Source organism: Drosophila miranda, assembly GCF_003369915.1.
Source record: "Drosophila miranda strain MSH22 chromosome Y unlocalized genomic scaffold, D.miranda_PacBio2.1 Contig_Y2_pilon, whole genome shotgun sequence".
Taxonomy (NCBI): domain Eukaryota; kingdom Metazoa; phylum Arthropoda; class Insecta; order Diptera; family Drosophilidae; genus Drosophila; species Drosophila miranda.
The window spans coordinates 3,293,683-3,365,771 of record NW_022881614.1 but is presented as its reverse complement, the minus strand read 5'-3'; the positions used below and the strand labels follow the sequence as shown (position 1 = coordinate 3,365,771).

The following is a 72,089-nucleotide window of genomic DNA, read 5'->3' as shown; positions in this document are numbered from 1 at the left end:
ATGTCCGCCTCTTCACTTTCACAGTCAATGCATTCCCTAAGACATCGTCGGTTCAGACCAAATATTGCATAACCGGCAAATCCCTATGGCAATATACGATTCAAAATCACAGCAAGGATTCGCAAAAAAAATTAAAATCAATTTTAATGTGAAAATTAGCGCACGTTCGGCGACTGTTTACCTTTGAAAGACTCATAAATTGATGTGCCCCCAAAAGACAAAACCTCCAGCAGCAGCAGCAGCAGGAGAAACACAAATAGATAAATATGTCAACGGCAATACAAAGGAAATCAAAGTAATCCCCCAGCAGCCAAGCAGCCCAGCACCCCGGTACTGCGGATGGAAGACGAAATCAGAATCGTGACAAGGCAATTACTCGTCCAAACGCAAAGCAAAAGGGGTGCCGAGGTGAGGGAGAAGCCAGATGCAGAGCCTTTGGGCCAAATACTCTTTCGGCCGGTCAGAAATGTGATTGCGGGGAGGAGCATATAGGATTTTATTGACCAGCCAAAGACCATAGAGAGCCAAAGACAGAGCTCAGCAATGCAACCGGTTCGGGAGAGGGAGAGGCCCGCCGACCCGGCCAAACCACACCCAAACAAGAAAGCGCGTTGAAGATTACAGGCCCGTGATTAGGCCAAACAAATTTTGTGTGTGTCTATGAGTGGGCAGAACTGCAGCCCCAAAAGAAGCCCCCACAGACCAATATAGCGCTGGACGAGCGGCTAAGCTGCAGAAATCAACGAAGCGCTGCAAAAAACACACAACGAATCCAGCAGCAGCAGCAGGCGATTGCGAAAGCCTGCGAAGATACTCCAAGACAACCCGAGTCAGCACAGTCACAGTCGCCTCCTCGAGATGGGCACGTGCGCTTCGGAGGAGCACGGACAGGAGGCATCGTAAGAATTGCGAGTCTTTGAAATCTATAAGGCAACAAATCTGTGGAGATCCCTATAGAAGAGATGTTCCTTTGAGAATCGCCAAAGAAAGCTACTCGCTGGAAGTGGCTTGCAAAGATTTGATTCCTCCCATAGCTTATTTTTCTTATCGTGATATTCCAACTGCTTTCTCGTTAATCACGACCCACCTGACGGCCTCCTCACGGCACGGAATCGCTTTCATCTCTAGTAGCCACTAAGTCAGTAAGTCAGTCTGTCAGCCGGCCCACGGTATGCGAGCTCTCCCCCATTCCAAGCCATACCATGCCATTCCACTCCACTCGAGCCCACTCCCGCCGCGGTCCCGCTCCCGCTACTCCCCAGCTGCCATCCCATCCCCCGTTTGGCATACATATTTGCTAGTAGCTAGGTTTTGTTTTGTTAAGCGCTTTTGGCCCGGGCCTGGTTATATCATCGAGCACTCTTACGACGTGCCGCAGCCAAATGGTCAACAGCTTGGCTGGAGCGAACGACTTAAGAGCTCGGCTTCAGGTTCGGGTTCGGGCTTGGACTTGGAATCGGGCTCCGGCTTGGACTCGGACTCGGACTCGGCCTGAAGCTCGAGCGCGCGCTTTATGCATTTTCATAGCGGGACGGCAAACGGCGCTAAATGGCCGAATGGCCGAGTGGCTGACTGGTTGCTTGGCTGCTCAACGGTTCGTCCGAACCCTCCGTCTCACTCTCACTATTCATTCATTCAGTTGTGCGTCGCTGTATTTGAATAATGTTTGACCCAAATTCGAGTTTTGTGCGCTGGATCTGGCTTTGGCTTTGTTTTTTTTTAATATATTTCCGTCCTCTTCAGCGGACATGAAAGTTACTAAACAAAGCTCCTTGTATTTTATTTTTTGCATTCAAAAGGCTTTTATCATTTGCGGTAACAAACAAAAAATCACCACCTTTTTGTGTTGGCTGCGTGTGAAAAGTTGTCAAAAACCATTTCGTCTGAATAAGGGGGACATTAAGATATCACAAATCTGACACCAAAATGCTCTAAACGGATTCGGTTCACCTGGCGGAAATATTCGAGAAACGCCGAGTCGCTGAGTCAAGCACTGAAAGAATGGTAAGGATAATAGTGTTATTAAAGCTGGGAAAACTGCTCGACATCAAAATACGATGCTATACTTAAATACTAATTTTTTTCAAGATCCTCGGTTCTAGAAAAGCTAGCATTGGGCTAATCGTTGACTTTGAATTTCTGGAGATAGTATGATCCAAAATTTATTCAATACGTAGCCCTAACTATAGAGCTATCTTATAACTATGAAACATACCGTTTAGTGAACGTTCACACCGTTTTTGAATACCCGGTACTCAAAGAGTACCAATAGTTCAGGCTGGAGGTTCTTTGTAATGTATCCATGTGATTCAGTTCTTTGCTAGACTTTGGAACTCTTAAGATATAGCCGTTCCGTAAAGAAACAGCGACAGAAATCCGCATCATCATCGAATGCAGACATTTTTACATATGTATGACATAAAATAATATAAGCCAAGAGTCATGTGATCGTGGTTAACATAAGGACTGTGCCGAAAAGAAACTGCACACTTACAATCGTCAATTTCTCGCAGTGCGAGCTTTCGATCATGCCGTTCGATGCACCGTTAGAAAGCTTGAGAAATTCTGCGTTGTTTGCATGTTCCTTTTTCACTATTCGCTTATCAGTTTCAACGATGCCTCGAATTGAAGAGAAAATTCGCAAAAAAATTGTGCATAATTATTGCACAGAAAAAGGTGTGTCTTACAGATAATTAGCTAAACGCTACAAAGTTAGTGTTAATAGTGTTAAAAATATTATAATTAAGTTTGGAGAGGTCTCTTTACAGGCAGTTAAGCTTGATGAAAATGTCAAATGTTTGTAGTTTAGGACAAAGGCCACAAAGCGACAACAGCAACAACCACGAGAGCATTCAACATTCAACAATCAAAGGCGGGAGATACTCGTACGTGAGCTCATGAACGTGGTGGTGGCTCCGAGTGTCAAACGTCGGCCACTTTACGTACAAAGATGCACCTAAACTTTGAGCCCCAGAGTGGGCTTTGAGTGAATCATATATCAGGGGATCAAATGGAGTCTGTTACCCGAAGGTAGACTGAAGGGAAGTTCTGAATGAATGCAGGATCCGTCTTCTGGAATAATGCGACAGCTGAGTCGGCATTGGGTGAGTTGATCAACAGTGAATCAGCTGCTTTTAATATCCACCAAGATACTCCTCAAAAATAGTTACACAATCATCACCAACTCCCAAATGGCTTGGCCGAACAATTGATGGAGTCAAGCTGTAGTGTGTTGTGGTTCCTAGCGTTATCTTAGCAGAATAACTTATAGAAGCTGGAAACTTATATACTTGTAGGTTTTCTGTGGCCAGGGGAGTTAACTCTTCCCGCGATTCACTTAGTGGGTTGTTGTCTGCCTGCCATGGGCTGGATAATTTCACATCACGCCTGAGATTGATGCCACAAATTGGTTCACATGGCATGCCTCGTACACGTACTCGTACTCGCAGTGACTCTGCCACAAACACACACACACACACACACTCGTATGTAAAGCTCTGCTCTACGCTACTGTTGTAATCTTACAACTTAAATTTCTGTTTTTTTTTTTTCTTGAGTATTTCTTCTTCTCTTTTATTTATTTGTTGTTGCTGTTTGCTGCCACTGCCGCTGTTGTTATTTTGGCTAAATTCGGTGCATTCTCGCGCATTGAAGTGCCGACGCCGTCGTAAGCTAATTTCGTATGTTTTTGCGATTATTGCCAAGCTCTTTCTGTTGTCTCTCCTTTTCTTTTAGCCAAGTTAGTCGCAGGTTTTACAGGTGTGAGTCGTCTGTGTTGATTGTGTGTTAATTAACTTTGGAATCAAGTGGCAGGCGGGGCAGTCACTCTGTACACTTATGCTATGGCTCATACAGTGGTTACAGGTTAAGTGCATCGATTGCCAGTATAAACTGTAGTTCGAATTGGCTTCGGCATAAGTCCACAAATATAGATTACCAATAAGATGTAGTGGCGCCTGTCCAACCAAAAATATCGGATAACCGTCCCACGGTTTCCCCTTCCCTTAGACATGCACCTTGCACCTTTTGGGCAGTTACGCGCAAGAAAAAATGACATAAGTTAACAGCGGCTACTGTCAAGGTGTGGTGAGAAAAGGGGAATAAGAGAACCAAGGGCTCAAGCGGAAGGAGAGTGGCTTGGGCATGTTCTTTCCAATTTTACTCGCGATCCCAGACGGACGTCTGAGGAAAATACTCAAGTAGTGCAGTGAAAGGAAAAATTCTAACCTCGACTGTAATTACCGCGTGTCCATCGTGGCTAAGATCTAGTCAAAAGATCAGCCGACCATTCCAACGTTTATTAAGCGAAGGCCGAACCCATCGGGTGAGTGAAATTGTACCCCAACTGCCGGCCAACAGAAAATTAAAGTTCGTTTTTTTTCTTAAAAACCTAACCATAGGTTCGGCCGTACGTAATACCGTACGAAACGCCGGTCGTAGTGCCGTAAGCCGTACTCACTACAGACTCGTCACCTTACCACAAATATAAATACCCAGCGTCCCGATCGACTACAGTATGGGTAAGCCGCCTTCGACCCCAAATCTGCTTTCGGCGTGGCGTCTGCATACATGTGAGCATCACTGTATTTACCGCAGCGTGTACCGGCGTGGGTCCACACACATACAAGCCTTGCTCGGCCTACCCCAGTGAAAAACGGTCGATGGGCTTTTATCTACGCGTGCAGTGACATACATATGTAAGTTAACACAATCGATCGAAAAAATATATAAAAACAAGATCAGCCGTTATACAGGGGATGTTGCCCAGCGACACCAGAGTTTTGGGTACGCAACAATGTTGCAGAACGAGCAGTGAGCGTCGGGAGTGCTGGGAACTTACTTGTAAGCAGTAGAGGAGTTCGGGGGGAGAAATCAACCGCGTCGGCCGTCGCCACGCCTATCTCAAACCGAATAAAATAAAATAAAAATTGAAAGAAATAAAATTAAAATTGGCGCCCAACTAATTCGAACCCACGGCAAAACCTGAACCAGCGGCAAAAATTAAAAACCAATACACGCAATTGAACATAAAAAAAAAAACAGATCCAGCAGCATCTGGAAGACAAAGAAGACACCATACTGCCATACACCATAAATTGTACACCATACACCATCACCCGTACACCATACCCCACCATACACCTACTAACAAGAAGACATCAAGAAGCAGCTATACTAACATAGTATAAATCCAGCAGCATCTGGAAGACAAAGAAGACACCATACTACCATACACCATAAATTGTACACTATACACCATAAACCGTACACCATACACCACCATACACCTACCAACAAGAAGACATCAAGAAGCAGCTATACTAACATAGTTTATGACAAAGAACATGTGAGTAGAGTGTTCATTAAAAAAAAAAAAAAAAAAAAAACCCCACATAAAACACAATTTAGTCTTGCAAGTTGATTGATAGTGAAATAAATAAAAACAGGTGCATTTTTTGTTTAGGTTATGAGTGATAAGGAAGTACAAGATTTGGTAAAAGAATTTCAGAAACTAAAAGGAACAAATTATCAGGAAGACGTAGTAGAGAACATAAATTTAGAAATGAATATATCAAACGAGCAGCTCAGACTCATGATAGAGGCCGCGGTTTCAAGCGCACTAGCCGTACAGGAACAGAGCTTCACTTCAAAACTACAGGGTATTCAGGAGAGCTTAAATAGTGTACAAATTAACGCTCCTCAAGTGGTGGCGTTCAAGGATGCAGAGATAAGAACAGACGTTGTGTGTAATGAGACTCTTGATATTATGAAATCCCTGCCCGACTTTGAGGGAAAGAATGAAACCTATGTCTCATGGAGGAAGGCTGCGCATACCGCATACAAAGTTTATGAGAAATTTGACGGTAGCTCAAAACATTATCAAGCTTTAGGAATACTGAGAAACAAAGTTAAGAACTCAGCTGATATGGTACTCTCTTCTTTCGACACTCCCCTTAATTTTAAAGCCATTATAGATCGACTAGACTTTACGTACGCAGACAAACGACCAATATACTTAATTGAACAAGAGATGTCAACGCTCCGGCAGGGAAATTTGACATTATTACAGTACTATGACGAAGTAGAAAAGAAACTGACCCTCCTTATAAACAAAACAATTATGACTAACGAAACCACTGTAGCTTCTTCATTGAATGAGAAATACAGAGCGGACGCTCTACGAGTGTTCATCTCAGGAACCAAGAAGACTTTAAGTGATGTTCTATTCTCGGCAAGACCAAAAGATCTACCCTCTGCTTTGGCATTGGCTCAAGAAGTTGAGGCTAATCATGATCGATATATGTTCGCTTCAAACTACGCCCGTAGCATAGAAGAAAAAGCTCAGAGAACTGAACAAAGACAGCATGGCAGAGAGAATTTAATGACGGACACAAGGCAAAGACAACTAGGGAAACTCCCACAGTATAGGAAACAAGAATTTTTACCAAAATCAGAACAGGTCCAACCAATGGACGTGGACACATCCTCACGTTTTAGGCAGACTACTCAGTATAAACAAAATAGCGCGCCTCAGAGACAAAACCAGTGGCAAAGTCAGCAACAAAACAACCAATCGGACTACAACAACCAGGGACAAACAAACAAGCGACCGAACAATAGTAGCGCACGTTTTACGGGACCGAAACAACAAAGAATTAACCACGTAGAAGCAGAAGATACCCTACTCGATCAGGAAGAACAGGATTACCAAACTATAGCAAACGCCGAAGTTGATGGCATAGAAAACGACCTTTCAGATTATGACCAGATTAATTTTTTAGACATAACTCCTTGCTTCCGTTCATAGAAAGGACAGTAGCAGGGAGAACAATCAAATTACTCATAGATACAGGAGCTTCCAAAAACTACATAAAACCATTAAAAGAACTAAAACATATTACCCTAGTAAATAAACCCTTCCGAGTGAAGTCAATCCATGGCTATAGTGGCATAGACAAAAAATGTATAATGCACCTTTTCAATACCAACTCAACATTTTTTTTACTACCAAACCTCACGAAATTTGACGGTATAATTGGACTTGACCTATTAAAACAGAGTGACGTTCTACTGGACTTAAAGAATAAGAAATTAATAACAAACTTCGGTTCCGAAACAATCCAATTTTTAAAATGTGCAAACATAAATTTCACAAATGTCGAGGAAATACAGGTCCCTGAGACTATATCCCAAAAGTTTCAGCTGATGTTAGGAAACCGAACAGGGGTTTTCGCAGACCCAAATGAAGCACTCCCATATAATACAAATATCATTGGCACTATCCGAACAGAAAATGAATATCCCATATATTCAAAATTGTACCCATATCCAATGAGCGTTTCAGAATTCGTAAATGCAGAAACTCAAGACTTGTTGAAAGGTGGTATAATACGACCGTCTCGGTCACCATACAACAACCCCGTTTGGGTTGTAGACAAAAAAGCTACCGATGAACAGGGAAATAAAAAAAAAACGTTTGGTCATAGATTTCAGGAAACTAAATTTAAAAACAACAGATGACAAATATCCCATTCCCAATATAGTTTCTATATTATCCAACTTGGGTACAGCTAAATACTTTACAACCCTAGATCTTAAATCTGGATTCCATTAGATTTTACTTGCAGAAAAAGATAGAGAAAAAACAGCTTTCTCCGTAGCAAATGGGAAGTATGAGTTCTGTAGACTCCCCTTTGGCTTGAAAAATGCACCTAGTAATTAAAAAAATAAGTGACGCTGTCAAAAAAGATGTCGTAAATGCAATCCACTGCGAATTACCCATATTAGCATTCATTCAACATAAATTAATAGAAACATTTCCAACAACAATATTCCGATACACAAAACATATAGTAAATGACATTTTGGACAAGAACGAACAAAAAGAAATAGTTATTACAGAACACAATAGAGCCCATAGGGCGGCACAGGAGAATGTAAAACAAATTTTACAAGACTATTTTTTCCCGAAAATGACCAAATTAGCAGTCGAGGTTGTTGCAAATTGCAAAATTTGTCAAGCGGCCAAGTACAACCGACACCCACAAAAACAAATACTTGGGGAAACACCCATACCCTCGTATGTGGGCGAAATGCTACATATCGACGTATATTCAACCGATAAAAAATATTTCCTCACATGCATAGACAAGCTTTCAAAATTTGCAGTTGTCCAACCCATCGCTTCAAGAACAATAGTTGACATACAATCAGCAATTTTACAACTTATCAATTTTTACCGGAACACCAAGACGATCTATTGCGATAACGAACCTTCCATAAAGTCCGAGACAATAAAATCATTATTAAGTAACCAATATAACATTCAAATTATAAATGCTCCACCACTTCATAGTACTTCCAATGGACAAGTCGAAAGATTCCATAGCACCCTTAATGACATTGCGAGATGTTTAACAGCCCAAAGGAAGCTTACAAATACTGTGGAAACGATACTTCAAGCAACTATTGAATACAATAACACAGTTCACTCCGTAACGAATAAACGTCCGGTCGATGTAATTCACTCGTCCTCCCCTGAACTTGAGGTGGAAATCAGGAATAGAGTTCATAAAGCACAACAACTCCAAATGAAAAAACTGAATGAAGTAAGACATGATAGACAGTTTCAAGTAGGTGACACAGTCCTTGTAAAAGCAAACAAACGATTAGGAAACAAACTGACACCTTTGTACACCGAAAATAAAATCGAGGCAGACTTGGGGACAACGGTCCTAATAAAAGGAAGGGTGGTCCACAAGGACAATTTAAGATAGACATCAGTTCATAATGAGTTCATATTCCTCTTCACTATTCAATATACAACAATAATAGAGGATACAGAAGAGTTAAGAAACCAATTCCTACAATCGCAAATGAGACATTACTTTCAAGAAACAGAATAATTATTTCAGAATTAAAAGCATTAATGTTATCAGTTACACTTGCAAAGATACGAATTGTTAACCCTTCCGTATTAGACTCTCACGATTTGAGAAGAATAATTAATGAACACTCTACGAATTTAACTATTACTGATTTAATAGAGGAAGCTAAAATCAAAGTTTTATTTAATAATGAATTTTTTCCTAAGCCTTACCTAGTTTGCAAAAAAAAAAAAAAAAAAAAAAAAAAAAATATTCTGTAAGATTAATCTGTAATCACCCTGTTGAGCAAAACGGCATCACAATTAACTTCGCCGAAGACGAAAAATTGCCGACGGTGGTAACCATGTTACAGCTATCGGAAACTGCGCTACCACTCTTACAACAACATTCTGTAAAAAACTTCCCTACACAACTTGTGCGCAGCAACTACACTCCGGTGTCATCGCGCACTGTCCAACTCGGCCCAGCCATCTCGAACCTGTAACATGCATCGATGATGGAATAATCATCATAAACGACATAGTGGATACAATCGATAAACAGAACTACGCGAGGAAGTCTCCAGGATCAACAGTATCCACATTCCTCGACATAACAAACCATGAAGACGTACCGAGCTTGCCGTACTTATAAAGGTTAAGTATGGAAACTTACGACACATCGACCAACTGGAATCAGGACTCGTAAGAAGACCGATAATATCTGGATTGGCTCCGAGAAACAGACGCCAACGTGACCTCCAAGTGCTAATTGACGGCTTAAAGGAATCCGAGGACGTCTTCCACTTAAGTGAAGGAGGAGTTAACACAATCGATCGAAAAAATATATAAAAACAAGATCAGCCGTTATACAGGGGATGTTGCCCAGCGACACCAGAGTTTTGGGTACGCAGCAATGTTGCAGAACGAGCAGTGAGCGTCGGGAGTGCTGGGAACTTACTTGTAAGCAGTAGAGGAGTTCGGGGGGAGAAATCAACCGCGTCGGCCGTCGCCACGCCTATCTCAAACCGAATAAAATAAAATAAAAATTGAAAGAAATAAAATTAAAATTTGTACATATGTGTGAAATTGACTATTCCCTCTTCAGTGACTTTCGTCATTGCTACGTCGCTTACGCCGCCCGCATACGAACAGTAACGCTAAAGGAGAAGACATTTACCGGTGCCGAAATACTGTTTGCGTTGCTGATGAAGTCATTCGGTGTCTCGATCATGATGGCTATGCCCATGCATTTCTTCATATTAGAATAATACTTTGGAACCCCACTATTGTACTCACCCTAGGATTAACATTAAAAGTTAATTTCGTGTGATTCGGTTTGTTTGGCTTATCATAAAGAAATGTGCAGCTAGAAGGAAAGGAACTAAAACTAATACTCGCGCGTATCGCCTATCTACTCTGACACACTGATATTTACAAGTTTTCAGCCACCCTCATCGACCACATGGAAGCGCTTTCATCGTTGGATTTGATAGTAATGTGAGTGATAACCTGTGAACGTCTGCTATATGTGAATTCAAAATTTTACGCAAGTCGAAGCAACATTAAAGATTCCATGCCTCGACCGTAAACTTCCCAGCCGTACTGTAACGCTCACCAATCCAATTGTTCACGTGTTTGTTTTGTTCTGCTCTTTCGCAACAAAGTAACTATCTGCAATTCCGTATCTATCGACAACCGAACTTATGATTGGGATTACCCCACAAGCAATTGCTGTGCACTTTAAAGATGCACCCATCCGTCCCTTGTTTTTGCATTTAAACTGAAAACCATTCGAATATATTTCTATTTGTGTAAAGTAATTACCATTATTCCTGAATATACTCGTTATAATTAGTTGACACTAGTCCAATAAGATCTTTCATCATGATATTTTTATATATATAATTAATCTTAATTGCAGCTTATTTGAACATATTATCCTTATTACTTTAGTAGCCTTTATACATATATATCTACCCTCTTAGCAGCCATGAGAGCTTGTAGAAAAGTTTAATGAATAAACTGTTTGTAATGAAGTCCCGTTAATTGTTGCCGTTATTAAGGATCATGTGGCGCCGAGATGACGTAACCTAGCAGAAGTAGAGCGTTTATTTTAGGGATCGTTACCCATTACTTAGCCTATTTGGACCGGTGCGATCAAGGAAGGGTGGGCATACCCAGTTGCAATGACACCGCAAGCAACTCTCGCTCGAATTAGTTCCGCTGACTCATCTCCCAACACTGTCATTTCTCTGTAAATTTCTTCCGTCTGAACCTTGAACCGCACGCGAAACTTATTTTTATTGTCTTTGCTCCTAATGCTCGAGCTCGTGACGCGATCTCTCCCTACCCCACCCCCACTCTACCCGACTAACCATGAGACCGGCAGCAACGCGTGCATGGATCTCGATCATACAGCTCGTCTACCGTTTCAGATCCTAGCCTCCTGCTTCGTTATCTGTTACAGTATTAGCAATACATATTTATATATATAATAAATTTAAAAGAAAAATAAAAATAATTGGCGCCCAACGTGGGGCCCGAGCTGTCACAGCTTCAGTAAATGACCGAAAGACAGTCAACTACACCCGACTGGAAATTTCTTATCCTTCTTGGTTCAGACAACCTTGCTAACTTCCTCAATATCGGTTGTGAAGGTAAAGTGTTGCGAGAGAGACTGTTGAAATCCTGATGTTTTCCATTAAGCTCTTGGTCCAGTCCACTTAAGCTGCATCTGACTTAACCACTGCCGGTATATCGATCGAGTGCAAGTAGATATTCCATCCGTCGATCGAAATTGGGTTAATTTATGGCGACAAGCTATAACCTATCTCGCGGAGTTGAGAGTATACGCAAGGAAGTTTAGTTGCAGCTTTTTCTATTTTTTATCATCCTTCCAACTATAAAGAGCTGTCGAAATCCTGAAGCTTTTAGAGTAAGCTCTTTGTCCAGTTGATGCAAAGTAAGACCTACTTGGTCCAGTTTTTTTGGATAGGATTCAGCCGTTGATAGAAATCAGGTGTATGTATGGCAAAATGCTATCGCCTGCCTCGCGGTAGAAAGAACCTGTCCGACTCAGTATCTTTGTTTTCTACACGAATTCGTCTCTAAGACAGTGAGATTAGATAGCGAACGAGATTCAGTCTATCTCTTATGTGCATCGAAGCAGAATCATGATCCTTTTATTTACAAACATTTTGTATTTCTTTGCCTTGATATATAAATTAGTCCGTATTTAGTGTCGTAATTATCTAAAAAAGATCGTCGGGTAAGAGATTATGTACGATAATCATGCCCCTAAGTCGTAGTCCCGAGAATTTCGTTCAAATAGAGAATCAGGGAATAATTTGTAGCACGTGCGCCAAGGAAGTTGACTACCTAGCTCAGTTAATTACCACCAGCTGTGGACACCAATTCCACCGAGTCTCTTTTAACCGTAAAGCTGGAGCCAAAAAGATTTGTCCTGTCTGCCACGTTAGCTTGCATGCACCGGCTTTAAATTTAGCTGAGGAGATTGCCGCAGCCCAGACTGCAAGCCAAGACCCCAGCACAACCATGCACCAGACTAGGTCTAAGGATAGGGCAACCGATCCCAACGCAGACGCCCCAAGCGGGTCAACTGTTAGTGAGACTAACTCGGAAGTACAAATGGAAGCAAATGCCGCTTCGACCAATGCAGGTCTACACCAGGTTATTGCCGATGCTTTGGCAGCTGCAATGCAGGCTCAAACCCACATATTAGCGCAGACCATAGAAACTGGCCTGCAGAAATTATCGATTCAGCAAACGGCGTCCCGTGAAAGTATTGAACGTGTTCGTTCACAACCAATCAATACACAAACCATCGACGAGGTAGAACAACAAACGTTTCAGCAACTGTTCGGGGGTAGTTCGGAAAGACAGACGGCCAGAGAGCCACCAACTAGATATAGTCTAGGAGGGACCCCGCCAGTCTCAGAGCTACGAGCTGATAGAATAAGCCAAATCATTTCAAATTGGAAAATACGGTTTTCAGGTCATTCCTCCATTGGCGTGGACGACTTCATTTATAGGGTAAATGCCAGATATGCGAGCAACCTGTTTGAGGGCAGTGCCAGTGAATGGTTCTGGCGATACCACAAGAGTGTCCCCCTCATCCGATGGTCCGACTTGTGCGTAGCACTCAAGACTCAATTCAAAGACGGACGTACCGACTTGGATATCCGCTCATCGATCACGCAGCGGAAACAGAAGCCACATGAACCGTTTGATTTATTTACAAACTAGTACAGCCAATGACTGAGCCCTATCTGTTAGAAGCTCTTAAAGCCAATTTAGTTCCAGAAATTCAACACGAAATCTTGTATGTACCCATCAAGAGTATCGCAGAGCTACGTCATATAGTTCGTACTCGCGAGCGATTCTTGCAGAACTTGTCCAAATCTACGACAATTTTGCAGCGTGCTGCGTCTAAACGACATATTAATGAGATGCATCAAACGTTCAGTGAGACGGATGACGATGCTGATGGTGTAGATGATGCAAGTATTGATGCCATGACCCTTAACTGTTGGAATTGTGGAAGTTAGGTCACCGTTACCAAGAATGTACGGGAGAGCGGAGGGTTTTTTGTTATGGGTGTGGGAAAGCTGACACTTACAAGCCCTCTTGTAGAAAATGCAATCCAAAAAACTTGGCAGCTCGTGCACCGTTGATCAGTGCACGCAGACAGATGGTATCGAAAGCCACCAATACGGAGTAACGAGTTCAAAAACAAACTCGCTACCACTTCAACGGGCCATGTCACAAATACCAGACTTACCAACTAGGACAGAGATAGAGAATGGTAGCCAACGCTCCCTACGAAGATGTGCGTATAATGTAGCACGAAAGCAAGAACGAAAAGTTTTGATATCCGCCGTAGTTGGGAATGCGCAGGACATAAGACCGTATGCAGAGGTCCAACTATTGGGGAGAACACTGGTCACTGGTCTTTTGGATACAGGAGCAACAATAAGTTGTATAGGAGGGGAGTTAGCGTTGAAAGTTAGTCATGCGACCGTCAAAACCGTTAATGCATCTGTGCGAACTGCTGATGGAGCTGCGCAGAAAATTGTAGGCAAGATCTCCACTCCCGTGCTGTTTCGAAATGAAACTAAACCCATAACATTGTATTTAGTACCATCACTCGCTCAAGAATTATACCTTGGCATGGACTTTTGGTCTGCATTTAAATTGTTACCTCCAGGTGTAGTAACCCAGAATGCCAAGCCCGAAGTTGTTGCCTTAGCCAAGGATGACCATATGCATATAAGCCTAACGGATTCGCAACAGGCCATGTTGTGAGAGGCTATCCAAAAGTTCCCGTCATTCGCCAAAGAAGGTCTAGGTCGAACCAGCTGGATAAGTCACGATATCGATATAGGGGATGCAAAGCCAATTAAACATCGGCACTATTCGGTATCTCCTGCCGTCGAAAAGGTCATGTTTGAGGAAGTAGATAGAATGATAGCGCCTGGCGTTATTGAGGAGTCCGATAGTCCATGGTCGTCACCAGTCGTTCTCGTTAGGAAACCTGGAAAGGTGAGAATATGTCTCGATAGCCGTAAGGTCAACGAAGTCACAGTAAAGAGCGCATATACCATGCCTTTGATCGATGGAATATTAAGCCGACTACCAAAAGCTGAATATATTTCCAGCATCGACCTGAAGGATGCCTATTGGCAGATCCCATTGACTTCAGACGCTCGCGAAGGACCGCGTTCACCGTCCCGGGGAGACCCCTGTATCAATACACAGTGATGCCATTTGGACTAACCAACGCTCCACAAACCATGTGTAAATTAATGGATAAAGTTATACCCTCTCCGTTACGACATGAAGTGTTCGTCTATCTAGATGATTTGCTCGTTTTATCTTCTACTTTCGAAATCCATGTGCGTGTGTTATCCGAGTTAGCATCTCGGTTAAAACAAGCTGGGTTAACAATTAATGTCGAAAAAAGTAAATTTTGTTTGAAGGAAGTAAGATACCTTGGCCATGTCATTGGGGATGGAACTATTAAAACCGATCCAGAAAAAGTTTCAGCCATTCGCGAATTCCCAACACCTCGTTCAGTCAAACAGGTACGAAGGTTTTTAGGAGTAACTGGCTGGTATCATAAATTCATTCGAAATTATGCCGGTCTGGCCGCTCCATTGTCGGACACGTTGAAACAGAAACGTAAGTTTGAATGGACGAATGAGGCCCAACTTGCATTTGAAGATGTGAAAAGTAAACTTTGCAGTGCTCCCGTTTTGCATAGTCAAAATTTTCGGATTCCATTCGCTATTCACTGCGATGCGAGTCATACTGGCGTGGGCGGAGTACTTATGCAAAAAGATGTAGAAGGTAACGAGGTTCCGATCGCATATATGTCTAGAAAGCTAAATCAATGCCAACGAAATTACTCGGTGACAGAAAAAGAGTGTTTAGCAGCTGTACTGTGTGTTAAAAAGTTTCGCGCCTACATCGAAGGGCATGAATTTGTCATTATTACCGATCATGCTTCGTTAAAATGGCTTATGAGTCAATCGGATTTGAGCTCTAGACTCGACAGATGGTCGATAAAATTACAAGGTTTTGACTTCCAAATTCATCACCGAAAAGGAGTCAACAACAAAGTGCCAGACGCCCTGTCCCGAGCCTATACTGAAGACCTGTCCGAGCTCCAAATGGACAGTCTGCTAGATCTCAGTTCACCACAGTTTCACTCAGTTGAGTATGAGGATCTAAAAACCAAAATAACCGCCAACCAGACGAAAATGCCTGATGTCAAAGTAATTGATGGTTTCATTTATCGTCGTGCTGAACATACAGTAGGAGAAAAAGTATCCGATGACCTCTTCTGGAAGTTATGGGTACCATCCGCCCTAACGTCCGTTGTGCTGAGGCAAGCACACGAACATCCTCTCTCCTCACATCCACAAAACGCTGGAGCGAATACGGCGATACTACTATTGGCCGAATTTGGTCACCGATGTGAAGGCATATGTTAATCAGTGCGAGGTATGCAAATGTTCAAAACATCCAAGTTATTGTTTACGACCTCCCATGGGAAAAACTCAGGGAACTAACAGATTCTTTCAGAAACTGTATGTAGATTTCTTGGGACCGTATCCGCGTAGTAAGTCAGGGAACATAGGAATCTTTATAGTCCTGGATCATTTCGCCAAATTCCCATTTCTCAAACCCGTAAAGAAGTTTACAGCGGATTCGATCATCCGATTTATCGAGGAAGAGTTGTTTCACTGCTTCGGCGTACCCGAGACGGTAGTATCGGATAATGGAGTTCAGTTTAAATCACAGGTATTCCAGAGCTTGCTGAAAAACTACGGTGTCAAACATATGTTTACAGCCGTGCATGCACCCCAAGCAAACGCGTCAGAACGTGTGAATCGTTCGGTCATTGCCGCGATAAAGGCCTATATAAAACCAGACCAGTCCAATTGGGATGAAAAGTTGAGCCATATTGCCTGAGCACTACGTTCGATCACACATACCGCCATTAATTCGACCCCATACAGAATAGCGTTTGGTCACCATATGGTTACCAATGGCTCCAGCTATCAGCTATTAAGACAGCTAGAAATGCTGTAGGATCGAACAGTACAGTTTTCGCGAGACGAGTCGTTCAATATCATTCGGCAAAAAGCTATGCACTCAGCTCAACAGCAGCATAGTCGCAACGAAAAAGTATATAATTTGCGTAGTCGAGACGTCTCGTTTGTCGTTGGTCAGGAAGTGTATAAAAGAAACTTCCAGCAAAGTAACTTTAGCAGAGGCTTTAATGCCAAGCTGGCACCTACTTTCGTGAAAGCCCGGGTGAGAAAAAGACTTGGTAATAGTTACTACGAACTCGAGGACCTACAAGGACGAATCCTAGGGAAATTCCATGCTTAAGATATAAAACAATGAGGTTTCAGGCGTGGATCACTCTTTTCAGTGTATCACTGCCAAGTGTGATCTTGGTAGGGGGGTGTTGTAGTGGCGCCTGTCCAACCAAAAATATCGGATAACCGTCCCACGGTTTCCCCTTCCCTTAGACATGCACCTTGCACCTTTTGGGCAGTTACGCGCAAGAAAAAATGACATAAGCTAACAGCGGGTACCGTCAAGGGGTGGTGAGAAAAGGGGAATGAGAGAACCAAGGGCTCAAGCGGAAGGAGAGTGGCTTGGGCATGTTCTTTCCAATTTTACTCGCGATCCCAGACGGACGTCTGAGGAAAATACTCAAGTAGTGCAGTGAAAGGAAAAATTCTAACCTCGACCGTAATTACCGCGTGTCCATCGTGGCTAAGATCTAGTCAAAAGATCAGCCGACCATTCCTACGTTTATTAAGCGAAGGCCGAACCCATCGGGTGAGTGAAATTGTACCCCAACTGCCGGCCAACAGAAAATTAAAGTTCGCTTTTTTTCTTAAAAACCTAACCATAGGTTTGGCCGTACGTAATACCGTACGAAACGCCGGTCGTAGTGCCGTAAGCCGTACTCACTACAGTCTCGTCACCTTACCACAAATATAAATACCCAGCGTCCCGATCGGCTACAGTATGGGTTAGCCGCCTTCGACCCCAAATCTGCTTTCGGCGTGGCGTCTGCATACATGTGAGCATCACTGTATTTACCGCAGCGTGTACCGGCGTGGGTCCACACACATACAAGCCTTGCTCGGCCTACCCCAGTGAAAAACGGTCGATGGGCTTTTATCTACGCGTGCAGTGACATACATATGTACATATGTGTGAAATTGACTATTCCCTCTTCAGTGACTTTCGTCATTGCTACGTCGCTTACGCCGCCCGCATACGAACAGTAACGCTAAAGGAGAAGACATTTACCGGTGCCGAAATACTGTTTGCGTTGCTGATGAAGTCATTCGGTGTCTCGATCATGATGGCTATGCCCATGCATTTCTTCATATTAGAATAATACTTTGGAACTCCACTATTGTACTGACCCTAGGATTAACATTAAAAGTTAATTTCGTGTGATTCGGTTTGTTTGGCTTATCATAAAGAAATGTGCAGCTAGAAGGAAAGGAACTAAAACTAATACTCGCGCGTATCGCCTATCTACTCTGACACACTGATATTTACAAGTTTTCAGCCACCCTCATCGACCACATGGAAGCGCTTTCATCGTTGGATTTGATAGTAATGTGAGTGATAACCTGTGAACGTCTGCTATATGTGAATTCAAAATTTTACGCAAGTCGAAGCAACATTAAAGATTCCATGCCTCGACCGTAAACTTCCCAGCCGTACTGTAACGCTGACCAATCCAATTGTTCACGTGTTTGTTTTGTTCTGCTCTTTCGCAACAAAGTAACTATCTGCAATTCCGAATCTATCGACAACCGAACTTATGATTGGGATTACCCCACAAGCAATTGCTGTGCACTTTAAAGATGCACCCATCCGTCCCTTGTTTTTGCATTTAAACTGAAAACCATCCGAATATATTTCTATTTGTGTAAAGTAATTACCATTATTCCTGAATATACTCGTTATAATTAGTTGACCCTAGTCTAATAAGATCTTTCATCATGATATTTTTATATATATAATTAATCTTAATTGCAGCTTATTTGAACATATTATCCTTATTACTTTAGTAGCCTTTATACATATATATCTACGCACGCTGGACGCACCCAGGGCCAGTCCGTCCGCCTCGAAGAACACCCAGAGCAACGAGGATTCGACGGAGACGACTGCGACACCGCTGGACGCACCCAGGGCCAGTCCGTCCGCCTCGAAGAACACCCAGAGCAACGAAGATTCGACGGAGACGACTGCGACACCGCTGGACACAGCCAGGGCCAGTCCGTCCGTCTCGAAGAACACCCAGAGCAACGAGGATTCGACGGAGACGACTGCGACACCGCTGGAGGCACCCAGGGCCAGTCCGTCCGCCTCGAAGAACACCCAGAGCAACGAAGATTCGACGGAGACGACTGCGACACCGCTGGACACACCCAGGGCCAGTCCGTCCGCCTCGAAGAACACTCAAAGCAACGAAGATTCGACGGAGACGACTGCTACACCGCTGGACACCCCCAGGGCCAGTCCTTCCGCCTCGAAGAACACCCAGAGCAACGAGGATTCGACGGAGACGACTGCGACACCGCTGGACGCACCCAGGGCCAGTCCGTCCGCCTCGAAGAACACCCAGAGCAAAGAAGATTCGACGGAGACGACTGCGACACCGCTGGACACACCCAGGGCCAGTCCGTCCGTCTCGAAGAACACCCAGAGCAACGAAGATTCGACGAACGACCCCACGGGAAACCAGCATCGCTCTACACTACGACCCGCTACGCCTGGAAGACCACGGCCCCGAAGGACGGGAGCGGGTCAAGGTAGACCAACTCGCACTTCACTCCCCAACGAATTATCAACTCGCCCCGTTAGTCGATGCCGCGGCCGGTCGACAACGCAACCCTTTTCGAAGATCAGACTCGACGTACCCTATAACCGTGAACCTCGCCATCATAACATGTGCCCTGCACGAAGAAATCTCGCCACCCATAGCCCCCATCACCGAACCGCCCCTTCCGCCGTGGGTAGCCGAGTTTTAGAAACAAGAATTGGCCAAGATCGAGGGATTGGAGGGCGTGTCTCACATAGCTGAGCATACCATCACTCTAAAGGACGACAAGCCGATAAAGCAGAGGTACTTCCCCAAAAATCCGGCCATGCAGAAAATCATCAGTGCTCAGGTCGACGAGTTGCTGCAAGACGGGCGAATCGAAGCTTCAAAAAGCCCACACAGCGCTCCCATCGTACTGGTGGGAAAGAAGACAGGCGAGATGCGGATGTGCGTAGACTACCGACAACTCAACGCGCAATCAATACCCGACGCCTACCCACTGCCCAGGATCAACCACATCATCGAGAGGCTCCGTAACGCACGTTACATCTCGACTTTGGACCTCAAGAACGGGTATTGGCAGATCCCGATGGCCACCGTTCCGGGCAGAGGACTCTTCCATTGGAAGGTGATGCCGTTCGGACTGAACTCAGCATCGGCCACGTTCCAGCGAGCCTTGGACAGCGTCATCGGACCACAGTAGGAACCCAACGCATTCGCTTACCTTGATGACATTATTGTCATCGGAGCGGCGTTGGAGGAACACGTCGACCATCTGCGAGAGGTGTTCCGGAGACTACGGGAAGCAAATCTAAGATTGAACCAAAAGAAATGCAGCTTCTTCCAGAAAAGCATCGTATACCTGGGGCATGTCATTAGTGAGCAGGGTATACACACCGACCCAGATGAGATCGTCGCCGTCCGGAAGTTGGCCCCACCCAGTTCAATAAAGGAGCTTCGACGCTGCCTAGGAATGGCATCGTGGTACCGGAGGTTTGTCCCAAACTTCGCGACGATTGTACAACCAATGACTAGCCTCCTGAAGAAGGAGAAAAGGTGGATCTGGAGTGACGAACAGCAGGCCGCTTTCGAGGAGTTGAAGGAGAAGTTAATCCGAGCACCCGTCTTAGCCTGCCCGGATTTCGCGGAGAGGTTCGCTCTCCAAACTGACGCAAGCGACTACGGTCTAGGGGCAGTCCTGACGCAACAGATCAGTGGAGAGGAGAGGGTCATAGCCTACGCCAGTCGAAGGCTCTTGAAAGCAGAAGAGAACTACTCAGCCACGGAAAATGAGTGCTTAGGCATCGTCTGGGCCATCAGGAAATTACGATGCTACCTGGAGGGCTACCACTTCGACGTCATTACCGACCATCTCGCCTTGAAGTGGTTAAACTCGATCAATAATCCAACCGGTCGCATCGCCCGTTGGGCGCTGGAACTTCAACAGTATCGCTTTGACGTACCAAGGCTACCAGGAGCCTTGTACGACGAAGTGACCCCAGGATTAGGAAAGGAACCAGCGCCTGCCCACGAGAAGGCGACACGACTGCAGGAAGTGTTCAAGGTCGTACAGGAGAACACCCAAAGGGCATCCCCAGAGCAGAAGAGAACATACGACCTCCGACGGCGCGAGTGGCGACCCGAACTAGGAACCCTAGTCCTCCTTCGGCAGCATCACTTATCCAAAGCCGCCGACGGTTTCGCGGCAAAATTGGCCCCTAAGTACGACGAGCCGTACAAGGTAACCCGATTCTTATCTCCCAACGTAGTTCGACTACAGAGAGTGTCCCGATAGTGTCCCGTGAGTGCTATCCGGCGATTGCCTAAGCACTCTCGGCGATACGCGTCGGTATTCTCGTACTCGTAGTAATTCTTAGTTCGGCGGTGTCCCGTAAGTGCTATCCGGCGATTGCCTAGGCACTCTCGGCGATGCTTGCCGGTATCCCCTTTCCGCGTCGTAGTAATTCTTAGTTCGACAGCGTCCCCTAAGTGCTATCCGGCGATTGCCTAGGCATTCTCGGCGATGCCTGTCGATATCCCCGACCCCCGTAGTAATTCTTAGTTCGGCGGTGTCCCGTAAGTGCTATCCGGCGATTGCCTAGGCACTCTCGGCGATGCCTGTCGATATCCCTTTCCGCGTCGTAGTAATTCTTAGGCCGACAGGGTCCCGTAAGTACCGTCCGGCGATAGCCTAGGTACTCTCGGCGATACTTGTCGGAATTTCCGCATATCAAAGTTCCCCTTTCCGCGTCGTAGTAATTCTTAGGCCGACAGGGTCCCGTAAGTACCGTCCGGCGATAGCATAGGTACTCTCGGCGATACTTGTCGGTATTCCCGCATAGCAAAGTTCCCCTTTCCGCGTCGTAGTAATTCTTAGGCCGACAGGGTCCCGTAAGTACCGTCCGGCGATAGCCTAGGTACTCTCGGCGATACTTGTCGGTATTCCCGCATAGCATAGTCCCCCTTTCCGCTTCGCAATAACTCTCAGGCCGGCGGGGTCCCGTAAGTACTGTCCGGCGATAGCCTGGGTACTCTCGGCGACACCTGTCGGTATTATCGCATAGTAAAGACCTCCGTATTGATTCTGAGTTCGGTGGGGCCCTGAAGGCGCTATTCGGCGATAACCGGAGTGTTCTCGGTGAAACCAACTGCCCCGTCCCATGCTACGATCGCTCCCGTCCGCGGGACTGCGTCCCCCATCCCCCATCGTCGGTCCGAAATACGGAGTCCCGGCAAATTATAAATATTGCTGTAATTTCGACCCTGGAGTAGACTGAGATATGTACCCCAGCCCAGGATCGCTTCCTTACAATTTAAAAGGCGTACCCATTCCCTTTGCCACTGCATTCATAAGAAAATCAATCAACTTTTTATTTTGCTATTGATATGAATATTGAAAAATTAAAAAGCGAAAGTGGCCAAGCCAGTCGACACCTTTTCACTTTTAAGGCCGCTTCGAACGCTGTCAATGCGGGTCCCCAGCCGGAAGACAAGACCGAAAGGCCCAAAAAAAAAAAAAATAAATAAACTCAAAAGAAAAGAAGAGAAAAGACACAAAGCACGGAAGTCGGACACAAAATAAAACTAGAAATACTTACTCCTGGGCTCGCCTCTCCTAGCATCTCTCGTTCCCGAAGAAAGCGGGGACAGGAAAAGAAGACGTGCTCCGCGTCTTCATCTACTCCTGGCCCGCAGTAGCTGCAGTACGGGTCATCGGCGTGCTTGAAGCGGTATAGGTATTTCTTGAAGCAGCCATGCCCCGTTAGCAGTTGTCCGAGGTAGTGGTCAATCTGGCCTCTCTTCCGCTGCATCCATGGTCTCAGCTGGGGGATTAGCCGTCTCGTCCATCTTCCATTCTCGGCTTGGTCCCATCGCCGTTGCCAGCGTGCTATAGTGCCCTCGCGGCGTTCGCTACCGACTGCCATGCCGCTCTGCCGCTCGTCCGCCAGGAGGTCCAGCGGGACCATGCCTGCCACCACAAGTGCGGCGTCCTCTGACACCATCCGGAAGCAGCATGCAACCCTGAGGGCGCAGCGTCTGTATGCGCCTCTGCTGTCCCTGCTGTATGACGGCACCCTCATTGCTGGTGCCCACACAACCGATCCATACAGGATTATGGAGGTGACAACTCCGGCGATGAGCTGTCTGCTGCGTTGTCTTGGCCCTCCAGTGTTGGCCATCATCCTACTGATGGCCGCTGTTGCTGTGGCTGCCTTCGCGCTTGCGTACTCCAGGTGCGCCTTGAATGTAAGTCGCTGGTCGAGTACTACCCCTAAGTATTTTAGGGCGGGCTTGGTCCTGATGGCAGTGCTGCCAACCATCACGCACGCCTGTTCGACCACCTTCCTGCTACTTATGAGCACAGCCTCCGTTTTCTTCTCCGCTAGGGACAGTCCGTTCGCTGTGAGCCATGATGTTATTTTTCCCACTGCTGCGTTGCATCTCTGCTCTGCTCCGCTGATGTGCTTTGCTACCGTCACTAGCGCGATGTCGTCCGCAAAGCCCACTAGCGAGCAGCCTTCCGGTAATTCCAGACGCAGGATGTCGTCGTACATCGCATTCCACAGGATTGGCCCTAGGACCGAACCCTGTGGAACGCCACCGGTGATTATGTGCTGCTTCGCTCCATCTTCCGTGTCGTACAGCAATACGCGGTCCGTGAAATAACTTCGGAGCGTCCGGATGAGGTATTGGGGTGTGCCTCCCCTCGCCAGTGCATCGAGGATGCTCTTCCAGCTGGCCGAGTTGAAGGCGTTCCGCACGTCTAGCGTGCACACTAGGCAGTATTCCTTCGAGCCTCCTGCCCATCGCGTTCCTGCAATGGCTTCTCTGGCCAAGCTCGTAACCATCTGGATGGCGTCGATGGTGCTCCTCTGCTTCCTGAATCCGAACTGGAGTGTGGAGAGGCCATTCCGTTGCGTCAGCTCGGCCTCGAGTCAGTTGCATACCAGCCTCTCGAAGATCTTACCCACACCATCTAGCATGCATAGTGGTCGGTATGCCGATGGGTCGCTTAGGTCCTTGCCTGGCTTGGGTACCAGGGCAAGTCTCTGGCGTTTCCATGCTAGTGGTACGTACCGCTCCTGGATGCACTGGTTGTACATCCGTGTGAATACCTCTGGGTGGGCACTGACCAAGCATTTCAGGGCCGGTTTGGCCGGTTGGCACCGTTGTTTTGCGCTGTCCGGGGCTTACGGCGTGCTCTTTCCTCCTTCATACTGGGTGTTGTCCCCTTCCTGCGAACTCCTGGCGTCGTCTGCGTCTCCTTTGTCGATGTGGTCTTCGCATCGCCTGGGTGGGGGTTAACTAGCCTCGGGATGGATTCTGCGGTGTGGCAGTGGCATTGACATTCACCCATCGCTACCTTTCCTTCCGCTGGCGCCTTCAGCTGGGACCTTACCTCCAGTTGCAGCTCCTTCATGCGCGCCATCATCTTTTTGATGGCCATGTTAATGGACCTCTGTCCCTTCTCGTTCATCTGGTACAAAAGATCGTCCAGAATTGCGCCAATCTCATCGATGTCCTGCACGCTGGTCCTGCTTCTCTTGGGCGGCGTTTTCCTTCCGCTACTCGATGGGGTAGGGGGGTCACGCTGCCTCTTTGGGGTGTCGGCATCTCTGTTGCCGTCCTGTGACGACCCGCTGGCAACGCCGTGTATTTTGCTCTGCTTCATGTGCAGGGCTGGGGCTGCTGGTTATATAAGAAAACGCTGCGTCGCGACGCAACAGTGGATGACTTAGGTCAGTTACGTAAGTCGATTTGAAAAGCGTTCGTGACGTGGAGTGGATGCGCTTTGCGCCAAACAGCGGAAACTGGGTCGATGGCATAGTGGCTTTCTGCTGGAAGGAAAAGATCATTTCGGGATATTTAAAGTAACACAGTTGTAGTTTGAAAATTGTAATAAACTTCGTTATATGAAGGTGCAGACCTCTTTCTCCGCAGAACCACACTCTTCAACCCACTCGGCCAGCTGATAACTCCTACCACACATCTTCTATCTCCCAGTCGATGAAAAGTGCACTCAGTGGAGTGCTGTCTGTGTGAGAATTGTGGAAACAACAAATACAACAAAAACTTGAGCTCAAGTGTTGAAGTGTCTTGAACAAACAAACAGCAATAGGAACGGCAACAGCATCGACGGCGCGGAGACACCAGACAGCGATGCCGACAAGCGGACACGGGACACGGGACGCCACAGCCCATGGCTGTAATGGGTGTGAAGGGGGGTACTGCTTCCAGGAGGGGGGTACCGACAGACACACACTTGTAGCTGCATGCTAACATGTTTTCAAAAAAGAAAAAAAAAAGCTGAAAGAAAACGAGGGGGAACGTTGTGAGTTGCTGCGGAGACCGCAACTCTACAGTTATACCCGATACTAAGTCAGTATGGCTCTCCTCCGGCAGACGCCGCTAATATTAAACGACACGACAAAGAGTGCGTGCGAGAGAGACAGAAAATCAGTCTGAGCGTGACGTGGGGCGCTGCGTAACCAGTGCAAATTGATTTGTTCCTTTTGGCTATAAAAATTATCTGATCTGATCCAGATTCAGCAATCTGATAGATATGATCATTATCTATGATTCTGCGTTTTTAGTTTTCTCGTATCGTCGAAATTGTGGATGCCACAGATTTTCGCTCTTTGTGGGGGCGGAAGTGGGCGGGGCAAAGTTTTGAAATATTCTTGTAGCAGTGACATATCACAGAAGTCTGAATCCAAAACATCGTTGCTCTCGCTCTTATAGTCTTTGAGCACTAGGGGGACGGACAGACGGACAGACGGACGGACGGACAGACGGACAGACGGACGGACGGACAGACGGACAGACAGACATGGCTCAATCGACTCGGCTATTGATGCTGATCAAGAATATATATACTTTATGGGGTCGGAAACGATTCCTTTTGGACGTTACACACATCCACTTTTACCACAAATCTAATATACCCCCATACTCATTTTGAGTATCGGGTATAATAAACAGAGAGACACATACAGATACACTCTTTTTGGCCATGCTACCAGTACAGACGCACACATATTTTGAGGTGTACCTGTACCTCTACCTCTACCTCTACCAATATGGATATAGGGGAAGCTCCAACCTAAGCCATCCACCAAAATTTATAAAGAGAAATACTACTACTATACTCGCATATGAACATACATACATATGTATATTTTATTGCATAACATCCCCGTTATGTTATGCGTGTGACACTAATTTTTGCATGCGCCGAAAAGCATAAATTAATTTCTTCTTTAAAATTCCAAAAACCAAACGCCAAAAAACCAAAGACGAAGCCAGGAGTAGCCACTCCGCATGTCGCTCCCTCTCGATCTAGTCACGCTGCTGTGGCTGTGGAACTTTTTGGGGCCCCGATGCCCCGCTTGCAAAGTGCTCACCATTTGCCCAATATTTGCCATTTCCTCACCATTTCGGGCCATTTTTCTCCACGACTCTACTATATGCTCTGTCTCTGGCTGTAGCTCTGGCTCTGCCCCGTTGCTGGTGGCTCAGTTTTCCTTTCGCTTTCATTCACGCGTGAAGTGGCTCGGAGCGTAGGGCAGGGATCGTGGCTGCAGCGGCAACCACCGACCACAGCAACATTAGGCAGCCAGAAGAAAACAGAAGACTTGAGGGGAATGCAATCTAACGAAGTGCGGTATACCCTTATTTGGGGATCAACAGGAAAACAGGAAACCCTTTTTGAATAGCTCCTATGCATCCAAAGGCTTTCCGAGGGAAGTTTCATTAAAATTAGTTGAAAACAGATCGGTTTACATATGTAAAACTCCCTTTCCATTTTCGTGATTCTGATCGATATCGCCAAGCGAGCGTCACGTCTCCATAGTTAATAGAGCTTTTGTTGCAGACATAATCAACGAAGCAGAAATGCTGCCCCACTCCAGTCCCCCTCCCTCAACCAAAAACTTCGTCGTCATTGTTTTTATACCTCCATCCCGCTACCCCTCCCCACCACCGTTCCACTAAACGCCATGTGCTGTTCGAGTTGGTCATTTTTTTTGGGGGGCATTCTGCCTTGCCCTGCCCTCCCCCTTGATGACCGGCCAATTAAAGCTAATGCATAGCCAAAGATCCCCCTCGATCGGATCGGATCGGATCGAACCCGATCCCCATCCCGAACTTCAATTTCAATTATTTGTCAGGGCAGAGCACAGACCCACATGCAGCAGGCCCGTAATATCGAACGATCGATAATTGATAATGGAAATATATGTATATGTGTATGGGTCTCCGTCTCCTCTGCTCTCCACTCGACCACGTACGGCATAAACTGCATAAGAAAAGAGGAGCCAGAGAGGACCACGAGCAGATTGGTGGGGGGTCCTCCCTGCGGAGGCACATGGACGTCGAGACACGAAACCAGCAAGAAAATCAAGCAAACCAAAACGACAACAACATCAGTAGCAGCAACGAACAACCAACAAATCGACTCGAACACAACACCGAAGGTTTAGATACTCTGGAAGATACATCGTTTCCATGGCAAGCCTTGGATATGGTGATCTAAAGTTGGATAAACTTGTGCTCTGGGATATCTAAGGTTCAATCATTCTGCAACTGGTTTGTGACTGATTGGTTTGGTCCCTTGGCCCCATTGGATCCTCGAGTTTCCGATCAAGAATTGATGATGCGTGCAAACATCTGATCAAAATCGTGGTACCATTTGCCAGGGCATCACAAAACCGAACCATTATAATATTAATTCCAGTGTGTGCTTCCACGTTCGCTTGTAGTGGTATGAGAAACTGGGTTAGCGTGTCGTTTGGTGCGCACACATACACATACAGTGCCAGCAAATATATGCAAGTTAACACAATCGATCGAAAAAATATATAAAAACAAGATCAGCCGTTATACAGGGGATGTTGCCCAGCGACACCGGAGTTTTGGGTACGCAACAATGTTGCAGAACGAGCAGTGAGCGTCGGGAGTGCTGGGAACTTACTTGTAAGCAGTAGAGTAGTTCGGGGGGAGAAATCAACCGCGTCGGCCGTCGCCACGCCTATCTCAAATCGAATAAAATAAAATAAAAATTGAAAGAAATAAAATTAAAATTTGTACATATGTGTGAAATTGACTATTCCCTCTTCAGTGACTTTCGTCATTGCTACGTCGCTTACGCCGCCCGCATACGAACAGTAACGCTAAAGGAGAAGACATTTACCGGTGCCGAAATACTGTTTGCGTTGCTGATGAAGTCATTCGGTGTCTCGATCATGATGGCTATGCCCATGCATTTCTTCATATTAGAATAATACTTTGGAACCCCACTATTGTACTCACCCTAGGATTAACATTAAAAGTTAATTTCGTGTGATTCGGTTTGTTTGGCTTATCATAAAGAAATGTGCAGCTAGAAGGAAAGGAACTAAAACTAATACTCGCGCGTATCGCCTATCTACTCTGACACACTGATATTTACAAGTTTCAGCCACCCTCATCGACCACATGGAAGCGCTTTCATCGTTGGATTTGATAGTAATGTGAGTGATAACCTGTGAACGTCTGCTATATGTGAATTCAAAATTTTACGCAAGTCGAAGCAACATTAAAAATTCCATGCCTCGACCGTAAACTTCCCAGCCGTACTGTAACGCTGACCAATCCAATTGTTCACGTGTTTGTTTTGTTCTGCTCTTTCGCAACAAAGTAACTATCTGCAATTCCGAATCTATCGACAACCGAACTTATGATTGGGATTACCCCACAAGCAATTGCTGTGCACTTTAAAGATGCACCCATCCGTCCCTTGTTTTTGCATTTAAACTGAAAACCATTCGAATATATTTCTATTTGTGTAAAGTAATTACCATTATTCCTGAATATACTCGTTATAATTAGTTGACACTAGTCCAATAAGATCTTTCATCATGATATTTTTATATATATAATTAATCTTAATTGCAGCTTATTTGAACATATTATCCTTATTACTTTAGTAGCCTTTATACATATATATCTACCCTCTTAGCAGCCATGAGAGCTTGTAGAAAAGTTTAATGAATAAACTGTTTGTAATGAAGTCCCGTTAATTGTTGCCGTTATTAAGGATCTTGTGGCGCCGAGATGACGTAACCTAGCAGAAGTAGAGCGTTTATTTTAGGGATCGTTACCCATTACTTAGCCTATTTGGACCGGTGCGATCAAGGAAGGGTGGGCATACCCAGTTGCAATGACACCGCAAGCAACTCTCGCTCGAATTAGTTCCGCTGACTCATCTCCCAACACTGTCATTTCTCTGTAAATTTCTTCCGTCTGAACCTTGAACCGCACGCGAAACTTATTTTTATTGTCTTTGCTCCTAATGCTCGAGCTCGTGACGCGATCTCTCCCTACCCCACCCCCACTCTACCCGACTAACCATGAGACCGGCAGCAACGCGTGCATGGATCTCGATCATACAGCTCGTCTACCGTTTCAGATCCTAGCCTCCTGCTTCGTTATCTGTTACAGTATTAGCAATATATTTTTATATATATAATAAATTTAAAAGAAAAATAAAAATAATTGGCGCCCAACGTGGGGCCCGAGCTGTCACAGCTTCAGTAAATGACCGAAAGACAGTCAACTACACCCGACTGGAAATTTCTTATCCTTCTTGGTTCAGACAACCTTGCTAACTTCCTCAATATCGGTTGTGAAGGTAAAGTGTTGCGAGAGAGACTGTTGAAATCCTGATGTTTTCCATTAAGCTCTTGGTCCAGTCCACTTAAGCTGCATCTGACTTAACCACTGCCGGTATATCGATCGAGTGCAAGTAGATATTCCATCCGTCGATCGAAATTGGGTTAATTTATGGCGACAAGCTATAACCTATCTCGCGGAGTTGAGAGTATACGCAAGGAAGTTTAGTTGCAGCTTTTTCTATTTTTTATCATCCTTCCAACTATAAAGAGCTGTCGAAATCCTGAAGCTTTTAGAGTAAGCTCTTTGTCCAGTTGATGCAAAGTAAGACCTACTTGGTCCAGTTTTTTTGGATAGGATTCAGCCGTTGATAGAAATCAGGTGTATGTATGGCAAAATGCTATCGCCTGCCTCGCGGTAGAAAGAACCTGTCCGACTCAGTATCTTTGTTTTCTACACGAATTCGTCTCTTAGACAGTGAGATTAGATAGCGAACGAGATTCAGTCTATCTCTTATGTGCATCGAAGCAGAATCATGATCCTTTTATTTACAAACATTTTGTATTTCTTTGCCTTGATATATAAATTAGTCCGTATTTAGTGTCGTAATTATCTAAAAAAGATCGTCGGGTAAGAGATTATGTACGATAATCATGCCCCTAAGTCGTAGTCCCGAGAATTTCGTTCAAATAGAGAATCAGGGAATAATTTGTAGCACGTGCGCCAAGGAAGTTGACTACCTAGCTCAGTTAATTACCACCAGCTGTGGACACCAATTCCACCGAGTCTCTTTTAACCGTAAAGCTGGAGCCAAAAAGATTTGTCCTGTCTGCCACGTTAGCTTGCATGCACCGGCTTTAAATTTAGCTGAGGAGATTGCCGCAGCCCAGACTGCAAGCCAAGACCCCAGCACAACCATGCACCAGACTAGGTCTAAGGATAGGGCAACCGATCCCAACGCAGACGCCCCAAGCGGGTCAACTGTTAGTGAGACTAACTCGGAAGTACAAATGGAAGCAAATGCCGCTTCGACCAATGCAGGTCTACACCAGGTTATTGCCGATGCTTTGGCAGCTGCAATGCAGGCTCAAACCCACATATTAGCGCAGACCATAGAAACTGGCCTGCAGAAATTATCGATTCAGCAAACGGCGTCCCGTGAAAGTATTGAACGTGTTCGTTCACAACCAATCAATACACAAACCATCGACGAGGTAGAACAACAAACGTTTCAGCAACTGTTCGGGGGTAGTTCGGAAAGACAGACGGCCAGAGAGCCACCAACTAGATATAGTCTAGGAGGGACCCCGCCAGTCTCAGAGCTACGAGCTGATAGAATAAGCCAAATCATTTCAAATTGGAAAATACGGTTTTCAGGTCATTCCTCCATTGGCGTGGACGACTTCATTTATAGGGTAAATGCCAGATATGCGAGCAACCTGTTTGAGGGCAGTGCCAGTGAATGGTTCTGGCGATACCACAAGAGTGTCCCCCTCATCCGATGGTCCGACTTGTGCGTAGCACTCAAGACTCAATTCAAAGACGGACGTACCGACTTGGATATCCGCTCATCGATCACGCAGCGGAAACAGAAGCCACATGAACCGTTTGATTTATTTACAAACTAGTACAGCCAATGACTGAGCCCTATCTGTTAGAAGCTCTTAAAGCCAATTTAGTTCCAGAAATTCAACACGAAATCTTGTATGTACCCATCAAGAGTATCGCAGAGCTACGTCATATAGTTCGTACTCGCGAGCGATTCTTGCAGAACTTGTCCAAATCTACGACAATTTTGCAGCGTGCTGCGTCTAAACGACATATTAATGAGATGCATCAAACGTTCAGTGAGACGGATGACGATGCTGATGGTGTAGATGATGCAAGTATTGATGCCATGACCCTTAACTGTTGGAATTGTGGAAGTTAGGTCACCGTTACCAAGAATGTACGGGAGAGCGGAGGGTTTTTTGTTATGGGTGTGGGAAAGCTGACACTTACAAGCCCTCTTGTAGAAAATGCAATCCAAAAAACTTGGCAGCTCGTGCACCGTTGATCAGTGCACGCAGACAGATGGTATCGAAAGCCACCAATACGGAGTAACGAGTTCAAAAACAAACTCGCTACCACTTCAACGGGCCATGTCACAAATACCAGACTTACCAACTAGGACAGAGATAGAGAATGGTAGCCAACGCTCCCTACGAAGATGTGCGTATAATGTAGCACGAAAGCAAGAACGAAAAGTTTTGATATCCGCCGTAGTTGGGAATGCGCAGGACATAAGACCGTATGCAGAGGTCCAACTATTGGGGAGAACACTGGTCACTGGTCTTTTGGATACAGGAGCAACAATAAGTTGTATAGGAGGGGAGTTAGCGTTGAAAGTTAGTCATGCGACCGTCAAAACCGTTAATGCATCTGTGCGAACTGCTGATGGAGCTGCGCAGAAAATTGTAGGCAAGATCTCCACTCCCGTGCTGTTTCGAAATGAAACTAAACCCATAACATTGTATTTAGTACCATCACTCGCTCAAGAATTATACCTTGGCATGGACTTTTGGTCTGCATTTAAATTGTTACCTCCAGGTGTAGTAACCCAGAATGCCAAGCCCGAAGTTGTTGCCTTAGCCAAGGATGACCATATGCATATAAGCCTAACGGATTCGCAACAGGCCATGTTGTGAGAGGCTATCCAAAAGTTCCCGTCATTCGCCAAAGAAGGTCTAGGTCGAACCAGCTGGATAAGTCACGATATCGATATAGGGGATGCAAAGCCAATTAAACATCGGCACTATTCGGTATCTCCTGCCGTCGAAAAGGTCATGTTTGAGGAAGTAGATAGAATGATAGTGCCTGGCGTTATTGAGGAGTCCGATAGTCCATGGTCGTCACCAGTCGTTCTCGTTAGGAAACCTGGAAAGGTGAGAATATGTCTCGATAGCCGTAAGGTCAACGAAGTCACAGTAAAGAGCGCATATACCATGCCTTTGATCGATGGAATATTAAGCCGACTACCAAAAGCTGAATATATTTCCAGCATCGACCTGAAGGATGCCTATTGGCAGATCCCATTGACTTCAGACGCTCGCGAAGGACCGCGTTCACCGTCCCGGGGAGACCCCTGTATCAATACACAGTGATGCCATTTGGACTAACCAACGCTCCACAAACCATGTGTAAATTAATGGATAAAGTTATACCCTCTCCGTTACGACATGAAGTGTTCGTCTATCTAGATGATTTGCTCGTTTTATCTTCTACTTTCGAAATCCATGTGCGTGTGTTATCCGAGTTAGCATCTCGGTTAAAACAAGCTGGGTTAACAATTAATGTCGAAAAAAGTAAATTTTGTTTGAAGGAAGTAAGATACCTTGGCCATGTCATTGGGGATGGAACTATTAAAACCGATCCAGAAAAAGTTTCAGCCATTCGCGAATTCCCAACACCTCGTTCAGTCAAACAGGTACGAAGGTTTTTAGGAGTAACTGGCTGGTATCATAAATTCATTCGAAATTATGCCGGTCTGGCCGCTCCATTGTCGGACACGTTGAAACAGAAACGTAAGTTTGAATGGACGAATGAGGCCCAACTTGCATTTGAAGATGTGAAAAGTAAACTTTGCAGTGCTCCCGTTTTGCATAGTCAAAATTTTCGGATTCCATTCGCTATTCACTGCGATGCGAGTCATACTGGCGTGGGCGGAGTACTTATGCAAAAAGATGTAGAAGGTAACGAGGTTCCGATCGCATATATGTCTAGAAAGCTAAATCAATGCCAACGAAATTACTCGGTGACAGAAAAAGAGTGTTTAGCAGCTGTACTGTGTGTTAAAAAGTTTCGCGCCTACATCGAAGGGCATGAATTTGTCATTATTACCGATCATGCTTCGTTAAAATGGCTTATGAGTCAATCGGATTTGAGCTCTAGACTCGACAGATGGTCGATAAAATTACAAGGTTTTGACTTCCAAATTCATCACCGAAAAGGAGTCAACAACAAAGTGCCAGACGCCCTGTCCCGAGCCTATACTGAAGACCTGTCCGAGCTCCAAATGGACAGTCTGCTAGATCTCAGTTCACCACAGTTTCACTCAGTTGAGTATGAGGATCTAAAAACCAAAATAACCGCCAACCAGACGAAAATGCCTGATGTCAAAGTAATTGATGGTTTCATTTATCGTCGTGCTGAACATACAGTAGGAGAAAAAGTATCCGATGACCTCTTCTGGAAGTTATGGGTACCATCCGCCCTAACGTCCGTTGTGCTGAGGCAAGCACACGAACATCCTCTCTCCTCACATCCACAAAACGCTGGAGCGAATACGGCGATACTACTATTGGCCGAATTTGGTCACCGATGTGAAGGCATATGTTAATCAGTGCGAGGTATGCAAATGTTCAAAACATCCAAGTTATTGTTTACGACCTCCCATGGGAAAAACTCAGGGAACTAACAGATTCTTTCAGAAACTGTATGTAGATTTCTTGGGACCGTATCCGCGTAGTAAGTCAGGGAACATAGGAATCTTTATAGTCCTGGATCATTTCGCCAAATTCCCATTTCTCAAACCCGTAAAGAAGTTTACAGCGGATTCGATCATCCGATTTATCGAGGAAGAGTTGTTTCACTGCTTCGGCGTACCCGAGACGGTAGTATCGGATAATGGAGTTCAGTTTAAATCACAGGTATTCCAGAGCTTGCTGAAAAACTACGGTGTCAAACATATGTTTACAGCCGTGCATGCACCCCAAGCAAACGCGTCAGAACGTGTGAATCGTTCGGTCATTGCCGCGATAAAGGCCTATATAAAACCAGACCAGTCCAATTGGGATGAAAAGTTGAGCCATATTGCCTGAGCACTACGTTCGATCACACATACCGCCATTAATTCGACCCCATACAGAATAGCGTTTGGTCACCATATGGTTACCAATGGCTCCAGCTATCAGCTATTAAGACAGCTAGAAATGCTGTAGGATCGAACAGTACAGTTTTCGCGAGACGATTCGTTCAATATCATTCGGCAAAAAGCTATGCACTCAGCTCAACAGCAGCATAGTCGCAACGAAAAAGTATATAATTTGCGTAGTCGAGACGTCTCGTTTGTCGTTGGTCAGGAAGGGTATAAAAGAAACTTCCAGCAAAGTAACTTTAGCAGAGGCTTTAATGCCAAGCTGGCACCTACTTTCGTGAAAGCCCGGGTGAGAAAAAGACTTGGTAATAGTTACTACGAACTCGAGGACCTACAAGGACGAATCCTAGGGAAATTCCATGCTTAAGATATAAAACAATGAGGTTTCAGGCGTGGATCACTCTTTTCAGTGTATCACTGCCAAGTGTGATCTTGGTAGGGGGGTGTTGTAGTGGCGCCTGTCCAACCAAAAATATCGGATAACCGTCCCACGGTTTCCCCTTCCCTTAGACATGCACCTTGCACCTTTTGGGCAGTTACGCGCAAGAAAAAATGACATAAGCTAACAGCGGCTACTGTCAAGGTGTGGTGAGAAAAGGGGAATGAGAGAACCAAGGGCTCAAGCGGAAGGAGAGTGGCTTGGGCATGTTCTTTCCAATTTTACTCGCGATCCCAGACGGACGTCTGAGGAAAATACTCAAGTAGTGCAGTGAAAGGAAAAATTCTAACCTCGACCGTAATTACCGCGTGTCCATCGTGGCTAAGATCTAGTCAAAAGATCAGCCGACCATTCCAACGTTTATTAAGCGAAGGCCGAACCCATCGGGTGAGTGAAATTGTACCCCAACTGCCGGCCAACAGAAAATTAAAGTTCGTTTTTTTTCTTAAAAACCTAACCATAGGTTCGGCCGTACGTAATACCGTACGAAACGCCGGTCGTAGTGCCGTAAGCCGTACTCACTACAGACTCGTCACCTTACCACAAATATAAATACCCAGCGTCCCGATCGACTACAGTATGGGTAAGCCGCCTTCGACCCCAAATCTGCTTTCGGCGTGGCGTCTGCATACATGTGAGCATCACTGTATTTACCGCAGCGTGTACCGGCGTGGGTCCACACACATACAAGCCTTGCTCGGCCTACCCCAGTGAAAAACGGTCGATGGGCTTTTATCTACGCGTGCAGTGACATACATATGTAAGTTAACACAATCGATCGAAAAAATATATAAAAACAAGATCAGCCGTTATACAGGGGATGTTGCCCAGCGACACCAGAGTTTTGGGTACGCAACAATGTTGCAGAACGAGCAGTGAGCGTCGGGAGTGCTGGGAACTTACTTGTAAGCAGTAGAGGAGTTCGGGGGGAGAAATCAACCGCGTCGGCCGTCGCCACGCCTATCTCAAACCGAATAAAATAAAATAAAAATTGAAAGAAATAAAAGTAAAATTGGCGCCCAACTAATTCGAACCCACGGCAAAACCTGAACCAGCGGCAAAAATTAAAAACCAATACACGCAATTGAACGTAAAAAAAAAAAAAACAGATCCAGCAGCATCTGGAAGACAAAGAAGACACCATACTACCATACACCATAAATTGTACACCATACACCACCATACACCTACCAACAAGAAGACATCAAGAAGCAGCTATACTAACATAGTATAAGTCCAGCAGCATCTGGAAGACAAAGAAGACACCATACTACCATACACCATAAATTGTACACTATACACCATAAACCGTACACCATACACCACCATACACCTACCAACAAGAAGACATCAAGAAGCAGCTATACTAACATAGTTTATGACAAAGAACATGTGAGTAGAGTGTTCATTAAAAAAAAAAAAACTCAAAACCCCACATAAAACACAATTTAGTCTTGCAAGTTGATTGATAGTGAAATAAATAAAAACAGGTGCATTTTTTGTTTAGGTTATGTGTGATAAGGAAGTACAAGATTTGGTAAAAGAATTTCAGAAACTAAAAGGAATAAATTATCAGGAAGACGTAATAGAGAACATAAATTTAGAAATGAATATATCAAACGAGCAGCTCAGACTCATGATAGAGGCCGCGGTTTCAAGCGCACTAGCCGTACAGGAACAGAGCTTCACTTCAAAACTACAGGGTATTCAGGAGAGCTTAAATAGTGTACAAATTAACGCTCCTCAAGTGGTGGCGTACATCACTGTATTTACCGCAGCGTGTACCGGCGTGGGTCCACACACATACAAGCCTTGCTCGGCCTACCCCAGTGAAAAACGGTCGATGGGCTTTTATCTACGCGTGCAGTGACATACATATGTACATATGTGTGAAATTGACTATTCCCTCTTCAGTGACTTTCGTCATTGCTACGTCGCTTACGCCGCCCGCATACGAACAGTAACGCTAAAGGAGAAGACATTTACCGGTGCCGAAATACTGTTTGCGTTGCTGATGAAGTCATTCGGTGTCTCGATCATGATGGCTATGCCCATGCATTTCTTCATATTAGAATAATACTTTGGAACCCCACTATTGTACTGACCCTAGGATTAACATTAAAAGTTAATTTCGTGTGATTCGGTTTGTTTGGCTTATCATAAAGAAATGTGCAGCTAGAAGGAAAGGAACTAAAACTAATACTCGCGCGTATCGCCTATCTACTCTGACACACTGATATTTACAAGTTTTCAGCCACCCTCATCGACCACATGGAAGCGCTTTCATCGTTGGATTTGATAGTAATGTGAGTGATAACCTGTGAACGTCTGCTATATGTGAATTCAAAATTTTACGCAAGTCGAAGCAACATTAAAGATTCCATGCCTCGACCGTAAACTTCCCAGCCGTACTGTAACGCTGACCAATCCAATTGTTCACGTGTTTGTTTTGTTCTGCTCTTTCGCAACAAAGTAACTATCTGCAATTCCGAATCTATCGACAACCGAACTTATGATTGGGATTACCCCACAAGCAATTGCTGTGCACTTTAAAGATGCACCCATCCGTCCCTTGTTTTTGCATTTAAACTGAAAACCATCCGAATATATTTCTATTTGTGTAAAGTAATTACCATTATTCCTGAATATACTCGTTATAATTAGTTGACCCTAGTCTAATAAGATCTTTCATCATGATATTTTTATATATATAATTAATCTTAATTGCAGCTTATTTGAACATATTATCCTTATTACTTTAGTAGCCTTTATACATATATATCTACCCTCTTAGCAGCCATGAGAGCTTGTAGAAAAGTTTAATGAATAAACTGTTTGTAATGAAGTCCCGTTAATTGTTGCCGTTATTAAGGATCATGTGGCGCCGAGATGACGTAACCTAGCAGAATTAGAGCGTTTATTTTAGGGATCGTTACCCATTACTTAGCCTATTTGGACCGGTGCGATCAAGGAAGGGTGGGCATACCCAGTTGCAATGACACCGCAAGCAACTCCCGCTCGAATTAGTTCCGCTGACTCATCTCCCTACACTGTCATTTCTCTGTAAATTTCTTCCGTCTGAACCTTGAACCGCACGCGAAACTTATTTTTATTGTCTTTGCCCTAATGCTCGAGCTCGTGACGCGATCTCTCCCTACCCCACCCCCACTCTACCCGACTAACCCTGAGACCGGCAGCAACGCGTGCATGGATCTCGATCATACCCTCCATCTGCTCGTCTACCGTTTCAGATCCTAGCCTCCTGCTTCGTTATCAGTTACAAAGATGAAGAACATATGTATAATGTTAAGGAGATCTTTGCAGATGAAAAATCATCTTTGGGGGGTCTGTGGCATCTCTGGGGATCCAGGATAATCACAATTTACTATGTTCTTCCACTGTAGCAGTCGATTCCTTTGGAACCGGATTACTACAGTAAATATCTATCTGGTGGTGTCTTCTTTTTTTATCGCATGCCAATTCGTGGAATCTGTCCATAATGCTCGTAATGTTCGTCTGCTGTCCGGTGTCTGGATGGATGGATGGAGTGTCTGGACTGGTCTTTCGGGCGGCGCTTAGTTTTCGGCTGACCAGGGGTTTATTAACCGTTGACATTTGTATAACGCACGTCGCTGTCTCTGTCGCTGTACAGTTATCCCGTAATTTACTCGTAATTCGGAAGCCACAAAGTACTTCGTCGTCGTGTGCCGTTATGTCTGGCACATTTTCATGTTTTACGAGTACTAAATACAGATGTACAGATTTATGTACGTACTTATATCTATCTATCTGTGTAAGGTATTCCCAGGAAAGGCAGGCAGTATTCCAGCGTGCTCCAGTTTCTGCTGGACAGGCGACAGAGCATTACAAAACTGCGAGTGAGTAGCCGCAAGTGGAGATACTTTTGCTGGTTTGGCCATTTGTTGTAATTGGCATTGCTGCAAATCAATCAAATCAGATCGGAGCCGGGCAATTTGTCTAATGAGTGTTGCCACAGGTAGCTGCAGTAAGTAGGCAACTGCGAGGTGCTAGTAACCATTGCAAATTGAATTAAATGTCCAGTTCTCGTCGAAGCAAATAGGACATACTCTACTCCACTCGCTCCCCCCAATGCCAATCGGCATCACGGTAGCACAGCACCTTCTGCGCCTGTGATGCGTTGCGTCGTCTCCTCCATTTGAAATGCGATTTGATGCAAATGCTAATTCGATTGCAGCTCAATGCACTGTTGCCGCTGCCGCTGATTGATTGCTCTGCCGAATAGATACATAGATATATAGATATGGATGAACAAAACCCCCACCGAACAAGGAATGCGCATTTCAATGAGGCCGCTGCCGCCGCGTAAAAGGAAGCAAGTAGGAGTCGAGTTCTTTCCTTGGACTTATCTCTGGCTGTGGCTGTGGCTGCCATCGGCATGGCATAGATTGAACTCTTCGGCTGATAAACAAAATAGATATAGACATGGGCATGGTGCATATTTATGAGTTGATCACTGTACATATTTTAAGCCGCGCAAGGTAGAAGCTGCAGAATATCTAGAATTTACCAGAAGGAACATAACGTTTTGCTCACAATTCGGAATTCGGAATTCCATTTCACATATTTGAATAAATTACTTCTAGTAAACAGCCACTAGCCTAATGGGGAGGGGACTTGTTACGTCCTTGACTAGTGTTTGTTTGGTTTCCGATTCACTCAATTCCATTAATTTGCATGCACTGAAACAAAATCCTTTATCTAAGCACTTGTCTGCCACACGGCGGCACTCGACTTCGACTTGGCCGCCGAGAAGAGAAGCTTGGCAACGCCGCAAGTGAACGTCTGCTAACATGCGATGGGGGGCTTGGAGCTTGGTTATTTTTTCGGTGCGGTCGCATCAATGACCAAGTGATGCGGCGCGCATGTGTGTGGGTCTCAGTGGATTTTCCTAGCTGCAATTTGTCTTGTTATTGTTGTTCTACAAAAGACAACAGCGAAAATAAAAAAAACGATGGGGAACGTTGTGAGTTGCTGCGGACACCGCAACTCTACAGTTATACCCGATACTAAGTCAGTATGGCTCTCCTCCGGCAGACGCCGCTAATCTTAAACGACACGACAAAGAGTGCGTGCGAGAGAGACAGAAAATCAGTCTGAGCGTGACGTCGGACGCTGCGTAGCCAGTGCAAATTGATTTGTTCCTTTTGGCTATAAAAATGATCTGATCTGATCCAGATTCAGCAATCTGATAGATATGGTCGTTATTTATGATTCTGCGTTTTTAGTTTTCTCGAATCTGCAATATTGTGGATGCAACAGATTTTCGTCCTTTGTAGGGGCGGAAGGGGGTGGGGCGAAATTCGGAGATATACGTTTTATAGTGAGATCTAACAGAAGTGCGGATACCAAATTTGGTTACTCTCGCCTTAATAGTCTCTGAGATTTGTGGATGCCCCAGATTCTCGTCCTTTGGGCGAAATTTGGACACGAAACGGTCAAGGTCCGATATCACAGGAGTGTGGATACCAAATTTGGTTGCTCTGGCTCTTATACGTTCTGAGATCCTTGAACTCATATTTTGCAACTGGCAAAACCGACCATGAAACCTGTGTGTTAGAGAGAGACAGAGCGAGAAAGAATGAAATTGTTTTCTTGATTCTGACTATAATAATTATACGCTCTGGTTGAGATTTTACACTCTAGAACATATAGTCATCCTCTACGATTCTGCGTTTTTGGTTTTATCGTATCTTTAAAAATGTAGATGCCACAGATTTTCGTCTTTTGTGGGGGCGGAAGTGGGCGGGGCGAAGTTTTGAAATATTTTTGTAGCAGTGACATATCACAGAAGTCTGGATCCAAAACATCGTTGCTCTAGCTCTTATAGTCTTTGAGCACTAGGCGCTGAAGGGGACGGACAGACGGACAGACGGACGGACGGACAGACAGACAGGGCTTAATCGACTCGGCTATTGATGCTGATCAAGAATATATATACTTTATGGGGTCGGTAACGATTCCTTCTGGACGTTACACACATCCACTTTTACCACAAATCTAATATACCCCAATACTCATTTTGAGTATCGGGTATAACAAAAGTCGGCTAAGAACAAACATAGTACTACACACACAATACCTACGTATACGGAACAAGACGCATGAGAGAGAACCAGTTTTTTATCGAGAGATCCGGAGCCGGCCGGCGTTCTGTATGACTTTCCGTATGAGAGCTGGCTGAGAATGAGAACCTTTCGGAGCCGGCAACAACAATACAACACGTTCTTCCGTCTGCGACTTTTGAGTGACCGACAGGCTAAAGTGCGTTTAACCGTTAGTTATGTCACACTGCACACTGAGACGGAAGCCGACCATCTGAGGGTAGGTCAAAGGAAAGGTTATGAAGAGCGGAAGTGCTTCGACTTTGGCTGAGAATGCGCACAGCGCCCGAATCCAAACGAGCAATTGGGCCAAAATCGGCATCAATCTGCAGCAATTACACGTACAAATGCAGCAGCAACAGCAGCAGTAACGTCAAGAAGAAATAGGAAAATGGAAAAGCAATAAAAAGTTACCAACTCACACTCATTTGGCAACAACCAACAAGCAACGAACGACCGCGCCGAGGCAACAACCTACCTACGTGTACGTGCCCCCAGTATCCACAGCCACAGTCACAGCCACAGCGTACTCGGGTACCGTACCTTACCGATCCTCCTCAGCATTGACTGACTCTGAAGCTCGGGAGCTATGGAGCTCGGGCTGTAGCTGGAGCTGGCTTTTGGGGGAAGTGCAATGTACTCGCCGAGCGACGACCGAAAGAAACAGACAAAAATCAAATAAAAAATCTTGTTTTTTCTGCAAGTTGCAGATTCTTCAGAAAGCTGAAAACGAAACTTGTTTGAGATTGTGGTGGGGAGAGCTGGTGCTGCAAGGGGCAGTGGCAGGGGCATGGTGCTAGAGGCACATGCAAACAACACGTCAATGCACTCTATAGTAGCCACCGCAAACGCCTCGACTAGTTTAGATTGGACTTAGACAACAACGTTGACTAGACCCGATCTACGCTCTGTCTCTGGGCTGACTCTGCGCTGCTGCTTTTGTTTTTTGATTTTCTGCCATCAATTTTCATTTTTGTGTGTGTTTGTTTGTGTTTCTGTGATTTTATACGCGATACTCAAAATGAGTATTGGGGTATATTAGATTTGTGGTAAAAGTGGATGTGTGTAACGTCCAGAAGGAATCGTTACCGACCCCATAAAGTATATATATTCTTAATCAGCATCAATAGCCGAGTCGATTAAGCCCTGTCTGTCTGTCCGTCCGTCCGTCTGTCCGTCCCCTTCAGCGCCTAGTGCTCAAAGACTATAAGAGCTAGAGCAACGATGTTTTGGATCCAGACTTCTGTGATATGTCACTGCTACAAAAATATTTCAAAACTTCGCCCCGCCTTCTTCCGCCCCCACAAAAGACGAAAATCTGTGGCATCTACATTTTTAAAGATACGATAAAACCAAAAACGCAGAATCGTAGAGGATGACTATATGTTCTAGAGTGTAAAATCTCAACCAGAGCGTATAATTATTATAGTCAGAATCAAGAAAACAATTTCATTCTTTCTCGCTCTGTCTCTCTCTAACACACAGGTTTCATGGTCGGTTTTGCCAGTTGCAAAATATGAGTTCAAGGATCTCAGAACGTATAAGAGCCAGAGCAACCAAATTTGATATCCACACTCCTGTGATATCGGACCTTGACCGTTTCGTGTCCAAATTTCGCCCAAAGGACGAGAATCTGGGGCATCCACAAATCTCAGAGACTATTAAGGCGAGAGTAACCAAATTTGGTATCCGCTCTTCTGTTAGATCTCACTATAAAACGTATATCTCAGAATTTCGCCCCACCCCCTTCCGCCCCTACAAAGGACGAAAATCTGTTGCATCCACAATATTGCAGATTCGAGAAAACTAAAAACGCAGAATCATAAATAACGACCATATCTATCAGATTGCTGAATCTGGATCAGATCGGATCATTTTTATACCCAAAAGGAACAAATCAATTTGCACTGGCTACGCAGCGCCCGACGTCACGCTCAGACTGATTTTCTGTCTCTCTCGAACGCACTCTTTGTCGTGTCGTTTAATATTAGCGGCGTCTGCCGGAACAGAGCCATACTGACTAAGTATCGGGTATAACTGTAGAGTTGCGGTGTCCGCAGCAACTCACAACGTTCCCCCTCGTTTATTTTTGTTCGGTGATTTTCGTTTGTGTCACGAGACCGCTGGAAGTCATTTAATGTCTTTTAATTCCACAGAATTTGTGGCATATGAGGTCTAGAGTCAGTTAATGGAAAGGTCTGTGCGACTGTGAGATTCGCTGATGATACTCCGTCTGGCAGCCGAGCTTTTTGTTCGTATTTTGTGACAAGTCAAGTCAAGTAGATCCTTAGATGGAGAAGATTGCTGCTGAAAGATTGGGTTTTGTTTAAGGAAATCTACTCGTTCACTTATGCATCTATTAACCGACTTTTCTCTGGAGAGGCTATAAAAGTTATATATTCATATAAGATTTACGCATATTCTATATCAATATATATTTGACCAATTATTCTATATCAAAGCATTCACACCCAGCGTTCGTTTAAGCAACCAAATCAATAAACTTTTCATTTAAATAATTACAATCGGCATTGAATTCGAATAACCGCCAAAATACACACTGCTCTCGATAGACATATCGATAGTACTATCGTATTGCACAGTCGCACCCGTAGCAAATACACAAACCAAACAAAAAAACTGGTTGATGTCGCGGCTAATGTAAGGAAATTGCACAGTGTCGCCCCTGTTTTGAATTCCAACAGCAGATGTTTGAGGTACTATTCAAAAGTAACCGCATTTCAAAACGTTACAGCCATCGATTTAATTTAATACTTTAACGCTTTGTATGACAGATAATCTGATATATTTTCGGGAAAATGCCCTTCAAATTGGATATAATAGAGGGAATCCCTCTATTGTATTGTATGTATGTATTGTATCTATTGTATTTATGTAAAACTACTAAAGAACGATTTTGCACACGAATACAAATGTTAATTAATTTGTGCCCTAAGATTATGTAAATACAATTGCGGATGATTTGAGAAATTGCCTTCGTTACGAGTACGATCTGATCTTTTGAGAGTGTTTGATTATCTTTGGATGAGCTTAGTTCATTTCATTTCATATCATATCGTTTATATATGGTTTAGATATACATGTATTGCCAAACTGTTTTCATCAGTCTTAAGTACACATTTTTTGTGGACATTTCTCGAGAATTTCGTGTAAATTCGTTTTTATTATACCCGATACTCAAAATGAGTATTGGGGTATATTAGATTTGTGGTAAAAGTGGATGTGTGTAACGTCCAGAAGGAATCGTATCCGACCCCATAAAGTATATATATTCTTGATCAGCATCAATAGCCGAGTCGATTGGTACCTGTCTGTCTGTCTGTCTGTCCGTCTGTCCGTCTGTCCGTCCGTCCGTCTGTCCGTCCACTTCAGCGCCTAGTGCTCAAAGACTATAAGAGCTAGAGCAACGATGTTTTGGATCCAGACTTCTGTGATATGTCACTGCTACAAAAATATTTCAAAACTTCGCCCCGCCCACTTCCGCCCCCACAAAGAACGAAAATCTGTGGCATCCACAATTTTAAAGATATGAGAAAACCAAAAACGTAGAATTGTAGAGAATGACCATATCTTTAAGACTGCGGAATCTGAATTGGATCGTATTATTATTATAGCCAGCATCAAGAAAACAATTTCATTTTTTCTCGCCCTGTCTCTCTCTAACACACACGTAGCATAGGCGGCTTTGCTTAGAGTAAAACATCAGCGCCTAGATCTCAGAGACTACAAAAGCTAGAGCAACGAAATTTGGTATCCACACTCCTAATATATCGGACCGAGACGAGTTTGTTTCAAAATTTCGCCACACCCCCTTCCGCCCCCGCAAAGGACGAAAATCTGGGGCATCCACAAATCTCAGAGACTATTAAGGCTAGAGTAACCAAATTTGGTATCCTTACTCCTGTTAGATCTCACTATAAAACGTATATCTCAAAATTTCGTCTTACCCCCTTCCGCCCACACAAAGAACGAAAATCTGTTGCATCCACAATATTGCAGATTCGAGAAAACTAAAAACGCAGAATCATAGATAACGACCATATCTATCTGATTGCTGAATCTGGATCAGATCGGATCATTTTTGTAGCCATAAGCAAGAAATCAATTTGCAGTGGCTACGCAGCGCCCGACGTCACACTCAGACTGATTTTCTGTCTCTCTCGCACGCACTCTTTGTCGTGTCGTTCAATATTAGCGGCGTCTGCCGGAGGAGAGCCATACTGACTAAGTATCGGGTATAACTGTAGAGTTGCGGTGTCCGCAGCAACTCACAACGTTCCCCCTCGTTATACCCGATACTCAAAATGAGTATTGGGGTATATTAGATTTGTGGTAAAAGTGGATGTGTGTAATGTCCAGAAGGAATCGTTTCCGACCCCAAGTATATATATTCTTGATCAGCATCAATAGCCGAGTCGATTGAGCCCTGTCTGTCTGTCCGTCCGTCCGTCTGTCCGTCTGTCCGTCCCCTTCAGCGCCTAGTGCTCAAAGAATATAAGAGCTAGAGCAACGATGTTTTGGATCCAGACTTCTGTGATATGTCACTGCTACAAAAATATTTCAAAACTTCGCCCCGCCCACTTCCGCCCCCACAAAAGACGAAAGTCTGTGGCATCTACATTTTTAAAGATACGATAAAACCAAAAAGGCAGAATCGTAGAGGATGACTATATGTTCTAGAGTGTAAAATCTCAACCAGATCGTATAATTATTATAGTCAGAATCAGAATTTCATTCTTTCTCGCTCTGTCTCTCTCTAACACACAGGTTTCATGGTCGGTTTTGCCAATTGCAAAATATAAGTTCAAGGATCTCAGAACCTATAAGATCCAGAGCAACCAAATTTGGTATCCACACTCCTGTGATATCGGACCTTGACCGTTTCGTGTCCAAATTTCGCCACACCCCCTTCCGACCCCGCAAAGGACGAAAATCTGGGGCATCCACAAATCTCAGAGACTATTAAGGCTAGAGTAACCAAATTTGGTATCCGCACTTCTGTTAGATCTCACTATAAAACGTATATCTCAGAATTTCGCCCCACCCCCTTCCGCCCTCACAAAGGACGAAAATCTTTTGCATCCACAATATTGCAGATTCGAGAAAACTAAAAACGCAGAATCATAGATAACGACCATATCTATCTGATTGCTGAATCTGGATCAGATCAGATAATTTTTATAGGCAAAAGGAACAAATCAATTTGCACTGGCTACGCAGCCCCCGACGTCACGATAAGACTGATTTTCTGTCTCTCTCGCACGCACTCCTTGTCGTGTCGTTTAATATTAGCGGCGTCTGCCGGAGGAGAGCCATACTGACTTAGTATCGGGTATAACTGTAGAGTTGCGGTCTCCGCAGCAACTCACAACGTTCCCCCTCGTTTTTATTTCAAAATACTAGATGCTTATGTGAGGTTTGCTAGAGTTGCATATAAATAGGTATATAATAAAATTGGGAGATTGATTTTGTTTCTTTGTGCCCTAAATGAATGAAACGTTTGATTGAGAAGAAAAATTCGGGGACTTTTGGATGGAAAGTGGATGAAAATGGCTGCGAGAAATGCGATAGACGTGCCTCCGGTGTAGCGTAAAGTGTAGCGTAGAGGAGGGGTTTAGATGAAAGATGATGAAGATGAGAAGAGGGTAAGAGATGAGCATGAATTACAGATATAGAAAGAGATAGATAGAGTAAGAGTGAGAGTTAGAATAACACAGGGGCAGGGGTGAGTGAGATGGTAGGTAGATGGTAGGAGGAAGAGCTAGAGCTTTGGAACATTTCCGTTTGATGTTCTAACTACGCTTGACCTTTCCTGTCTGACTGTCTGTATGTTTGTCTGTCTCTGTGTATGTGTATATCTGTGTGCTGTGCTATGTGTCAGTAGTGGTGATTGTTTATTCGTGTGTGAGTGTGTTTGTGGACTGTTTTCAGAGAATGCTGCAGTGCTTGGCAGACAGCTGTTGCCGCATGCCGCGCAGAAACACGCGCTCCCCCTCACGCACGCACCTCATTCCTCTGGCCACACCATTAAATACAATCGCCCTCGACCTCCTCCTGGTTAACATCGGGATCGAACTCGTCGTCGGCCGTTGCCTCCTGGTATTGCTGGTACTCGGAGACCAGATCGTTCATGTTGCTCTCCGCCTCGGTGAACTCCATCTCGTCCATGCCCTCGTCGGTGTACCAATGCAAGAACGCCTTGCGTCGGAACATGGCCGAGAACTGCTCGGAGATGCGCTTGAAGAGCTCCTGGATGGCCGTGGTGTTGCCAATGAAGGTTGACGACATCTTTAGGCCCTTGGGCGGGATGTCGCACACGGCCGTCTTCACGTTATTCGGTATCCACTCGACGAAATACGAGCTGTTCTTGTTCTGCACCGCCAGCATCTGCTCGTCCACCTCCTTCATGGACATGCGGCCCCGGAAGACGGCAGCCACGGTGAGGTAGCGGCCATGGCGTGGATCACAGGCGGCCATCATGTTCTTGGCGTCGAACATCTGTTGGGTAAGCTCCGGGACGGACAGGGCACGGTACTGCTGCGAGCCACGCGAGGTGAGCGGCGCGAATCCAGGCATGAAGAAGTGCAGACGCGGGAATGGAACCATGTTGACAGCCAGCTTGCGGAGATCGGCGTTTAGCTGACCGGGGAAGCGCAGGCAGGTGGTCACCCCGGACATTGTGAGCGAGACCAGGTGATTGAGGTCCCCGTAGCTGGGATTCGATACCTTTAGAGTCCTGAAGCAGATGTCGTACAGGGCCTCGTTGTCGATGCAGTACGTCTCGTCTGTGTTCTCAACCCGTTGAAGTTGTGGCAGGGTGGCGTTGTAGGGCTCCACCACCGTGTCGGACACCTTCGGCGAGGGCACCACCGAGTACGTGTTTATGATGCGGTCCGGATACTCCTCTCGTATCTTCGAAGTGAGCAGCGTTCCCATGCCGGAGCCGGTTCCGCCGCCCAGCGAGTGGGTCAGCTGGAAGCCCTGTGGATCGTTGGAGTTGGGTTACATTTCTGTTCGCTTCGGCTCGGGGTGCTGCACACTCACCTGCAGGCAGTCGCAGTTCTCGCATTCCTTGCGCACCACATCCAGGACATTGTCCACCAGTTCGGCACCCTCCGTGTAGTGACCCTTGGCCCAGTTGTTGCCGGCGCCCGACTGCCCAAACACAAAGTTGTCTGGACGGAAGAGCTGGCCGTAGGGTCCAGAGCGCACCGACTCCATGGTGCCCGGCTCCAGATCCAACAGGATGGCACGTGGCACATATTTGCCACCCGACGAGCGCGTCACAGCTGCACAGATACATTAGATATTATAAAACGAGAACTGTTTGGGTGGAGGTGGCGTCGTCTTACCTGATGCCTCGTTGTAGTAGACGCTGATACGCTCCAACTGCAGATCACTGTCGCCCACATAGATGCCATTTGCGTCAATGCCGTGCTCCTCCGAAATAACCTCCCAGAACTGAAAAGAAAGGAAATGGGCTCCCGCATCTTTATTATATCTGTCTTATCTCCCAGCCAAGAGACCACCAAGATGTCTTTATGGACCAAAGCCGACATCCACTATTTATCAAGCACTTGGCAATCGCCAGATATTTTAGCACACACCACACACAAAGTGTTAGTATGCTTCTCGAGTCGTTTATCAAATTGAATAATTGTGCCTACCCAGCCGTGTCAGAGTTCATGTTGGGCCTGAGCCCGCTTGACATATGGCGGCGGCCGCAGAGACCGCCCGAAAAAACAACAGCAACAGTAACGCCAACAACAATAACGGGGAAAAGAAAACAATTCTAAAAATGTCTGTTTTTGCCTCCTCCGATGTGACAATGTGACAAACAACAAGGCGCAGCCGCAGCCCATAAAGTTTGAGGTTTTCAAAAAAATATACTCGTACATTTGGAAAGTCCATATATGGGGCCCTGTGGCATCAAAAGTGAGACAGATTGCCCAAAAAACGAAACAAACAAAAAAAAATGAAAAAATGGGGAAAATAAATTTATGTTTAGTTTTTCAAACCGAGCCGTCAGTTATGGACGCTCGGGACATGCCCTGATTTAGTGCTAAATTTAAAAGATAGATACGTCCGGGCCAGTAAAAAATATGGTACGTATAGTTTCCCTCTCGATGTATGGGACGAAACTTCCAAGCAGAGTCGCATCGCTCCTGGGGTGCAACCTTAGGCAGCGAAAAATGCATTTAAAAATAGTTCAGCCCGTGGGATGGGATTGGGATGGGATGGGATGGGACCGACAGAGAGGCCACGACTCCGGCTGCGACTGGGACTGCTGACTCATACACGATATATAGAATCTTCTGGCTGTGAATCTTCTGCAGGCCAACGACCCAACACGAGGCAGAGGCAGAAGAAGCATAGGGCAGGGGCCAGGGGCTGGGGCTGGGCATGGCGACAACATCATTAGACGGGGCCACGGATTAAATTGCTATAAATTAAGTATATCATTCTGTATCCAGTAGATTTATTGAGGAAATGCTCTGCAATAGTCTTGCTGCGTTTAACAGAGCCAAATTGGGGAATTGCTGCCAGAGTTAGTTACACATTAGCCTCTCAAATTGGGGAATCGAATGGGGGAATCGAATTGGGGCGTCGAATGGTGTAGAGCTGGACTATTTTCGGGCTCGTCCACGGGGCTCCAGTGGAGCGAGACGTAGCCGGCCTGACCTGGCAACAGCCCAGAGTCTCGATCTCTTGGATACCATACCCCAAAAGTCGAGAGGAAATAATAAAAATGTTAGCGATTCCCCAACCCGATGTCTGAGATATTTCCCTTTAGCACTTGAACTTGACGGGTGAGACTATAAACAAGTCAGGGACTGTGGAGTGAGGTACTGGTGGACTGGTGCTGGTTCTTGTTGGGCTTGTTTGTTTAAAAATGAACGAGAAGGAAAGAAACTAAGAGCAGCAACATCTACAGAAAAATGAATCTCAAGCAACTGCAATCTTAGCAAGATCATCAAATTTAATTGGAGTGTGGCCGCTGCTATTATGGAGCTAAACCATGGCTGGTGCCGCAGCAAAAAAGCTCACTATATAAGGCCGAACGGACGGATGAACGGCCGGCAGAGGAAAGCCACACAACAACGAATATGAACACTAAATTAGCACACAAAACTGTTGAAGTGAAAAATCGTTATTTATTTCTCTCTAGCTCTGTCTTTCCACTCAATTCCCCTTCCACTTCCTGCCCGACAATCGCTGATCGCTTTACTTTTACATTCAACCAATTTTTCATTTCGGATTTTTCCTTTTGATGATAATGGTCTTGCCGGAAAATTGCCTTTTTTCGGTGAATGTTAACTGCAGTGGATCGTGAGAGTGTTGGGGCTTGGAGCTGTAAATGTGGCATACAGTTAGATTGTAATTATAGATGTATCGATGCTGAGGTTGGGATTGTTTCCTCAGTGGAAAAGAATTCAGCTTGGAGAGGGAAATTCCTGAACAGATCAGGAATCCTATTGCGTTTTTAACATTTGATTGTATGTATACTTTAATTATTAATTTAAGTTGAAAGGTGTTCCTCTTTTTCGTAGATTTTCCCCATCTCGACATCTGTTCTAAAAATTTCGTTGTTCATGCCGCTGTTCACGTCCACCTCCCCTCCTCACAAAGTCTATAACTTTTCTTTTGTAATTAATTTCAAAAGCTCTGCTGCATGGCAACTGTTGCAGTTGCAACTCCTATTCGCTCCCCTCCGCTCCCCGCCTGGCCCCACCTCTTCCTTTAAACCGCCCCGCCCGCCGCGCCTACCGCGCCTGTCACGCCTCTTGCATGCGATCATCTGGCGACGGGCAATTGAGACGCCCTCATTAAGTGTTGCATGTCTGGAAGCCGCCATGAAGTAGCCAAAGACTCGACTCCTCCACGGCTGCGCTGCTGCTGATTCAGACCCCTCCTTCTCTCCCCATTTCTAGTTGTCTTTCTGGCTCTTGAAGAGAAAATCACTCGGGCATGAACTTGGAGCCAGTCTGAAGCAGAAGCTCCATCCAATCTATCCCTAGCCCCCCTCCCTCCCTCCAGAGGATCACTGACTTCCCGGGCTGTACGAGTACTCGTAATGCCTCTTCTGCAAGTTCTTTCAAAAGAAAGAAATATACGTATGCAAAAAGGCAGAGAAGTATTGCCAGATACAAAACATTTGGCATCAAGAGGAATTCTTTTGATTGAAGGAAGGCGGCACAACCGATCTTGGGGCATTTGTCTTTTTTTCCAGCTGCTGTGGGGTGTCAAAAAGAGAGGCGATAAGAAAGAAAAAGCGAATGGGTTTATTGACTCTAGCAATCAGTTGCAGTCTCTTTCTCCCTCTTGAATTTAATATAATCTGGGCTTACAATTAATATGCATTTATCGTCGTATCATGTGCTAAAAACGGAAACGGAGAACCAATTCGGAATTGGTATGCAGCCCCGATATCCTGTAACAGTATACCCCAAAGGGTGACTCACTTCCTTTGCACTTGTGAGGTTTTCCTTTGGCCAAAAGCATTCGCATATGTAGGCAGAGAGCGCTGCCTGTCACATTTTTGAGTGTTTTAATGTCCACTCAGCTGTTCTTGCGGCTGTCTTTCTTCGGGCCGACCTCTTCGTTCTTCTTGTTTTTGGGGTCTCACATTACGAGGGGGTTCGCTCCTCAAATTACCAAGTCAACTGCTCATCGTAGTCGCCTCGTACTCGTACTCTGCCTCTCGATGCCGCTCTGCCCCCCACATTCGCTCCTAAATTGAGTCACAACAAGTGATGATGATGATGTGGGGCCTAGGCCGCTTATCTTTTATTTTCTGTTTAGCCATACTTTAATTTGCTAATAATGTTATCAGCAATAGTTGTTGGCTGTTTCCAAACGTTTCCACAGTAAGTATTTGGAACTGGATATTAATCAAAGTCCCAGATGGAGGCGCAGACGGAGACGGAGACGGGGACGGAGACGCTAAGCATTGACATTGATTCCACAGAAAAATCCACTCAACGGGGACCAACTTGTCAATGCCTCAAGCAAAAATGCACAAAAAACGAGGTGGAACGTTGTGAGTTGCTGCGGACACCGCAACTCTACAGTTATACCCGATACTAAGTCAGTATGGCTCTCCTGCGGCAGACGCCGCTAATATTGAACCACACGACAAAGAGTGCGTGCGAGAGAGACAGAAAATCAGTCTGAGCGTGACGTCGGGCGCTGCGTGGCCACTGCAAATTGATTTCTTGCTTTTGGCTACAAAAACGATCCGATCTGATCCAGATTCAGCAATCTGATATATATGGTCATTATCTATGATTCTGCGTTTTTAGTTTTCTCGAATGTGCAATATTGTGGATGCAAAAGATTTTCGTCCTTTGTGGGGGCGGAAGGGGGTGGGGCGAAATTCTGAGATATACGTTTTATAGTGAGATCTAACAGAAATGCGGATACCAAATTTGGTTACTCTAGCCTTAATAGCCTCTGAGATTTGTGGATGCCCCAGATTTTCGTCCTTTGCGGGGTCGGAAGGGGGTGTGGCGAAATTTGGACACGAAACGGTCAAGGTCCGATATCACAGGAGTGTGGATACCAAATTTGGTTGCTCTGGATCTTATAGGTTCTGAGATCCTTGAACTTATATTTTGCAATTGGCAAAACCGACCATGAAACCTGTGTGTTAGAGAGAGACAGAGCGAGAAAGAATGAAATTGTTTTCTTGATTCTGACTATAATAGTTATACGATCTGGTTGAGATTTTACACTCTAGAACATATAGTCATCCTCTACGATTCTGCCTTTTTGGTTTTATCGTATCTTTAAAAATGTAGATGCCACAGACTTTCGTTCTTTGTGGGGGCGGAAGTGGGCGGGGCGATGTTTTGAAATATTTTTATAGCAGTGACATATCACAGAAGTCTGGATCCAAAACATCGTTGCTCTAGCTCTTATAGTCTTTGAGCACTAGGCGCTGAAGGGGACGGACAGACGGACGGACGGACGGACGGACGGACGGACGGACGGACGGACGGACGGACGGACGGACGGACAGACGGACAGACAGGGCTCAATCGACTCGGCTATTGATGCTGATCAAGAATATATATACTTTATGGGGTCGGAAACGATTCCTTCTGGACGTTACACACGTCCACTTTTACCACAAATCTAATATACCCCAATACTCATTTTGAGTATCGGGTATAAAAAGAAATCTCAAAAACGGTTCCCTGGCTTTTTTCTTGCCGATTTGCGCCTTACATCAACATGCCATAATTCTCCTCCGCCTCCGCCTCCTCGGCCCTGCTCCTGGGCCTCCCTGGAAGTCGACAATGGGTTCACAATGAATCACTTTTCTGGATCTGCAGCCGGCCCAACCCGTTTTCTGACCATTTAGAAAGGGCATGTGGAGTGCCGGACAAAGTCGAAATACATTTCTTTACTTGATAAATGTTGGTTGCACTTTGCATTTTATTTGAAGTCTGGCATTCTGTTAATTTTCTTTCGCTTTAATTGCTGAATGCGCCGAAAAAGGCGAAGACGGCGCACTGGGTCCCAGCCCGATCATTTTGGAAACTCATTGAAAAACGTTTTCGGTCATTGTGCATAAATTAACAATCGAATCGAATTGGCCAGCAGCAACAAAAACTACAGCAACAACGAAAAACAGAGCCGAAGCAAAGGAAAATACAAAAATAATGGGGCTTACCTTAGCGCCAATTTGGTTGCCGCACTGGCCGGCCTGCAGATGGACAATTTCTCTCATTTTCCGACTGGGTGGGTGGGGGACTTGTTGCTGTGGCTAACAAATGCGATTGGGGAGCCTGTAAGTAAGCCTGGAGCTGAATCTGCTGAGCTGCGATGTCTCTGGAGGATGCACACTGCTGTCTGCTGTTCCTTTGCTCTCTGGTTGCACTGGTGTTGCACTGTTGCACTGTTGCTCTGGCGTTGCTCTGGATGCTCTGGTTTGGGCAACTTTACCGCACAACGCACAAAACTCAACTGATCCACAGACGACGGCTGGCCGAAGTCGACGATGGTTCTGGCTGTCGACCGTCGACTTCAGGCAAGTGAGAGGGAAAATCACTCACACAGAAACACACAGAGTTTACAGAGGCGCGGCACACAGACGCACACAGGCACAGACTCAGCAGCAGCGGCCTGGAGCTGCCTGTAGCTTTTTATTGTGGCAGCTTTAATCGCACGAACACGACAGGCCAACAAGAATATTATGAGTCGGCTATTTATAATCGATGTGGCGGGGGAGGACGGAAAGGGAGTCCATAACTCTAGGGATGAGTCGATATTAACTAACTTTATGGCTTTCAGAGAGTCGTTTCACTAAATAAGTGGAAGATATAAGTTTTCTGCAGGTTAAATCGAGTACATATAGTATTTTATTCGTAATTGGAAAGTTTAAGGTCCAAGTCTATCAATTCGTTTGGCTTCAATGTTCATTCCCAATTCGCAATACGCTTTTTCTCTGTATCTGCATCTGATCTGCATGCCAGGCACAGAAGTAAGTATCTATGTATACTCGTACATCTCCTTGTGTATCTTATCTGTGTATATATTAAGATGTCTGTCTGGCACCCCGCCGTAGTTTCCTGTTCCTAAGTTCACACATTCACGTTCTAATTTTATCAGCCAGAATGCACAGGTATGCAACTCCTCTTCTCAGCTATTTCTCTTTATCTCTGTATCTGTGTATCTCTGTATATCTGTGTAATTGTATATGCATCAGAGTGACTCTAGCTGTGTGTGTGCGTATGCACGCTTCCACAAAAGTGTCACCGCAGTCATTAGAAATGTTTCGTCCGTCTTCTTACATGTGTTTTTCCTTTTGTTTTTGTACTCCTAATGCGTTCGGAAAAGGAGAGATGTATTTATAGTCGGACCTCTAGATCTTCCTCTTCTGCTAACACTTATTCTACTGCTGCTGCTGCTGTTGGCTCTGGCTCTTGTTCGCCGGAGATTCTCGCAGCTCGGCGCCGTCTATTTTCCATTTTCTTGGGAAATCAATCAATGCCCCAGCAAGACAATTTGTAGTCGTTTTACTTTCAAATTGCATTCAAGTTGAAAGAGCAAGAGCACACAGCTTAAGTAGAGTGAAAAGTTGGAGGGAATAGTGGCTAAGGGGAATGGGGAAGACTGCACTGCGCACTCCCAAGTGCCTTCGTCAGGCCTTCTATTCCTATTTCCATCCGAGGCAGTCAAACCGCAAAATTCACTTTAATTTCGAAGGCATGGCAGCAAGCAGACATCACTTACGACTGACTCTCCTTTACCGCTCTTCTGTTCTTGCCCCACAGCCTCTTGCTTGCTAAATTTAAATATGCCACAAAATAATCTCAAATTTACGACTCTGAATAGATAAAATGTTGTTTGCATTCAGAGCCGACACGAGAACTAATATCTAAACGATCAATGTGGCTATGGCGACAACCACACAAAGGACATGGCCTCACCAGAACACAGCAGGACCCACCAGAGCAGTACAAACTTTTCCAGGACAAGAAATAAGTTTGTATGTATGTACATATGTATATTTGGTGACATTTTTGGCTGGTCAAACGGGAGCAGGCGAGCGGTGCACATTTTTTTTGGAACAGGCGTAGTCAGCAAGGGGTCTTTTTTTGCAGGAAATGGAAAATTGATTGGAATTCTAATTGGGCAATGGATGGGCGGAAGATTTTGTGAATGAACTGCATTTGAAATGACTTTTGGAGATAAATCACTTTAGCAAGTAATATCCGCAGGTGGATGCGAAAATTTGCGACCTGTTTTATGGTTAGGATACATAGGGACTATACATTTCTGGAGTTCTTATTTGTTGTGAATGTAATAGTTTTGCTTCACAAATTCCTTCCGAACAAAAACATTTTCTGTTTCACTTTTTCAAAAGAAATGAATTCCGTTTCTAAGAAACTATCTTAAAGTTTTCAAACAATAATAGAGAAATTTTGCGTTGGTTGCTTTTTCAGGGTAAGCTTTAAAGCTGTTTCCTATCCCCCTTCAAGGGTAGGGCTACGCTGTCAACACGCACATCCCTGTATTCTTATAAAGCCCACTATTGCCACTTGACTGCTTTAGCCTGCATCAATGGTATTCTGTGTGTGGGTATGTGGGGAGGGGGGAATCCTCCTCATTCCTGGGAAACCCTAACAAAAAGTAACAAAAGTTTTTTTAGGATTTGTGCTTTGGGAATTTTTTCACTTGTGTAAATGTAAGAGCCGCACACACACACACACACGCACAAAAAGGATACAGGGCCTACAAAAACGAGAATACAAAAATATATTTTAGCAAAAATTATACGCCCCCAATGTATCTAGATTCAAATGTATGTGCATATCATGTGTAAACAGAACGAGGGGGAACGTTGTGAGTTGCAGCGGACACCGCTCTACAACTCTACAGTTATACCCGATACTAAGTCAGTATGGCTCTCCTCCGGCAGACGCCGCTAATATTGAACGACACGACAAAGAGTGCGTGCGAGAGAGACAGAAAATCAGTCTGAGCGTGACGTCGGGGGCTGCGTAGCCAGTGCAAATTGATTTGTTTCTTTTGGCTATAAAAATGATCTGATCTGATCCAGATTCAGCAATCTGATAGATATGATCATTATCTATGATTCTGCGTTTTTAGTTTTCTCGTATCCTCAATATTGTGGATGGAACAGATTTTCGTCTTTTGCGGGGGCGGAAGAGGGTGTGGCGAAATTTTGAAACAAACTCGTCTCGGTCCGATATATTAGGAGTGTGGGTACCAAATTTGGTTGCTCTAGCTTTTATAGTCTCTGAGATCTAGGCCCTAATGTTTTACTCCAAGCAAAGCCGGATATGCTACGTGTGTGTTAGAGAGAGACAGGGCGAGAAAAAATGAAATTGTTTTCTTGTTGCTGGCTATAATAATAATACGATCTTATTCAAATTCTGCAGTCTAAAAGATATGGTCATTCTCTACGATTCTGCGTTTTTGGTTTTCTCGTATCTTTAAAATTGTGGATGCCACAGATTTTCGTCTTTTGTGGGGGCGTAGCAGTGACATATCCCAGAAGTCTGGATCCAAAACATCGTTGCTCTCGCTCTTATAGTCTTTGAGCACTAGGCGCTAATAGGGACGGACAGACGGACAGACGGACGGACGGACAGACGGACAGACAGACATGGCTCAATCGACTCGGCTATTGATGCTGATCAAGAATATATATACTTTATGGAGTCGGAAACGATTCCTTCTGGACGTTACACACATCCACTTTTACCACAAATCTAATATACCCCAATACTCATTTTGACTATCGGGTATAAAAATTGTTGCAATCATTGTCACTATTTCTATTATTATTGTTGTTGCGCATTACCATAGTAGTATTTATCCTATAACCATACTCGTATACACTCGTATGTGCGGATGTTTAATTGCAACTGTTATTAGCATGTTTACATAGAGGATTCTGATGCTGCCCCGCCCACGACTGCATGTTTGATTGATTTGGCCAGCGAAGAGTGTAATGAGTGTTTAATTTATTTTCCAACTTCTCCTGCCTCCCTTTTTTGGCCATTATAACTATATACATATCTGTAATTATCATTTTTGCATTTCTGCCACTGACAATCTCGTTTTGTTCTATCTCATTTTGAAATGAAATTAATTTTGCATAATTGCTTTTTGGTTTTCACGTTTTTCTAGCCGTTGTGCGGCTGATTTTTGTATCCTTTGGCTGCATTTTAATTGAATTTGATTGATTTTTGCTGATGTTGTTGATGGAAAAATAATATTGTTGTAAAATCGTAACCCCAACCCCACACCCTATTGTTTCCTGCAGAATGCTTCGTTTGTGGGCAAAAGCCTGAGGCTTAAGGGAACACCGAGAAGGGCACAAACAGGTGTGCCGCAGAAGGGGATTGGATCTCACTCTCTCTCTTTCTCTTTGAGCTGTGAGCTTTCCAAATAACACGTGTGGCATGCCCTAAGACGCTTTTATCACAGATGAAAACCTGCCATTTGTTGCACTACAGAGTCTTAAAGAGAGATTTTAAGGAAAACATATATTCATTCAATCTTTTTGCTTCTCCTTTTCAGCCTTTACCTCAAATGTCAGGAACTTTTAGCTGAAAATTTATGCAACTATTTTTTCTAATACTATTTTATGATGCCCAGAGTCAGGCGTTACCCCTCCTTCAGCCTTCAGCTCTGCTTTCCTGCAAAAGATGCTGCAGCGCTGCTTCTGGCCAATAGTTTTTGCTTGCCAATTAGTTGTTTTAATTACAAAAACGTTGCCAGTTATGCAACACGAGGCGAGACAAGAGCCAGCAACAAGCGTTGCAACTACGAAATGACAATTTAATTGTCACCACCCTGTCTCCCGCCCGCGTATCCCATCTAACCAACTCCTTTCCGCAATCACGTATACGCCATGTGGGCGATGGCTGATATTACCCGTGAGGGGCGGGGTGGGCAGTAAGTGCTTGCACCTTTTTGCCACGCGGCAATCTGGCAGATATCTCCAGCGTTTATGGACGATTCGAGCCGCAGCAATTTCAATAAATCTTGACAATGCCCTAAAAATATTAGCATTATAAAAGGCGCGACAACAGAACAGAAGGGTCAAGTCAATATTGTGGCAGCTTCCAGCGAGGCGGAGAGGCAGCGAGGCACCGAGGGCTTCCAACGCAGCTGCCACATTTACACAGAGCACAGACGGCGTGGCAAATTTATGTCAGCAACAAGCTATCAGCCCGCACAGATACTACCCCCCAAACGACCTTAATACGCATAATTTTAGATGAGGAGGTGGGGGGAGGGGAGCTGAAAGGAGAGGTGGCCGTGCCATATAATGTGGTGCAGGCATCGATCAGCAATAAAAATTCAAATTTCGCACAGAGCGGCACAAAAATGTACGATGTCAAGCAAGGCTGGTCTTGGAGTGGAGTACGGACTGTTTCGACAGATAGGCATTTGGAGCAGAATTTGAGAAGAGTTTAAAAGGTAAAAGGACTACTTGAGTTCTTTCCATACATTCGTCGAAGACGGACGTGTCGCGCATTAAAGTTTCTAAATAATCGCAAAGAGCATTCTGTGTGCTTATCTCGCACGAGAATCTATTTTTAGACACTGCGTAGCGGTGTCGGTAACACGAGAACAACAAAGAACAGTAAGCGAAGTAAGCTGTCGTACAGCGGGCAAGCTTTTGCCCTCGCCCTGCGCGCAGCCGCAAACGAAGGGCAACAAAAGCTCAACTTTTCTTAGTAGCAAGAATTCTTGATGCTAGGCAACCACAAATTTGTAACAAGCAAATTTCGTGAAGTGCCAAAAAATGGACGTAGACTCACCTGATCATTCCCAGCTTAGTGATAAGCTTTCAGCGACTGATAAGATGAGGAAAATAGCTGGTGCACCTGCAGAATTCCGTGCCAGCTTGGCTAAAGACCTATATAAGGCAATTGGAACGCCTAACTACAATAGTAGCTTGATCGCAACGACTACAAGCACTATTACCACGAGCACACTATCTTTTTCAACAGGGAAATGTCCAGCGAATTACTCAATGGCAAATACCGTAACTGGCAGCATATGTTCAGTACCGAGCACCTCGAGAGCTGAGGCGTCTACTTCAAGCTTAGCCAAAAAAGTATCCCAAGGAAAAGATTGTAGCTTTCAGATGCCGATGGTCTCTATTAGTAAAAAGCAAAAAAGAGCTGATAAAGTCTCAAAAACAATTAAAAAAACTACACACCCAGCTATTCCAAAAAATCACCCATTCAAGGGCCGCCAAAATTTTACACCTGTTACTACCCCTTCAGTAGCACTTCTAAATAATCGCTATGCAGCGCTATCTGAAGAAGCTGAATCTGTCATGGAACTGGACGAAGAAGAGCAACATGGGCTAGTAGCAAACGAAGCTAGCAATGAGCAGCAGCCAAGCATAGTGCCTAAGCCACCAGCTATTTGCGTGCCGCAAGTGAATAAAATGGACAAACTCGAAGACGCCCTCAATTCTGTAATTCCAGCTGATGAGTATGACATTCGCACATCCAGATTTGGAGTTTCGCGTATATATGCAAAAAATTCCCAAGCTTTTCGAACAGTTATTGATATGCTGACGAAGCAAAACTGTGAATTCTGGCACCATCAGTTGAGAGAGGATACGCCGTACAGATTGATTATTCGAGATATCCATCCAAATGTACCAAAACACTTAATTGAGCACACTTTCACCGACAAGGGTTTCACAGTCATGAACATCTACTGCCCCAGGAAACCAAACTGGCGTAATATTGAAATAAATGAAGAGGATGATCATGAAATAAATAACTTAAAAACAAGACAGAGTATGTTCTACGTGAACCTAAAGAAAACACCAAATATTGCAGAGGCACTTAAGATTACTCAAATTGGAAGGCACAGAGTAACAGTAATTAAGGCAAAGCACAGTAAAGAATTGGTGCAGTGCTTTAGATGCCAAGATTTTGGACATACGCGAAACTACTGCCTTAAAAAGCCAGTCTGTGAAAAATGCTCTGGCGACCACTATACTGGATCAAAATCGTGCGAACTAAGTCTTAGTAACAAATCCATTTGTGCAAACTGCGGCGAAGATCACCTATCTAGCTATAAAAGTTGTTCAGTGCGAATTGAACTCAGCAAGAAGCTTAAGCCGACAGCCAGACTACCAGAAGATGGAATGCCTGCCAGTAGCAAAAATAAAAATCACCCAGTCGGATCGCAAGTCATCTCAAATGCCAATGTGAGGAGTGGGTTCTCCTATGCAGACATAACAAGACCGCGTGCAGAGAAAAATATTAACGTGAACACATTACATGACAGCTCCCGGTTGTTTAATGGTGCTGAAGATCAACATTTTAGTAGCAAATTCAAAATATTAGAAAAAGCTATAAACGACCTTAATAGTAGAATGGATCAAATGTTCAAATTAATACAGGATACGATGGAGGCAAACAAAGTCTTCCGCGACCTGGTACAGAAGCTTATTTCAAAATGAACAAGCTTCATGGAATGCACGAGGGATAGTCAAGAACATTGAAGAACTTAGACTTTTCCTTAATGCTAATAAAATCGATGTAATGTTGATAACAGAGACACATATGCGCCCTGGTCGGAGAGCATTCGTACCAGGATACGATCGATATTACGCTGATCATCCCAGCGGAACATCGAAAAGTGGCTCTGCTCTGTTCATACGATCGTCCATTGCCCATACTCAGAACGAACCTATGTCCAGGATAAACATACAAGTTGCCAGCGTGAGTGTGCCGACTAATGTTGGATGCATCAAGATCTCCTCAATATACCTGCCACCCAACCAACCTTGGAGTACAACTGATTTTGAGCAACTTTTTCTTAGCCTGGGGAACAGATTCATCGCAGGCGGTGACTTTAACGCAAAGCACCCATGGTGGGGTAACGTCAGATCATGCTGTCGAGGGAAGCGATTGCAAGAGGCCATCGTCAGTAGCACATGCGAAATCCTTGCCACTGGCGAGGCAACTTTCTTCTCATACAACACTCGCCTTACACCTTCTGCTCTCGACTTTTTCATTGTCAACGGGATTGCGCAAAACAAGCTGTCAGTCGAAACTAAATATGAACTCTCCTCGGATCACCTGCCAATTGTAGCATCAGTGCATCATTCTCCTCAAATCAAAACTATGAAGCAACAAATTCTCCCTCGAGGCTCTTGCGTTGAAGTATTTCAAGCCGAACTAGATAGTAGAATCAACCTCAACACGGAAATAAAAAGTCCCGATGATATAGAAGATGCAATCTCGATATTTATGAGAAACGTAATATTGGCTGCATCTTCTGCTGCGCCTGTAAACCAATGTTCACCAAGCCAACGACGACAAGATACTCTTCCCCCAAGTGCCGTAGCTCTCCTGCGCCTGAAAAGAAGAGTAAGAAGAGAGAATGCGAGAACGGGTGATACTCGAGTTCATCAAATCTACTTGAGACTATCAAACCGTTTGCAAAAGGTACTTGCAAAAGTCAAGCAGACGAGCATTGATAACATTTTAGAAAAAGCTGGCCCCGATGCATCTTTCAACTATACTCTCTGGAAGCTTACAAGCCGATTTAAAAGAGTAGTCATGCCTAAATCGCCAATTAAAAATCCAGCAGGCGGTTGGTGCTACTCCAGTCAGCAAAAGGCTGATATCTTCGCAGACAGTTTAGAGCAAAGATTTAAGCCATTTAATCTTACGTCTGCTGTTACACGAAGGGCCGTCGAGCTACAATTGGAAATGCCATTTCAAATGTCCTTGCCAGCAAGCCCAGTCACATTTCAAGAGGTGGTGCAGCAAATTAAGAAGCTGAAGACCAACAAATCCCCTGGTGAGGACCTGCTGGACAACTGGACTTAAAAAAATTTTGCCTAAAAAAGCCCTGTTATTTATAGTGCTGCTCCTCAACAGCATTCTTAGGATAAGACACTTTCCTACCTGCTGGAAGATGGCGCTAATCTCCATGGTACCTAAGCCAGAAAAACAACACACAGAAGTCGATGGCTACAGACCAATTAGCCTGCTCTCAGCGCTAGGGAAGATGGCGGAAAGAATGATACTGAACCGCATCATGCAGCTTGAACCTGTAAAGCAAAGAATTCCAAAGTGGCAGTTTGGATTTAGACAAGGTCACGGCACGCCAGAACAACTTCATCGAGTGGTCAACTTCGCGCTTGATGCAATGGAGCAAAAAATGTATTCGGTAGCTGTGTTTATGGACATTCAACAAGCGTTTGACAGGGTGTGGCATGATGGCCTCCTCTTTAAGCTGAGAAACATATTGCCGCCGCAGCTATTCCAGCTGGTGAGTAGCTTTCTAATGGACAGAAGTTTTAGAGTTGTTGTAAATGGAGCAAAATCATCGAAGCGCCCAATCTGTGCAGGCGTCCCACAAGGCAGCGTTCTTGGACCAACGTTATATACCCTATATACAGCCGATATGCCTTCCTCAAGGGTAATAACTGGGTTGGACGAGGACGATGTGTTGATAGCAACCTACGCGGATGACACTGCAGTGCTGACCAGAAGTCCAAGCATAAATCTAGATACGGAAGCTCTGCAACAATATGTGAGCAGCTTTGAGGTCTGGGCTCAGAAATGGAACATAGGCATCAACAGCAGCAAATGTGCTAATGTTATTTTTGCTACGAGAACACTTTCTTGCGGAGGCATTAATATGCTGGGCTCCACACTTACGCACAAGAGCTCGTACAAATACCTGGGTGTTGTACTCGACAGGTCACTAAATTTCAAAACCCATACTACCATGGTTCGACAGTCTGTGATGGCGAAAGCGGGAAAGATGGCGTGGCTACTTGCACCAAGAAATAAGCTATCGCTGTACAGCAAAGTCACGATATACAAGTCCATCCTCAGCCCCATATGGAAATACGCACTTCAAGTTTACGGCATCGCGTCAAAAACCAACTTAAATAAAATTAGAGTTGCTCAGTCAAAAATTCTACGACGAATATGCAATGCTCCATGGTACATACGAAACAGCGACATCGAGAGGGACCTAAAGGTTCCCAAAGTGGGCGATGTTATACAATTACATGCAGCAAGGTACTTGCAACGACTTGGTGGTCACCCTAATGCGCTAGCCAGACGTCTAATTAACCCGCCAAGGAAAAGAAGACTCAAAAGGAGTCATCCACTGGATCTCCCTACTAGATCCCTCCTATAACATCTCATTAACTTTTTTTTAATATTCTAAATAATGTATGTACCTACTCCATATATGTAACATTAAGTTTAAGTATGTATCTCCTGTGATCAATTGTTTTTCCCCTTAAATGTAAAACTAGATTAAGTTGCCACGAAAGGTAGCAGTAAACTTGTTTACAATAAAATTCAAATTTTCCACATGAAAAAAAAAAAGGACTACAGGTTGATGTTAATTTTCATAGCATACTCTTAGGAGTAGGCTAGAGGGCATAGAAAACTCCATCATTGAGAGCGGATCCTTTGGCCCTTGTCTCCTGCCTTTCTTACATTAGATAATATATTTGATTGGATCCGAATATATGTGTGTGTCTGTGGTACATTGTAAGTATTGGCTGAGAGAGAAAGCTCTGTTTCGCTCAGCTGACTTCGTTTCCCCCCCTCTATCACTCTCTCCCTCGCTCTCTCTCTCTATATATCGTTCTGTGGCGCCTTCACATTTTTGCCAATTGGCCAACAAGTGTTGCCAAATTGCGTTGCGGTTGCTGATCATAAATAACGGTAATTTTGTCATTTATACACATAAATTGCAGCAGACGCTGAAACGCGAAAAGAAAAAAAAGGAACATAAAAAACAACAGCAGCGGCAGCAGCTGCTCGAGAGCAGCCCAGAGAGAGAGGAGAGAGCGAGGGATTGGTCCAAGGCTTAGCCAGACCCACGTGTGTGCTCTGTCCTGTGTCCTGCCTACTGATGCAGTACGAGGAGGAGGAGGGATCTAGTAGGGAGATCCAGTGGATGACACCTTTTGAGTCTTCTTTTCCTTGGCGGGTTAATTAGACGTCTGGCTAGCGCATTAGGGTGACCACCAAGTCGTTGCAAGTTCCTTGCTGCATGTAATTGTATAACATCGCCCACTTTGGGAACCTTTAGGTCCCTCTCGATGTCGCTGTTTCGTATGTACCATGGAGCATTGCATATTCGTCGTAGAATTTTTGACTGAGCAACTCTAATTTTATTTAAGTTGGTTTTTGCCGCGATGCCGTAAACTTGAAGTGCGTATTTCCATATGGGGCTGAGGATGGACTTGTATATCGTGACTTTGCTGTACAGCGACAGCTTTCTTGGTGCAAGTAGCCACGCCATCTTTCCCGCTTTCGCCATCACCGACTGTCGAACCATGGTAGTATGGGTTTTGAAATTTAGTGACCTGTCGAGTACAACACCCAGGTATTTGTACGAGCTCTTGTGCGTAAGTGTGGAGCCCAGCATATTAATTCCTCCGCAAGAAAGTGTTCTCGTAGCAAAAGTAACATTAGAACATTTGCTGCTGTTGATGCCTATGATCCATTTCTGAGCCCAGACCTCAAAGCTGCTCACATATTGTTGCAGAGCTTCCGTATCTAGATTTATGCTTGGACTTCTGGTCAGCACTGCAGTGTCATCCGCGTAGGTTGCTATCAACACATCGTCCTCGTCCAACCCAGTTATTACCCTTGCGGAAGGCATATCGGCTGTGTATAGGGTATATAACGTTGGTCCAAGAACGCTGCCTTGAGGGACGCCTGCACAGATTGGGCGCTTCGATGATTTTGCTCAATTTACAACAACTCTAAAACTTCTGTCCATTAGAAAGCTACTCACCAGCTGGAATAGCTGCGGCGGCAATATGTTTCTCAGCTTAAAGAGGAGGCCATCATGCCACACCCTGTCAAACGCTTGTTGAATGTCCATAAACACAGCTACCGAATACATTTTTTGCTCCATTGCATCAAGCGCGAAGTTGACCACTCGATGAAGTTGTTCTGGCGTGCCGTGACCTTGTCTAAATCCAAACTGCCACTTTGGAATTCTTTGCTTTACAGGTTCAAGCTGCATGATGCGGTTCAGTATCATTCTTTCCGCCATCTTCCCTAGCGCTGAGAGCAGGCTAATTGGTCTGTAGCCATCGACTTCTGTGTGTTGTTTTTCTGGCTTAGGTACCATGGAGATTAGCGCCATCTTCCAGCAGGTAGGAAAGTGTCTTATCCTAAGAATGCTGTTGAGGAGCAGCACTATAAATAACAGGGCTTTTTTAGGCAAAATTTTTTTAAGTCCAGTTGTCCAGCAGGTCCTCACCAGGGGATTTGTTGGTCTTCAGCTTCTTAATTTGCTGCACCACCTCTTGAAATGTGACTGGGCTTGCTGGCAAGGACATTTGAAATGGCATTTCCAATTGTAGCTCGACGGCCCTTCGTGTAACAGCAGACGTAAGATTAAATGGCTTAAATCTTTGCTCTAAACTGTCTGCAAAGATATCAGCCTTTTGCTGACTGGAGTAGCACCATACACACCATTCTTTCCATACATTCGTCGAAGACGGACGTGTCGCGCATTGAAGTTTCTAAATAATCGCAAAGTGCATTCTGTGTGCTTATCTCGCACGAGAATCTATTTTTAGACACTGCGTAGCGGTGTCGGTAACACGAGAACAACAAAGAACAGTAAGCGAAGTAAGCTGTCGTACAGCGGGCAAGCTTTTGCCCTCGCCCTGCGCGCAACCGCAAACGAAGAGCAACAAAAGCTCAACTTTTCTTAGCAGCAAGAATTCTTGATGCTAGGCAATCACAAATTTGTAACAAGCAAATTTCGTGAAGTGCCAAAAAATGGACGTAGACTCACCTGATCATTCCCAGCTTAGTGATAAGCTTTCAGCGACTGATAAGATGAGGAAAATAGCTGGTGCACCTGCAGAATTGCGTGCCAGCTTGGCTAAAGACCTATATAAGGCAATTGGAACGCCTAACTACAATAGTAGCTTGATCGCAACGACTACAAGCACTATTACCACGAGCACACTATCTTTTTCAACAGGGAAATGTCCAGCGAATTACTCAATGGCAAATACCGTAACTGGCAGCATATGTTCAGTACCGAGCACCTCGAGAGCTGAGGCGTCTACTTCAAGCTTCGCCAAAAAAGTATCCCAAGGAAAAGATTGTACCTTTCAGATGCCGATGGTCTCTATTAGTAAAAAGCAAAAAAGAGCTGATAAAGTCTCAAAAACAATTCAAAAAACTACACACCCAGCTATTCCAAAAAATCACCCATTCAAGGGCCGCCAAAATTTTACACCTGTTACTACCCCTTCAGTAGCACTTCTAAATAATCGCTATGCAGCGCTATCTGAAGAAGCTGAATCTGTCATGGAACTGGACGAAGAAGAGCAACATGGGCTAGTAGCAAACGAAGCTAGCAATGAGCAGCAGCCAAGCATAGTGCCTAAGCCACCAGCTATTTGCGTGCCGCAAGTGAATAAAATGGACAAACTCGAAGACGCCCTCAATTCTGTAATTCCAGCTGATGAGTATGACATTCGCACATCCAGATTTGGAGTTTCGCGTATATATGCAAAACATTCCCAAGCTTTTCGAACAGTTATTGATATGCTGACGAAGCAAAACTGTGAATTCTGGCACCATCAGTTGAGAGAGGATACGCCGTACAGATTGATTATTCGAGATATCCATCCAAATGTACCAAAACACTTAATTGAGCACACTTTCACCGACAAGGGTTTCACAGTCATGAACATCTACTGCCCCAGGAAACCAAACTGGCGTAATATTGAAATAAATGAAGAGGATGATCATGAAATAAATAACTTAAAAACAAGACAGAGTATGTTCTACGTGAACCTAAAGAAAACACCAAATATTGCAGAGGCACTTAAGATTACTCAAATTGGAAGGCACAGAGTAACAGTAATTAAGGCAAAGCACAGTAAAGAATTGGTGCAGTGCTTTAGATGCCAAGATTTTGGACATACGCGAAACTACTGCCTTAAAAAGCCAGTCTGTGAAAAATGCTCTGGCGACCACTATACTGGATCAAAATCGTGCGAACTAAGTCTTAGTAACAAATCCATTTGTGCAAACTGCGGCGAAGATCACCTATCTAGCTATAAAAGTTGTTCAGTGCGAATTGAACTCAGCAAGAAGCTTAAGCCGACAGCCAGACTACCAGAAGATGGAATGCCTGCCAGTAGCAAAAATAAAAATCACCCAGTCGGATCGCAAGTCATCTCAAATGCCAATGTGAGGAGTGGGTTCTCCTATGCAGACATAACAAGACCGCGTGCAGAGAAAAATATTAACGTGAACACATTACATGACAGCTCCCGGTTGTTTAATGGTGCTGAAGATCAACATTTTAGTAGCAAATTCAAAATATTAGAAAAAGCTATAAACGACCTTAATAGTAGAATGGATCAAATGTTCAAATTAATACAGGATACGATGGAGGCAAACAAAGTCTTCCGCGACCTGGTACAGAAGCTTATTTCAAAATGAACAAGCTTCATGGAATGCACGAGGGATAGTCAAGAACATTGAAGAACTTAGACTTTTCCTTAATGCTAATAAAATCGATGTAATGTTGATAACAGAGACACATATGCGCCCTGGTCTGAGAGCATTCGTACCAGGATACGACCAATATTACGCTGATCATCCCAGTGGAACATCGAAAAGTGGCTCTGCTATGTTCATACGATCGTCCATTGCCCATACTCAGAACGAACCTACGTCCAGGATAAACATACAAGTTGCCAGCGTGAGTGTGTCGACTAATGTTGGATGCATCAAGATCTCCTCAATATACCTGCCACCCAACCAACCTGGGAGTACAACTGATTTTGAGCAACTTTTTCTTAGCCTGGGGAACAGATTCATCGCAGGCGGTGACTTTAACGCAAAGCACCCATGGTGGGGTAACGTCAGATCATGCTGTCGAGGGAAGCGATTGCAAGAGGCCATCGTCAGTAGCACATGCGAAATCCTTGCCACTGGCGAGGCAACTTTCTTCTCATACAACACTCGTGAAAAATTCGGAAGAGTTTTTCCAAAACAAACGTTATGATGACTCCGGTCCAGCGGGCTCTAGTTTCGGTTTTTTACGTTAAATTGTCAGGTAATTTATGACTAAATAAAACAAGTGCTCGACTTCAAAGCATTTATTGGACTGGTCGCAGCCAGAGATAGCAATAACTCCCCGACTCCACCGTCGAGCCGATCTTGAATGCGCAGAGAGCAGTACAAGAGCGCGGCGTGTGAGAGCAAAAGCTCTGCTCACAACATCGCACACGCTAAGATAGGGTAATTACGATCGTCTGCTGCAACAACTCGCCTTACACCTTCTGCTCTCGACTTTTTCATTGTCAACGGGATTGCGCAAGCTGTCAGTCGAAATTAAATATGAACTCTCCTCGGATCACCTGCCAATTGTAGCATCAGTGCATCATTCTCCTCAAATCAAAACTATGAAGCAACAAATTCTCCCTCGAGGCTCTTGCGTTGAAGTATTTCAAGCCGAACTAGATAGTAGAATCAACCTCAACACGGAAATAAAAAGTCCCGATGATATAGAAGATGCAATCTCGATATTTATGAGAAACGTAATATTGGCTGCATCTTCTGCTGCGCCTGTAAACCAATGTTCACCAAGCCAACGACGACAAGATACTCTTCCCCCAAGTGCCGTAGCACTCCTGCGCCTGAAAAAAAGAGTAAGAAGTATGCGAGAACGGGTGATACTCGAGTTCATCAAATCTACTTGAGACTATCAAACCGTTTGCAAAAGGTTCTTGCAAAAGTGAAGCAGACGAGCATTGATAACATTTTAGAAAAAGCTGGCCCCGATGCATCTTTCAACTATACTCTCTGGAAGCTTACAAGCTACTCCAGTCCAAAAAAAAAAAAAAAAAAAAAAGATAAGCTAATTGCGTTTTGGAATGCCAAAATCTTCGCGGCGTTCGGCAATCGCCAATTTGTTCAATCAAGAGCCCGAAAGTATGCAGCACATTTTTGCTGATTGCTGCGCTGCCACTGACGGTGTTGGCTGGCATCGCACTGCCTGCCTGCCAATGCCGCACATGCTGACTGCAGTTAATTACAAAACTGTCAAATCCAAAAGATGCCACGAATCAACGAGGCAGCCAGGCACTGAGGCAGCCAAGCAGCCAGGCAACTAGAGAAGTAACGAGGAAAGCACCACACCAACACACACGATAAGCTGCTGCCACAAGCAGCAGCAGGTCACACAAGCAGGGATGGGGCAAGGAAGTGTGGGAGTGTGCCACGGAGAGAGAGAGAGAGAGAGTGAGGCACACCAAATAGGCAGATCAGCCAACAGCTGTCGAACAAACAAAAAAACAACAAAACAAAGCCTGCTGCAGGAGTAGAAGAAGTGGCAGGGGCAGAGGCAGGGGCATGGCAGGGATTGGAAGTTGCATTGTGTAAAGTTTTTGTTGTAGGTGTTTTTATACCCGATACTCAAAATGAGTATTGGGGTATATTAGATTTGTGGTAAAAGTGGATGTGTGTAACGTCCAGAAGGAATCGTTTCCGACCCCATAAAGTATTTATATTCTTGATCAGCATCAATAGCCGAGTCGATTGAGCCATGTCTGTCTGTCCGTCTGTCCGTCTGACCGTCTGTCCGTCTGTCCGTCCGTCCGTCTGTCCGTCTGTCCGTCCCCTTCAGCGCCTAGTGCTCAAAGACTATAAGAGCTAGAGCATCGATGTTTTGTATCCAGACTTCTGTGATATGTCACTGCTACAAAAATATTTCAAAACTTCGCCCCGCCCACTTCCGCCCCCACAAAGGACGAAAATCTGTGGCATCCACATTTTTAAAGATACGATAAAGCCAAAAACGCAGAATCGTAGAGGATGACTATATGTTTTAGAATGTAAGATCTCAACCAGATCGTATAATTATTATAGCCAGAATCAAGAAAACAATTTCATTCTTTCTCGCTCTGTCTCTCTCTAACACACAGGTTTCATGGTCGGTTTTGCCAATTGCAAAATATGAGTTCAAGGATCTCAGAACCTATAAGAGCCAGAGCAACCAAATTTGGTATCCACACTCGTGTGATATCGGACCTTGACCGTTTTGTGTCAAAATTTCGCCACACCCCCTTCCGCCCCCGCAAAGGACGAAAATCTGGGGCATCCACAAATCTCAGAGATTATTAAGGCTAGAGTAACCAAATTTGGTATCCGCACTTCTGTTAGATCTCACTACAAAACGTATATCTCAGAATTTTGCCCCACCCCCTTCCGCCCCCACAAAAAACGAAAATCTTGTTGCATCCACAATATTGCACATTCGAGAAAACTAAAAACGCAGAATCATAGATAATGACCATATCTATCAGATTGCTGAATCTGGATCAGATCGGATCATTTTTGTAGCCAAAAGGAACAAAAAGCCCGACGTCACGCTCAGACTGATTTTCTGTCTCTCTCGCACGCACTCTTTGTCGTGTCGTTCAATATTAGCGCCGTCTGCCGGAGAGAGCCATACTGACTTAGTATCGGGTATAACTGTAGAGTTGCGGTGTCCGCAGCAACTCACAACGTTCCACCTCGTTTTGTATTCAATTACTTTTATTCTGCTTTAATAATAGTACTTATATAAGGTTAGCAACTAGTTGTGAGGGTCTGGGACTGTAGTTTGTTGGTGGGGTAATGGGGCGTAGCTATGCGGTACGGCCGCAAAGCATTGCTTCGCACAGCCGTTCCTCCTTACTCCTCCGACACTTTCCTTTCCCTCTCTGCTCTCCGTAGTTCCCGCATTATCGCATTATAGTGGCGGCGAACCTAGTGGTGGCATCCCACGCCTTGGGATTCGCTACCATGAGCGGCACGATCCCTCCGACGCTAATGCTGGTGGCTAGCTCATCCTCTAGCTGGCGCCTCTCGTACTCGAAACGGTGGCATTCAAAGAAGACGTGGTGAGCGTCCTCCACGATACCTCGACCACATGATGGGCACCAGTCCTCCGTTTCGTGTCCAAACCGCTTCAGGTACGATCTGAAGCATCCGCGACCGCTCAGCATCTGAGTGAGGTGGAAGTCCACCTGTCCGTGCTTCCTCTCCAACCACAGCTTGATATCCGGAATAAGCCGGTGGGTCCAGCGTCCTTTAGTCGAGGAATCCCACTTCATCTGCCACCTCCTGACTGTCTCGTGCCTGGGTGATTCTCTCTCGACTCCGGTGGGAGGATTGTGGGTGTCCCTGCGAGATAGCTCGTACACCTCGGCCCTTTCCCTCGCTTGCTCTGCTATTGGGACTAGTCCCGCGATGACCAGTGCTGCGTCGTCGGATATGGTTCTAAACGCGCAGGCGATCCTGATGGCACATAAGCGGTGCGTTGCTTCGACTCCTCGCATATAGCTCGGCACCTTCGTCGCTTTGGACCACACTGCGGCAGCATACAGGAGCTGAGAGGAGACGACGCTGGTGATCAGCTTCCTCCTTGCTTGCTTTGGCCCCCTGGTGTTGAGCAGGATTCGCGAGAGTGCTCGGCAAGTCTGTGCTGCCTTTGTGTTGGCGTACTCCAAGTGCTCTCTAAATGAAAGCCTAGTGTCCAGCATAACTCCTAGGTATTTAAGCGCTCTTTGCGATGTAATGTCATGTCCGCCGACCGACACTCGGGCCGTCTCCACC

General features: G+C 45.0%; 1 protein-coding gene, 1 long non-coding RNA gene and 1 pseudogene across 2 annotated transcripts; 2 read left to right on the top strand and 1 right to left on the bottom strand.

The window, feature by feature from the left end:
- The first annotated feature begins 35,935 nt into the window (after window positions 1–35,935).
- On the top strand, window positions 35,936–37,613 carry LOC117193551. The gene is made up of 2 exons (XR_004474623.1): window positions 35,936–36,607; window positions 36,683–37,613. It is a non-coding gene; the product is annotated as an uncharacterized LOC117193551 (long non-coding RNA).
- Window positions 37,614–46,315: 8,702 nt separating this feature from the next.
- On the bottom strand, window positions 46,316–53,907 carry LOC108160444 (tubulin beta-3 chain). Its single transcript, XM_017294454.2, has 4 exons — window positions 53,612–53,907; window positions 48,285–48,393; window positions 47,977–48,221; window positions 46,316–47,913 (listed from the first exon to the last, which is right to left on the bottom strand). The coding sequence occupies exons 1-4, from the start codon at window positions 53,666–53,668 to the stop codon at window positions 46,960–46,962; spliced, it is 1,365 nt and encodes a 454-aa protein (XP_017149943.2). The 5' UTR covers window positions 53,669–53,907; the 3' UTR covers window positions 46,316–46,959.
- A 4,519-nt stretch (window positions 53,908–58,426) lies between these two features.
- On the top strand, window positions 58,427–58,885 carry LOC108158079 (annotated as a pseudogene).
- Window positions 58,886–72,089: the final 13,204 nt, after the last annotated feature.

Coding starts and splice junctions, on each gene's coding strand:
- LOC108160444 (XM_017294454.2), bottom strand. CDS start 53,668: ATGAGAGAAATTGTCCATCTGCAGGCCGGCCAGTGCGGCAACCAAATT. Junction 48,222..48,284: donor CTACTACAACGAGGCATCAG/GTAAGACGACGC, acceptor GTATCTGTGCAG/CTGTGACGCGCTCGTCGGGT. Junction 47,914..47,976: donor AGAACTGCGACTGCCTGCAG/GTGAGTGTGCAG, acceptor AACGATCCACAG/GGCTTCCAGCTGACCCACTC.